The 70,848-nt window shown below is 45.9% G+C and overlaps 3 protein-coding genes across 5 annotated transcripts; 2 read left to right on the top strand and 1 right to left on the bottom strand.

Moving 5' to 3' along the window:
* Positions 1-25,688: 25,688 nt before the first annotated feature.
* LOC127206800 (igE-binding protein-like) lies at positions 25,689-26,753 on the top strand (the record flags this gene model as incomplete). Its single annotated transcript, XM_051166081.1, has 1 exon — positions 25,689-26,753. A coding segment is annotated over one exon (1,065 nt), but the record flags the coding sequence as incomplete, so codon positions are not given.
* A 5,041-nt stretch (positions 26,754-31,794) lies between these two features.
* Ndufaf6 (NADH:ubiquinone oxidoreductase complex assembly factor 6) lies at positions 31,795-53,084 on the top strand. Of its 2 annotated transcripts, none has more exons than XM_051160166.1 (9): positions 31,795-32,018; positions 34,819-34,918; positions 35,947-36,069; positions 39,519-39,575; positions 43,133-43,235; positions 44,301-44,434; positions 46,254-46,355; positions 48,900-48,956; positions 52,895-53,084. In XM_051160166.1, exons 1-9 carry the CDS (start codon positions 31,822-31,824, stop codon positions 53,021-53,023), a joined length of 1,002 nt encoding a protein of 333 aa, XP_051016123.1. In that variant the 5' UTR covers positions 31,795-31,821; the 3' UTR covers positions 53,024-53,084. The 2 variants fall into 2 exon arrangements, with proteins under 2 accessions (XP_051016123.1, XP_051016132.1); XM_051160175.1 differs by having other exon boundaries at positions 31,880-32,018; positions 34,819-34,922; positions 52,895-53,081.
* Positions 53,085-54,506: 1,422 nt separating this feature from the next.
* LOC127201518 (dnaJ homolog subfamily C member 9-like) lies at positions 54,507-56,198 on the bottom strand. Of its 2 annotated transcripts, none has more exons than XM_051160143.1 (2): positions 55,497-56,198; positions 54,507-55,157 (listed from the first exon to the last, which is right to left on the bottom strand). In XM_051160143.1, exon 1 carries the CDS (start codon positions 56,157-56,159, stop codon positions 55,758-55,760), a length of 402 nt encoding a protein of 133 aa, XP_051016100.1. In that variant the 5' UTR covers positions 56,160-56,198; the 3' UTR covers positions 54,507-55,157; positions 55,497-55,757. The 2 variants fall into 2 exon arrangements, with proteins under 2 accessions (XP_051016100.1, XP_051016109.1); XM_051160152.1 differs by lacking the exon at positions 54,507-55,157 and adding an exon at positions 55,243-55,391.
* Between the last annotated feature and the right edge of the window lie 14,650 nt (positions 56,199-70,848).

Genomic DNA, 70,848 nt, shown 5'->3' with positions numbered 1-70,848 from the left:
GAACTGGAACTGAGACAATGATCAGGCGGGAGTAGTGGCGCACGCCTTTAATCCCAGCACTTTGGGAGGCAGAGACAGGCGGGTCTTTGTGAGTTCAAGGACAGCCTGGTCTACAAAGCAAGACCAGGACAGTCAAGGCTACACAGAGAAACCCTGTCTTGAAAAACCAAAAAAAGAAAGAAAGAAAGAAAAAGAAAAACCAAACAAACAAATAAAGAGGGAATAATCAAGGAGCCCACACTTGAGTCAGGATTGCTTAATGATGCACACCCCTTGCCCCTCCCAGTTCTTCCTATTTAAGCTTTTGTTTGTTTGTTTGACTTTGAACTCCTGGCTCCAGCGTGCTGCAGGTGTGCACCACCACAGCAGGCTCTCAATTTCTTTTATTAAAGTCCCTAGCTATATGGTGTTTGTTTGCTTGCTTCTTTGGTGGTAAAAGTATCCATCATAAAATGTATGAACTTTGTCTTGAGCTCACTGGCATCTTGTTTGGTTTTTCTTGGTGACTTCTTTCAAACTGTCAGCTCTTTCAAACTGTCAACTGCTAGACAACGTATTCCCCACACATTTGTGATTTAAATGAATAGGCTAAGAGCAGCTGACAGTTTTCCTGCCCACTCCCCGTTTCCCTGCACAGGGAGCCTGGCCGCTGTAAGACATGGCCTCTTGGCTGCCTGGCTTCTGGTTAAGCTCCAGCAGAGGGAGGTGCCAGCAAATCAGGAGACAGGAAGTGTATCTCCTAGTCAACTCCTCTGAGACTGTGGTCATTGCAGCCCGCTAGCTATGCGTTCCCAGGAGACTTCCATCCTAGACATAGTTGTGGCATCCAACTGTTGCAAGTTTCTGAGTCTTTCAACATTACTCTTCAAAATTATTTGTTGTTAAGTTGGAAGTGATGGCTCAAACCTTTAATCCCAGCCCTTGGAAAATAGAGGCAGGCAGATCTCTGTGAGCCCAAGGCTAGCCCGGTCTGCATACTGAGTTCTAAGACTATATTCTTAGATCCTGTATTTGACAAACCTATTATTTGTTGGGTTTTTCTTCTTTTTTCTTTTTCTTTTTTTCTTTTCTTTCTTTCTTTCTTCTTCTTCTTTTTTTTTTTTTTAGATAGTCTATAGCCCAGGATGGCCTAGAATACTTATATAGCCCAAGCTGGCCTCAAACATGGCAATCCTTGTGCCTCAGTTTCCCTGGTACCTGATTAAAGGCCCAAGCCAGCATATCCTGATCTTCTGTTGAAGTACATCTCCTGTCAACAGGAACAAACCATTAGTTATCTGTGTCTGTCACACATGGTCACTGATAATACCACAGAGTTTTAGAAAGTCTTCCTGGGAAGAAGGCTCAGTGGGTAAGAGCACTTGCTATGCAAGCAAGAGGACCTGAGTTCAGATCCTCAGCACCCATGTAAGAAGCCAGATATAATCACATGCACCCCAAGTGTATAACCATATGTACCCCAGTGACACATGCACCCCAGGCACTGGAAAAGAGAGGGCAGACCAGAAGATGACTGTGGCTTGCTTACTGCGAACCTAGGCAAAGGAAAGGCAAGCTTAATGAGAAAGCTCATCTCAAGGGAACAAGGCAGAGAGCAATAAAGGTAGCCGACATCTGACCTCCTCCGCTGCCCACTGTGTATATGCCACTGCAGTTCCCAACAACAACCAAAGAAAACCTCAGGTCCGTCCTGTTGACTCAGCAGGTCAGAACACTTGCCATCAAAACCTGATGAGCTAGCTGGGCATGGTGGCACACACCTTTAATCCCAGCACTTGGGAGGTAGAGGCAGGTGGATCTCTGAGTTCGATGCCAGCCTGGTCTAAAAAGTGAGTCTAGGACAGCCAAGGCTACACAGAGAAACCCCATCTCGAAAAAAACAAAACAAAACAAAACTGATGATCTAAGTCCTGTTTTCAGACTCCACATGGAGAAAGGCTATACCAAATCCCATAATTGTTCCCTGAGTGCCACATGTGAGTCATGACATGTGTGCCTGCATGCTCAGCAAATAAATAAACAAATATTAAAAAGAGGAGGAGGAAGAAGAAAAAAACCTCTGCACTACTGAAGACAGGGCTGGTGCTAGAAGCCTACCTTGTTTTCCTGCATAGCCCAATTCCATGAGGCCATTAGGACTACATTAGCTCTGGGGTTGGGGAGTAGCTCAGACCCAAGCCTTCTTTGGTGTTCTTCTTTGGTGTCTGTGTTACCCTCTGTGGTGGTTTGATGAACATGATCCCCATAGGCCCCTAGGGAGTGTCACTATTAGGAAGTGTGGCCTTGTTGATGGAAGTGTGTCCCTGGAGGTGGGCTTTGAGGTTTCAGAAGCTCAGGGTCACTCTCTCTCCCTGCTGCCTAAGGATCTGGCTGCTACTTTTCCATGGCCAGGTCTGCTTGCATGCTTGCCACCATGATGGTGATGGAGGACTAAATCTCTGAACTGTAGGCCAGCCCCAATTAAATGCTTGTCTTTATAAGAGTTGCCTTGGTCCCTGTAGGGGGTGTGGGGGGTGGTGGTGAATGGGATGGACCATGCCCATGATGACCCCAGCCTGGTGCCATAGTGCACAGCTGGGCATAACACTCCTGATACAGCCCCAGACACTCAGAGACGCTGGGCGCCACTAACAGGAGCAAGTAAGTGGCAGAGAAATGGAAGAGAAACAGGGGATGTGGGCACAGAGAAGAGAGACAGCACTGGAGACTCAAAGGTAGTGAGGAAAAGCCTGATCTGAGTAGCCGCTGATGCCACCCGAGATCATGGCAGGGTGGCCTGTGCTGCCTCTGGGGACCATGTCTGGGTCTGTGGCCCTGCAGCAGCAGGAGACTGTTACCACCAAAGGCCAGGCAGAGATCCCTGGCTAGGCTGCTACCTTGGCACATTTTGATATCTGAGGGCTGTGCAGAACAGGCCCCACTCTTCACCTTGGCATCCTGGGAGAGCTGGCCCTGGGAGCGTGAGAGCAAGAGAGCTGACCCTGTCCTAACCAGCTGCAGTACTCTGGAGAGTGCCCCATTGTGGGAGTTGCAGGTGAGCCAACCCAAGGGTATGAGCATGAAAGAGTTAGCCCTGCCACTGTCTCTCCTTGCAGTGGCATGTATGAGGGAGAGATATCCTTCTCTGGCCTCCCCACCCCACCCTGCCCCTTACCTCTCATCACCTGCAGCAGATGGGAGACCCAGCTCTGGAGTCATGAAAGCAGGAGAGCTGGTCTCCCTCCTCACCAACTGCAGGGCCCTGCACCTCAAGTGGGCAGCACAGTAAAGCTGACCCTGACAGCAGGGGGTGGGGGGGGAGGGACATGAGTTAGTCACCTTGAGGGTATGAGCATGGAAGAGCTGGCCCTACCTCTAGTCTACTGTGGGGTGACATTGGTGAGAGAGAGGTCCCCTCCCCTCCCTTTTGCCCTCACTACCTGCTGCAGCACTTGGGAGCAGCAGGCCCTGCACCTCACCTGGGCAGCACAGTAGGGCTGACTCTGACCGCAAGGGTGAGCTGGCCCCACAACTTGTCTGCAGTGCAGTGTGGCAGTGTGGGAAAGGGATACCCGCTCCCACCCCCACCCAGCCACCTATGACAGGCATGAGAGGTGGCCCTGTCCCTCACCAGCTGCAACACATGGTAGAGCAGAACCTGATTGCAGGAGGGGGCAGGGCTTGCCGGTGAGCTGGTGGGCTGACCCAAGATCTAGGGCTTTGAATTGGCCCACCACATCAAGGAACTGCTGGAATGCATGAAAGGGCCTGTCCTACAGATCCAAAGCTGCAAGATCTCCATGACACCAAGCAAAAACAGGCTGAGAGGAGTCCCAGTGAGGTCCCAGTATTGATAGAATAGCAGAAGCCAGAGGCCTACCAGATCAGTGAGTCATTGAAGGGAACATCTGCAAGCAAAGAAGTGTGGACAAAAGGGTAGAATATGGAATACAATGTAACTCACTAAAGCCTCGGTTGACTGTTCACAGCAGGAAAAGCCTTCCGAGCCAGACGCCCACTGTTTACTTTGCATACTTTGTAAACTTTGTATACTTTGCATACTTTGTAAACTTTGTATACTTTGCAGGAAAGTGTCCCAGCCCCTCCTTGCTGAGGAGCTCTGCAGCCAGGCAGGGATGCTTCAAATGTTTGCCTCTTGGCTCCCTTCCATCTTTCCCTGGGTACCCACTCTTTCGCCCTTCAGTTCCCCTAGGTGCCAACCCTTGTGTTCCCTAAAAGGGGATCTTCAGGCTATGCTGCTGTCCTCTCCACACGTCTTAGTACTGTATCTCCACAGCCCTGGCACCTGAGATCACACACCTAGAGAAACTGAAAGGCTGAGGCCTCAGTTACCTCAGCTGCTGACTGGGAACTCCCGGAGGGCCGCATGTTTAACTGGAACTAGTCTGTGAGGTCCAGCACCATCTTTGTTACAATAATGTATCAACTAGCCAATCCTCCCGGGCTGACACTGCCAGCCAGGGACCGGAACTAGAAATCTGACTCCTTAGTACAGTTCATAGTTTAGTTAAGGAAAGTTATTTCGTTTAGAGTTCCAAGTCTGTGTAAACCGCTTAGGGCATGAGTTAATAGGCCCTTCCCCCACACCACTCTAACTGGCAAATTGGCAATTCCAGCCTCTAATGGTCACAGTGCCCATCTCCAGCCCCTCAGATTTATGCTAATTTTAGGTGAAAGGGCTGAACAGAAACCCACCAATCACTAAGCTCCCTCCAAGCTCAGGACTTGAAATCCCACCAATCCTCACTCTAGAAATCTCTGCCCTAGAAAGTTCCTCCCCGTAAACAATCCTATATAAAGGCTGTGTTTGCTCAGTTCTCTGCAGTCTTCACCTGGTAGCAGAAGCAGCCATTCCTGGATTCGTCCTTCCAATAAATCTCTCTTAAGAGGTTTGCTGCCTGGTGTGCCTCATCAGAAGAAACCAAGAAGCCCAGAAGAGAAGAAGCAAAGAAGAAGCTGGACTTAGGGTCCTCAGCCCATCAGAGCTTGGTGAAACCTTTCCCTGGAAGCTGCATCTGTTATAATATATAAATGTGCCATGCAACAGATCTGGTATGAAAGGAGATTTATTGTGGGAAAGGGAGAAGGGGGAGAGGGGGAAGGGGAGGGTCCCGAAGGGGAGGGTCCCCATAACAGACAGGCAATGGGAGAAAAACTGAGAGTGTAGGAGAGCAAAAGAGGAGGAGTAAGAGGGAGAAAAGGTTGGTGGGTTCTTTTTATCCAGCACACAGTGCACCTGGTGGTGGCAGATGATGACCTCAGCAATTGCTAGGCAACCTAGAAGCAGGCTAGTGGTTCTGCCTCCCCAGGAGCTACAATGGCTCTGCTCAGAAGGTCTATTCTCAGAGCTGTGTGGTTCCTGAGCTCTTGTGTCTCAGGATACCCTTTCCTTGAGATGCTGCCCCACCTCAGAGCTGGGGTACCTTCCCAGGTCTTGGAGTTGTGAGTCTCCTGGATACTTTCCTGCCCTAGCAGGAAAGCCCCCAGTTTCCTCAACAGGATTTTTGTCTTTGCTGGAGGAGGTTTTGCAAGGGTGGAGGATGGGTATGAGGGGAGGGGGTGATGAGTGGGATTGGGGTGCATGATGTGAAAATTACAAAGAACCAATAAAACCGGGTGTGGCAGTGCACGCCTTTAATCCCAGTACTTGGTAGGCAGAGGCAGGCAGATCGCTGTGAGTTTGAGGCCAGCCTGGTCTACAAAATCAGTCCAGGACAGCCAAGGCTACACAGAGAAGCCCTGTCTAAAAAAAATAAAAAATAAAATAAAAAAATCCAAAACAAAAAAAGAAAGAACCAATAAAAGTTAAAAAAAAAAAAAGTTGTCACGGTCATGGTGTTTCTTTACAGTAATAAAAACCCTAAGACACCACTTTCTTGAGGAGTTGAGATCGGGTCTCAGTCTATAGCCCAGGCTGGTCTTGAGATTTTGCCCTGTTCATCTTGTCTTACCCTCTTAAGTTCTGGGATTACAGGTTACATTATTGTTAGTATTGTTATTATTTTGGCAGGAGGGTGAGTTTGAGAAGGATTTATTTTCTCATGTTCTGGCTGGCCTGGAACTTAAAACAGTTGTCTTGCCCTGGCATCCAGAGTGCTGAGACTACAAGTGTGAGCCAGCAAACTTGGCTTCCCTTTTCTTTTTGTTTGTTTGTTTTTGTTTTTCAAGACAGGGTTTCTCCGTGTAGCCTTGGCTGTCCTGGACTCACTTTGTAAACCAGGCTGGCCTCGTACTCACAGAGATCTGTGCGCTTCTGCCTCCCAAATGCTGGGATTAACTAGGTTCTTACTATGGTCAGAGAAACAATTTAGAGGCCACAAAGTAAGGGGTTGGGAAGACATTTTACTGCTGGGTAAAGGTCACTTTCAAAGGCTGAGTGAGGAGAGGGGGGGGGAGAGAGAACATGCAGTTACTTGGCCTGGGACTTTTGAGTCTTCGAGGCACTGGAACCAAAATTATTCAAGAGCTAAATGGAGAAAAGATGGGGACTCCACAAGTACTTGGAGATCAGCCTCCAGAAGGTTTGCTCTGAGCCCTGGCCTTCCATGGGTTCTCGAGTGTCATGGCAACACAGTGATGGTGCAGGCTGTTTTCAGGGCTAATCATGGAGATGCTGTAATAATGAAGCAGAAGAGAATTGGTACCATCCTGTTCACTTTGTGAGGCTTTGGCATGATCTTATTTGAGGCATTACATGACTGCCTGCTGTTGGGGTGTGCCATCCTCTACCTACCTTTATCCTCACACCCAAACTGTCCTACCCCAATATGGCTACACTAACATTGGCATGGTTTTATTTGTGGATGTAGAACTATGTGAAATCTGTGCTTGTAAATCCAAACACTACCAGTTAGCCAGTGCATAACGCATGCACACACGCACACATCAGAAACCACAATTCACTCAAATGCTTGCCTTTGGGTTGTGTTTTGTTTTGTTTTGCTTTTGGTTTGGTTTTTCGAGACAGGGTTTCTCTGTGTAGCCTTGGCTGTCCTGGACTCACTTTGTAGACCAGGCTGTCCTTGAATTTACAGTGATCCGCCTACCTCTGCCTCCCTCAGTGCTGGGATTATAGGCATGTGCCACCACGCCCAGCTTGCCTTTGGTTTGGACCTGTGTTCTCCCCCATTTAGTGGCACAGAAGGGGTCCTCACGCACTGTACATAATTTGTAGTTGAAACCAACCTTTTGTATAGGTAATTTGCTTGTTCTGGTTTGTGCCACTGTTAAAACCAGATAAGGTTGAACTTAGGTCACGAGCCAACTTATCCTAAGAGCTCATGGGTCATTGGGTCACAGGAGAGAAGGAGGATGGTGTTGCAGGGGTCCCCAAAATAGCAACAGAAAGAGCTGGGGGTCAGCCTTAGAGACAAGAAACCTCTCCATAACCTCACCTGCCCTTGCCAGTGGACACAGAAAGTGGGCTAATGAAGGTTAAGTGTAGGAGCCAAGGAAGATGTAATTTCAGCAGAGATCACAAACGAGGACAGAGCAGTAGTTAGATAATAAAGGAAATTGACAAACGCAGGCCCCTAGGAGATGCATAGAACAGGCTAGGGTGTGGCTCATTGATTGAAGCCCTGAACTCAGTCTTGTTACCCCTCCACCAAAAAGGGGTTCTTTGTGGTGAGTTTCTTTGTCTTTTTTTTTTATGGGGAATGAAAAGGTGCTGGAAACTGAGTCCAGGGGTTCATGCATGCTAAAGTACACTTCTTTTTTTTTTTTTTTTTTTTAATGGTTTTTAGAGATGGGATTTCTCTGTGTAGCCTTGGCTGTTCTGGACTTGCTTTGTAGACCAGGCTGGCCTCGAACTCACAACGATCCACCTGCCTCTGCCTCCCGAGTGCTGGGAGTGGGCCACCATGCCTGACCAAGAATTTCTTTTCTTTTCTTTTCTTTTTTTTTTTTTTTTAAGAATTTATTTTCTTGAGACACAATTTCATGTAGCCCAAGGCTGTCTTTGGTCTTGCTTTGTAGCCTGGGCTCCTGATCATCCTGTCTTCACCACTCAAGTGCTGGGAATAGGACACATCTAGATCTCTGTACAGGCCTTCTTTTTGTTTGTTTGAGCAAGGGTTCACTGTAGCCTGGATAGGCCTGAACCTCACTTTGTAGCCCAGGCTGTTCTGAACTCACAGTAATCCTTCTGCCTCAGCCTCTCATGTACTGATACAATGTGTACTTAAAAACCACTTTTGGTAAAAACAAAAAAACAAAAAAACAAAAAAACAAAAAACAAACCATTCACTCCTCATTCAGACCCACAATGCCACTGAAAGCCTGCTGGCCTGCTGTCTCTGCCTTTGTTTTGTGCAGGGTTTTTTTTTTGTTGTTGTTGTTGTTGTTGTTGTTGTTCTTTTGGCTGGAAACATAGAGGTAAATTGTTTCCCCTAATCTTTCTTCTAGTCCTTCTAGATTCCCAGAACTACAGAACTTTCCAAGACAGACCAGCTCAGGGTAATTATCTCGGTGGGGGCCACACCCTGGACTAGGAGTTGTGATCTCTGGAGAACCACCTTATGCCCTTAGGCAATAAAGATGCCTTAACAGCTCTCCCAGGACTGGAGCTGGCACAGCAATGGGTTGGGCCATACCTTAGGCTGGACTGCTTAATTATGCACACCCCTAAGCCTTGTCCATTTCAACCTTATAGCTTTTTAATCAGTACTTGAAGTCAGACTTAGGATCTCTTTTTCTCTTTCCGTTATGGCCATAGTGACTGAGTTTCCTCTCTGCTTTTCACCCAGACATGGCTTTTTAATTGAAATATTGGGGCTATTCCAAGCCTAGCTTTTTAGAGCTACAGAACCCTGGTTTTAAACCCAACAACTCTGGTTACCTTGGAATCAGAGGTATGAGCCAACCGGCTGCACTGAACTTTCACTTTCTAAACTTAACCCATGGAATTCAAGTTTTGTGTGGGTCTGAGGCTGGTTTAGAGGCAAGCAGCATTGATTGCAGCTCTGGACTCTTTGTTACTGGTCTCTTTGTTTTTGTCTGTCTCTCCCCTGCCTTTCTCTCTCTCTCTCTCTCTCTGGTTTCCTGGGACAGTATCTTATAATGTCACCCACTCTGGCCTGAATCTAAAAGCATCCTCCTGCCTCAGCCTCTAAGTGTTGTTATATATACCACCATGCCAAGTCTTTATTTTGTTTGAAACAGGGTTTGCTGTGCAGACCCCACGGGACTGGATCTTAGGATTCTGTACCTTGTACCTGTCTTCATTTAATATTCATGACCTAATAACATTTTTTAGGTTTTTTTGTTTTGTTTTGGTTTTCGAGACATGGTTTCTCCATGGATCTTTGGCTGTCCTGGACTCCCTTTGTTGATCAGTCTGGCCTTGAACTCACAGCAATCCACCTGCCTCTGTCTCCTTCCCGAGTGCTGGGATTAAAGGCGTGAACCATCATGCCAGGTTTTTTTTTTTTTTTTTTTAAGTTCTATTTATTTTGTCCTTATAGGTGTTTTGCCTGCATGTATGACTGTGCAATGCTTGTTGAAGCCAGAAGAACACACCAGGTCACTAGAGCTAGAGTTACAAATGGGTGTTAGCTGCCACATGGGTGCTGGAAACCAAACCTGGGTCCTTTGCAAGGGCAACAAATACTTTTAACTGCTGAGCCCTCTCTCCATCCTCCATAGCCTTACATTTTAAAGCAGAACGTTAGCAAATCAGGCTCTTCCGCGCTGCCACTTAGATAGGCAGTAAATGTTGAAAAAATCCATGCATTCATTTACTCATTTTTATGGTGCTGGGAATCAGAGTCAGGACCTTGAGTGTGCTAGGTAAATGCTGTGCCATTTAACTACACCCCTGAGGCAGGAGGCAGGGTCAGACTTGCTACTGTGAGTCATACGAAGGTTAATTCCAGGATCCAGCAACCGCAAACACTGCCCCTTAGAACTGCCCTTGATTATTCCTTGGATTTTGCAATCTGTCTCCAACAAACAGAAAAAATAATCTGACCACAGTTGAGAAATAGAACCAATGGAAGATTCCCCTGGAAACACATATGCAGTCTGGGTAAGAGGATTAAGGACCCTGGGGAGGTAGCCGACCCCTTGAAGACTGATGGAGTGCATCTCAACAGAGGACCATGGGGTAGTGCACATAAGTATAACATCATATAAGCTAAAGATGACAGTCATATACACCTGACAAGAAGGGTCCATCCCTTCAGGAAACCTCTAGTTTCTCTTTTGTTGTTAAATCCCTTTGGACAAGATGGTGGTTGGGCCATGAGCTTGCTTGAGCCCACTCTGGAGTGCACCTTTTTGTGTGTTTAGTTGCAATAACTAGTTGTGTCTTCCTCAACTCTTTCTTTGTTTTTTGTTTCGTTTTGTTTTCTCAAGACAGGGTTTCTCCATGTAGCCTTGGTTGCCCTGGACTCACTTTGTAGACCAGGCTGGCCTTGAACTCACAGTGATTTGACTGCATCAACTCTTTCTTTGTGACACACAAACCTGATGTTGGCATTGTCAAAGACAACTTATAGGCATCTGGTGACACTTCTAGGTCCTGTGATGTTTAACTAATAATCAATTCTGTAGATAGCAGGAAATTATAAAGTCAAACTTTTTCTTTTTCAAGACAGAGTTTCTCTGTGTAGCCCTGGCTGTCCTGGACTCTCTTTGTAGTCTAGGCTGCCCTCAAACTCACAGAGATCCCCTGCTTCTGCCTCCCAAGTGCTGGGTTTAAATGTGTGCACCACCACACCCAGACCGAACATATTTTTACAAAGCACACTGTTTAGCCAAGCCTGGTGGCACACGCCTTTAATCCCAGCACTCAGGGAGGCAGAGGCAGGGGATCTCGTGAGTTAGAGGCAAGCCTGTTTTACAGAGTGAGTCTAGAACATCCAGGGCTACACAGAGAAACCCTGTCTCAAAAAGCAAAACAAAACAAAAAAGCGGGCTGGAGAGATGGCTTAAAGGTTAAGAGCACTGATTGCTCTCCCAGAGGTCCTGAGTTCAATTCCCAGCAATCACATGGTAGCTCCCAACCATCTATAATGAGATCTGGTGCCCTCTTCTGGAGTACAGACCTACATGCAGGCAGAACACTGTATACATAATAAGTAAATAAATCTTTAAAAACAAAACAAAAAACAGTAACAACAACAGAAAAGCAGTTAAATGTGTTTGCTGGTCTTTCAGAGGTCATGAGTTCAGTTCCCTAAACCTATGTTGGGTAGCTCATAACTGCCTGTAACTCCAGTCTACCCACCAGATCCAGCTCTATTTTGCCATTCATGGGTTCTCACACACATATGACATTCACACACACACACACACACTCTTAATCTTCTAGGCCAGGCGTGGTAGTGCTCACCTTTAATCCCAGCACTCGGGAGACAGAGGCAGGTGGATCTCTGTGAGTTCAAGGCCAGCCTGGTCTACAAAGCAAGTCCAGGATAGTCAAGGCTACACAGAGAAACCCTGTTTCGAAAACCAAAAAGAAAAAAAACAAAACAAAACAAAAAGTAAGAAAAAGTGACAAATCAGAGGAGATTTGACAGAATAGGAGAAGTGGGGGAGGGGGAAGAAGGGGAAGTTCCTTAAGCAACAGTACAGAGGGGAGAGGAGGCAGTTTTACCAGACAGTAGTAGACAGGTTGCAGAGAGAGAGAACTCAGGTGAAGACCAAAGGAGCCAGAGAAGGAGCCAAAAGATTAGCGCAGATTGCTGGAGTTAGTTTGAGGCCAAGCAGAGCAATTCCAGGCCCGGGAAACAAACAAAACAAGCATTGAATAAGTCAGCTGGGAGAGGAGTTTGAGTCAGAACGGCTGAGTTGAACCTGCCGGCCCAGAACTCAGGGTGGGGTTAGTCAGCAGTAAGTCTCAGAGGCTGAAAACATTCTAGGCCTAGGTTAGAACGGAGGCTAGAAGCTGCCAGCACTAGGCCTAGGTTAGCAGGAGGAGGCAATAAACCTCAAGACGACAATTACTTCAGAAGAATAAAAGTTCCGTTTACACAAAGTATCTTTTTTTTTATTTGCATTTTTTTCTCTGATGTGTCAACAAACCAACAAACAAAAAATGATGACAAGTGTGAGCCACAGTGCCTCAACTGCAGTGAACCTTAAACTCCAAATATCCACACAAAATATTTAGAGAAGCCTTTTTGTGTTTTGTTTTGTTTTTCCGTATTTTTATATTAGTGTGTGTGTTTCTCTTTTCGTCCTGGCTGTCCTGGACTTACTCTGTTGACAAGGCTAGCCTTGGACTCACATAGCTCCACCTGCTTGGCCTCTGTTTCCTGAGCCTCGGGATTAAAAGTGCGTACCACCACTGTCTGGCTAGAATCAAATTTTAAGTAATGATACAACACAAACACACACACACATAGGGCTGGAGAGATGGCTTAGAGGTGAAGAGCACCAGCTATTCTTTATTCTTTCAAAGGACCAAGGTTCAATTCCCAGCCCCTACATGGCAGTTCACAACTGTATGTAACTCCTGTTCCAGAGGATCTGACACCCTCACACAGACATATTGGCAGCCAAACACCAATGCATATGAAATAATAAATTAAAAATATATACATATACACTATATATATGTGTGTGTGTGTATACATACATATATGGTGCACACACATGTGCCACCACACTTGACAGGATCTAACACTTTTAATATATACATTTATTATATGTTATATATTTATTATATATGTAATACATTATTGGGTGTGGTGGCACGTGCCTTTAATCCCAGCACTCAGAGAGGTAGAGGCAGGTGGATCGCTGTGAGTTCAAGGCCAGCCTGGTCTACAAAGCAGAGTCCAGGACAGCCAAAGCTACACAGAGAAACCCTCTATATATTGAAAAAAGAAGTGTTACATCCTCAGTTCTGATTAGAAAAAAAATTAATGCGGAAACAATCTACCATAACCATATGACAAAATCTTCTTTCTTCACATGCACAAATTTCATGTAGGAAGTCCATGAAACATTTAGTGAGCACCTCTCCAGGCTGGCTAAGGGACCCACGCAGACCAACGAACACAGCGGTCAAAGGATAAAGCTACAACTGCAGTTTCTCTTAGAGTAGCATGGTGGGCATGCTCTAGAAAATACGAGAAACCTGGCTGGCAAGGCGGCTCAGTGGATGAAGGGCCGCCTCTAGGCCTGTGGCTTTAGGTTTGACCTCACATGGGAGACAGAGAGAAATAACCTCTGCAAGTTGTCTTCTGACTTCTGCAGTATGGATTTGTGTGTGTGTGTGTGTGTGCGCGCGCACACACACACACACACACACACAAAGTAATTACAAAACCAAAGCAAAAGGCTGGGCATGGTGGTGCACGCCTGTAATCCCAGCACTCAGGGAGGCAGAGGCAGGTGGATCACTGTGAGTTCGAGGCCAGCCTGGTCTACAAAGTGAGTCCAGGACAGCCAGGGCTACACAGAGAAACCCTGTCTCAAACAAACAACACAAAGCAAAATGAAGAACCTATAATCAGGTATGTGGTGCACGCTAAAATCCCAATACTTGGGATGTAGAGGAAGGAGGAACAGAAATTTAAGGCCCACCCTCTGCTATATGGTAAGTAATGCCAATCTGAGCTACATATCACTCTGTCTGAAAAAAAGAAGGAAAAAATGCAAAAGCCTTCCACTATACAAGTATTAAATATCAGGAGATCTCACTACAGTTTGCAGGCACCTGGTCCTCAGTAAGTATGTAACCAGTGTTAAATGCTCAGAAATGTTTGTTGGATCATTAGATGACTAACTCTTGGGTATAAGTGAATAAATAATTCTACACTTTAAAAAAGCAGTAATTATGGGTAAGTATGATTAAAAATTCCATGCACTCAAGATTCTCTCACTCAGCCAGGCATGGTGGCACACGCCTTAAATCCCAGGAGGCAGGTGAATCGCTGGGAGTTCGAGGCCAGCCTGGTCTACAAAGCGAGTCCAGGATAGCCAGGGCTACACAGAGAGACCTTGTCTAAAAAAAAAAAAAAAAAAAAAATTCACTATTGAGTAATGGAAACTGCTTTTTTGAGACATGGTCTCATGTAGCACAGGTTGTCCTCAAACTTGCTGTGTAGCTGAGGAAAACTTTAAACTCCAGCTCCTCCTTCCCCTGCCTCCCAGGTGCTGGGATTATACGTGTGCGCTGCTGGGCCCAACTAGTAGTGGACACATTTCACAAGAAGTAATGGTGTCAATATTTTCTCCATATTCTACTATTCTTGAAGTCTCTAGGTCTGATTTCTCAGCCAGTTGTGGGATTGTAAGGCTGGTTGGTGTCATAGGATATACTGAGCAAACCTCCTTCCTCCAGGAAAGGTGTAGTAATGCAAGCAGATGCCAGGTGATGGGAAAGGCTCTGCCCCCTTCCTCTGGGCGGGGACAACCCATACGGATCTAGCAGCTCAGTTGGCCCCACCAGCCAGGCGTAGCTGCAAAGTGCATAAATGTACAAGCAGGTGTCTTGTTTCCAGTGCCAGAAAGACTTGTCTTTCTCAGCGACACAATGCTGGGCATTTGGCCTTGCATTGGCAGTAAAAGGAAGAGCGAGATGGTGTGCCTTTGGCAGTTGAAGAAGAAGGCCATGTAAACAGGTCACAGTAAAAACAGGCAAGGTGACCAAAAATATACTCAGTGTTTATGATCACAAATTCAGGGATGACTCGTTTTTCTAGGTCCTGCTATGGCCCACAAAAATTCAGAAAGGACGAGGCATCTGAATAGGGTAAAAGGATGAATAAAACTCCATGAAGTGACAAAGAAGGGCAAGGCGACCTGGACAAACTCAAGGCTCTCTTCCTGTACCCACAAACCTCAGCAAGGCAGACTTAACATCTAGGTCTTGGGTCACACCATCTCTCTTGGGATTGTCCTGCTTTGATTTTATTCGTTTCTCCCTTCCTTCCCTTTCCTGTGACACAATTCAGACAAGTGCTCCATCAAGGCTTATAATCAACAGGGTAATGAATAGTATTTATTTGCCAGGACTGTCCCCTATGGGGCAGCTCCTTTGGGATTCATAGTGCCCTGAAGTGGTTGGTCGAAGGCTGGGGATTTTGATCATTGCTAAAGGGTTTTCTGGAAGACACAACACGCAGGATGTTCCAGGAAAAGGGAACAACAAAATGCCACAATATTTTGTGGGCCAGATGCAAGATCCTTGGTGATAAACAGGTGTGACCTCTGGTTATAAAACAACATTGAAAATCAACTAAAGTAGAATTTTGAAACTCCCAGACTACTTATTGCCCAAGAAATATCACTTGTTTTGCCCCAATAGCCGTTCCAAGAGCACAGATGACCTGTCTAATTCCAGTGATTCCCTTCCCAGTGCTTGGTGCAGTTGCCACTGCTTGCCAGAAAAATCCAGAGGGCGCTTGTGTGCACAATAGTCAGACACAAGCCACCCCAACTCTCAGAAAAACCACTCAGTGAGTGTTCTTTGGCAGGAAGTTGGAGGTATTTCTGAGTCATTAAGAGAGTATAGCTTTATATACAGGCATCAATCAGACTGATCGTATTGGAGCAGAGGGGGCAGGAAGGAAAAACGATGACTTTTTTTTTTTTAAGGTTTTTCAAGACAGGGTTTCTCTGTGTAGCCTTGGCTGTCCTGGACTAACTTTGTAGACCAGGCTGGGCCTCGAACTCACAGCGATCCACCTACCTCTGCCTCCCAAGTGCTGGGATTAAAGGCGTGTGCCACCACCGCCCAGCACGATGACCTTTTTGTTTGTTTTGTTTGAGTCAGGGTTTCTCTGTGTAGCCTTGGCTGTCCTGAACTCACTTTGTAGACCAGGTTAGCCTCAAACTCACAGACATCCACCTGCCTCCCCAGTGTTGGGATTAAAGGCGTGTGCCACCAGGCCTGGCTTGAGACAATGATCTTTAAAACATTTTATTGCCTTCATTTATTTGCATGTACATGTGTGTGCACGCATGCCACAGTGCCCATGTGGAGGTGAGAGGGCAGCTGTGGGAAGTGCTCCTCTCCATTCTGGTGCCAGGGAGAGAACTCAGGTGGGCAGTCTTGGCAGCAAGCACCATTCATCTGCTGGCTGTAGTGGGTGTACTGAGTCTAAAAAGGGTTGCTTCTCTTCCCATTAACCTCTTTTCTCTCTTCTCTAGGGTAGGAAGAAAGGTATAAGCTTTAAAGAACCCCAAATAAAGTAGGCTTGAAAAAGTCCAAAGTCTACAGCTGGCCCATCTCATTGGCCTAAGGTAGTAATCTTCACTTCCTCTTTAGTAGGCATTCTGATAATTGCTTTGCTGCTCGACATGCCTGTAGCCTCTGAGCCTGTTCGTGGAGTTAAAGGCAGACTAGAAGCGTTAATGGGCACCATGCTGGCAAGTCACCACACCAGCAAGCAGCAGAAACCTCACTGGTTGCTTCTTTTCCCCCTAATTAGTTGGTGGTTGCAGGCATCACGCTCCAAAGCCAGGTTCTCCTTTGCTGACTCCTTGAATAAAAGGGGATGTGTGTCTGTAGCCGTCAACCTCAGGGACAGCCTGTGGGTCCCCATTTATCAGAGTGCAGTGACCCAATGAAGCAGATAGCAGTGAGCTCCCTGCTGTGCTTATGATCCTCCAGTGCCACAAATGTCACTGAGGCACCACACGGACAGGGACATTCGTACCCAGGAAGCAACCACTGAAGAACAAGAGGTGAAGTCAGGAACGCCATGTAAACACTGAAGGGAACATTCCTACAAAGTAGGAAGGCATGTTAGAACAGGGCAGATTGAGGAAGAAAATCCAGGGCAGTGGCAGAGAAGCCGGGGATGTGTCCAGCTGTATTTCATGGCCCTGCTATGGGCGACCACAGATCACATGCCAGTGACTATTGTCCAGAAAGTGTGTGCCAAAGCATCCTCAAGCATCCCTTAAGGCTTCACACTCCACAGCTCAAGAAAATATACCTCACCCCCCAGTTCCGTATAATAAAAACAACAACAATACCTAGGAACAAGGTTGGGTGTGGTGGCACATGTCTGCAGTTCTAGGACCCAGGAAGCAGAGGGCTCATAGTTTGGGCCATGCAGTGAGACCCTGTCTCAAAAATACAACAATAGAAAACCTAGAAAGCATGCCGGGAGGCAGAGGCAGGAGGATCCCTGTGAGTTTGAAGCCAGCCTGGTCTGCAAAGCAAGTTCAGGACAGCCAAGGCTACACAGAGAGACCCTGTCTTGGAAAACAAAAACAAAAACAAAAAACCCACAAACAGATCTAGGAAGAGGCCATGCATGCCTATAATCCCAGAACTCAGGAGTCAGAGACAGATGGATCTCTGTGAGTTCTAGGACAGCCAGGGATATTACCCTGTCTCAGAAAAATAAACCCGGGACTGGATAGATGGCTCAGAGGTTAAGAGCACTGTCTGTTCCTGCAAAGGTTCTTAGTTCAATTCCTAGCAACCACATGGTGGCTCACAACCATCTATAATGGGATCTGGTGCTTTCTGGCATGCAGGCAAAACTGTATATATAATAAATAAATAAAATCTTAGAAAACAACACAAAACAAGCAAACCCTTCAAAGCTATCCTTTCCCTTTTTTTCTACTATTGTCAACTAATTAAGCAATCAAATCAATCAATGTGGGTTTTTGGTTTTGTTTGTTTGTTTTGTTTTTTTGAGACAGGGTTTCTCTGTGTAGCCTTGGCTATCCTGAACTCACTTTGTAGACCAGGCTGGCCTCAAACTCACAGCGATCCACCTGCCTCTGCCTCTTGAGTGCTGGGATTAAAGGACAAATCAATCAATGTTAACCTCCAGATTAAAAACACACACACACACACACACACACACACACACACACACACACACACTTCAAAAGTTCTCTTCTTCTACATCTACTATGTGGATGATCCTGGAGATTAAACTTAGGTTCTTAGGGGCAGATGTCTCTACCCATTGCACCATCTCACGAGTCCCTCACTTCTTTTTAAAATCTTCATTGCTGACATCTAGGTCCAGGCCACAGTGATCTCTTACTTGGACAGCCTTATTCCAGCCACTGGCTTGTTCATATGGGGAAGGAATGCCCTCCGCTTCTGGTTTCTTCCTTAGAGGATTTCTTTCTTTCTTTTCATTGTTGTTGCTGGTTTTTGAGACAGGGTTTCTCTGTGTAGCCCTGGCTGTCCTAGACTTGCTTTGGAGACCAGGCTGGCCTGGAACTCACATCGATCCATCTACCTCTGCCTCCCCAGTGCTGGGATTAAAGGCATGCGCCACCACAGCCCCAATCCTGGTTAGTAAGCATATTAAGGAGATGGGAGAAGAGTGTGCCTAAAGCTTGCATGGAAGTCCATGCCCTCCCCACAAATCTCACCTAGTGTAATTCTTCATCTGGACATTCATCTATGTCCTTTACTATATTCTTTATGATAAAGCAATAAATATGTTCATTTCTCAGTTTTATTTTCGTTTTTTGTGTTTTTGGTTTGTTTTGGGGTTTTTTTGTTTTTTGTTTGTTTTTCAAGACAGGGTTTCTCTGTGTAGCCTTGGCTGTCCTAGACTCACTTTGTAGACCAGGCTAGCCTTGAACTCACAGTGATCTACCTGCCTCTGCCTCCCCTGAGCAGTGTGTCACCACCAGGCTTTGTTTTGGTTTTGGTTTTTTGAGACAGAGTGTTTCTCTGTGTAGCCTAGAAGAACAGGCTGGCCTGGAACTCACAGAGATCTGCCTGCCTCTGCCTCCTGAGTGCTGGGATTAAAAATGGCACCGCCACCACCTGGCCCATTTCTCGGAGTTGTGTGAGCTGTTACATCAAACTACTCTACCTGAGGAAGAAAGTCAGGAAATTGTTGATTTATAGGCAACTTAAACAAAAGCATAGGTAGCCTGCGGACACACTTCTTGGTACTCGTGTTTGAAATGGAGTCAGTCTTGAGAGACTAAACCCTTTTAATCTGTGGAATCTGTACCAACTCTCAGCATTTTGTGTTATAATAATTTCACATGAAACACTCACAATCTGGTGTTACATGTATTATGTGAATATAGAAAATATAATTCTTTCCCTTTTTAATAATATGAAGATTAGTCAGGCATGGTGATACACGCCTTTAATCCCAGCACTCTGGGAAGCAGAGGCAGGTAGATTGCTATGAGTTCAAGGCCAGTCTGGTCTACAAAATGAATCCAGGACAGCCAAGGCTACACAGAAAAACCCTGTCTCGAAAAACAAACCCAATGCCCCCAAAAACTATATATATATATATATATATATATATATATATATATATATATATATATATATATATATATATATATCAATCACACGCACACTCACACACTCACACACACGCACACACGCACACACACACACACACAGGTTGGAGCAATGGCTCAGTGGTTATGAGCACTGGCCACTCTTTCAGAGGACTTAGGTCGAATTCTGAGCACCCACACTGTTCTTATAAAGAAAGAAAATTCCAAAGCATTCGATTTTACCAATGAAGACTCAGGAGCCAGATGCTGGGGTGAAAACCTGCTAGCTCAGAGAGGCAGAGAAAGCAGCCAGCTGCCCTTCCTCCTCAGCTCATGTGCCAGAGGAAAAGGCCCAAAAGGCTCACTAGCTCAGCTGGTAGGCCAAGAGGAGAAAGCCAAAAGCTAAGGAGCTCCTTTCTCTGCATGCTGCCTTAAATACCCTTTTCTTAAAGTCTCTTGCATCCTACTTAATCCCTGTCCCCTGGTTTCTTTCTCTGCCTCTTGACCTAAGGCTAACTTTATTAAATCCTGTGTACAGAAGGCTCTTGGATTAAAGATGTATGCTAGGGCTAGCTGAACGCACCAAACAAGAAACAAGTTTTTATGGTTCACAACCTCAGGGTTCACAATGGGATCAAATATCCTGCACCTGGAAGCTTACAATTGTCTGTAATTCCAGTTCCAGGGGATCCAGCACCCTCACACAGACATACATACAGATATACATAAAATAAGTAAATAAATAAATAAATCTTTAAAAAATAATATGAAGATTGAATTAGAATATAATTAAAGCATTACATATACCAATGAAATTAACTATGACGTTACTAAATGTTTCTGAAGTAAAATCTTTAATTTATTTTGAGACAGGGTCTCACTGTATAGCTCTGGCTAGGCTGGAGCTCACTATGTAGACCATTACTGGCCTTGAACTCATAGAGATTCACCTGCCTCTGCATCTCAATACTAGGGCTGTGTGCATGGCCATGGCAGCCTAAGTCTCAATATTTTAAAAAGTTATATCAGTACCTTTAAGAATGAATCAAAAACTGACCCTAAAATCAGATAGGGACGTTCTTAGAGGGGAGCTCTTGCCTAGCGTGTGAGCAACTCGGGTTCAAGAGCTGGCCCTGCCACATGCAAAATAAAACAAGGCCAATAAAGAAAAATGGTGGTGCCACGCCTTTAATCCCATCAGTCGGGAGGCAGAGGCAGGAGGATCACTGTGAGTTCGAGGCCAGGCTGGTCTACAAAATGAGTCCAGGACAGCCAAGGCTACACAGAGAAACCTTGTCTCAAAAAACAAAACAAAACAAAACAAAAAAGCCAAAACCAACCAACCAAGCAAACAAACAAAAACAAAAAATAAATAAAATAAAGAAAAATGGGACAGGAAAACCACAGGACAAGAAGAGAACAGCGAGGGAGGACCCTGCCTGCCGCCTCCACACGAGGGAGTATGACTGACGAGCTCTCCTCCGCAGCCCACTGGATGGGAACTGTTTTTGGCAGTGGTCACTCAAAACATATTTTCTGTGTTCCCAAAATTGCCATTTACAGCATTCTAGTTACACTGCTTACTTGGCTGTTCTGCAACAGTTCAAAGCTTAGAAACCACGTCTAATAACCAGTGGCCACTGACAGTGTGGCGGGGACATTGCAACAAAAAGTACTTTGCTGTACTCGCCAGAGGGTTCTGTTTGTACAGGAGGGGTCTTGAGTAGCGCTCAACAAGCTTGTCAACAAAAAGAACGTGGGAGAAGAGAGCATGAGCAGACGGATGCAATAGTGCGGACACAAAGGGCACACGTGAGCCTATCCTGGGAGGAAGGAAGCATCTCAGATCAAAGGAGGAGGAAACAGGCTACCTACTACCACAGCTGCAGACACAAGGGAAAATGAGGCTTTCCACACTGCGTGACATTTACCCATCCAAAAAGAACTGTTAAAGTACCGGCTCATATACACCCACATATATGCATGCAACAACGATTAAGAAAAAGGCCACCCATGAGTTTGAAGGAGAGCAAGAAGAAGGGGGTCCATGGGAGAGTTTGGAGGCAGAAAAGGGAAGGGGGGGGGTAACAATACAATCTCAAAAAATATTTTTAAAAAAGAACCCAAGCCGGGAGTGGTGGCACATGCCTTTAATCCTAGCACTCGGGAGGCAGAGGCAGGTGGATCTCTGTGATTTCGAGGCCAGCCTGGTCTACAAAAACAGTCCAGGACAGCCAAGGCTGCACAGAGAAATCCTGTCTTGAAAAACGAAACCGAACCAAAAAATAGAAATAAGAAAAGAACGCAGCCCCGCATGGTGGCCCTCATCTGTAATCCCAGCCCCTGCCATGAGTTCGAGGCCAGCCTGAGCTACATCATCAGTTTCAGGTTAGCTTTAATTACAGAATTGATCCTTGACTCGAAAGAACAACAAAAACAAACAAACCTCAAAACGAAAACAGGACTGAGTACCTTTCTAAAGATAACACAAATCACAAACTCTAGAGGGTATAAAGTAAACATAGGGGCGGGGGCGTAGTGGTGCTCACCTTTAATCCCAGCACATAGATCTCAGCAGGAGGTGGATTGCTGTGAGTTCCAGGCCAGCCAAAGCTACATAGTGAGAGTTTGACTCAGGAAAAATAAATAAATATATGTACATTTGAGTATATAAATGTGTATAACAAACTCCTCTGGGGACACTCCCCATAAACAAAGACAAAAACAAGACCAAGGAAAAAAGATTCGTGTCCTAGACAAGAACAGTAGCCCCTCCCTGTCAGGGCATCTGATTGCCACAGATTACACAGACTAGATTCTGGGGTCCTGGAGGCTCAAGAGTCTTTATAACCTAACCTCAGGAGTACTGTAGTGGGCTTTTTGGGTGGTGGTGGTGGTGGTGGTGGTGGTGGCGGATTTTCAATTTTTTTTTTCCGGAGACAGGGTCTCTCTGTGTAGCTTTGGCTGTTCTAGACTTGCTTTGTAGACCAGGCTGGCCTCGAACTCACATCGATCCGCCTGCCTCTGCCTCCCCGAGAGCTGGGATTAAAGACGTGTGCCACCACGCCCGGTGCAATTTTGTTTTTTCTTGTTGTTTGTTCTTGTCTTTTTCTTGTCAAATTTGAAATTAGTTTTAGGACTCAGGCCTGGTGGTCAACACCCATAATCCCAGCACTCAGGAGGTAAAAGGGTCTCAAATTTAAGGTCAACCTGAGCTACAGAGTAAGAGCTATTTTAAGAAACCAAAGGCAGCCGGGCGTGGTGGCACAGGCCTTTAATCCCAGCACTCGGGCGGCAGAGGCCGGCTGATTTTTGTGAGTTCCAGGCCAGCCTGGTCTACAAAGAGAGTCCAGGACAGCTGGGGCTGTTACACAGGGTAAACTCTGTCTCGGGGACAGGAAGGGGAGCCCAAGACCAGGCTACAAAATCCCTCCAATCCCAGGCCATCTTGGAAAGCACACCCTACCCCCAAGAAAGGCTATATAAAGCTGTCCTCTGTTCAGTTTGCTGCTTCTGTATCGAGCAGTGGCAGCCATCCTTTTGTGTCTCTTTTGTCTCTAAACCTCTCGTGTGGGGTTTGTTGTGAGGTGTGATTCTGTGGTGTGAGTTTCTTTGTTCCAGACTGCCAGGGCACCTTTCCCCTCAGAGCTGTAACACTTATACTGGTCAAATATTGAGGTATGCCCTTAGCTCTTTAATTAGCTTAAACAAAACCGTACATTAATTTATTTATCCTATGTGGGGGAGCCTTGCCTCTCCTTTACCATGTAGTTTTATTTAATTGATTAATTAATTAATTAATTTTTGGTTTTTCAAGACAGGGTTTCTCTGTGTAGCCTTGGCTGGCCTTGAACTCACAGTGATCTGCCTGCCTCTGCCTCCTGAGTGCTGGGATTAAAGGTGTGCACCACCACCACCCGGCTACCATGTGGTTTTAGACACTGAACATAGGCCTCTGGCTTCTGAGACCATCTCCTCAGCTCCCTTTTTAGTTTTATGTTGAGCATTTTGGAGGGAGTAGTTCCTGTGTGCTGTCTGATGTTTGTGCTTCCTTTAATTAGTGGAGTAACTGCCTCAGGAGTCCCAGAATGGGCTCTTCTCACTGTAGTCGACATGCACTCCACCGCAGCAGGCCTGCTTTGATTCTTTAATCACACAAAGTCCTGGGTTGACCATGGACTGTCTGGAAGAAGAACACGGCTACCTGAGCATCAGTGAGTGCTGGATGCCACCTTTTCATGACAGGAGTCACCTGTGCCTCTAGTTTGATTCTTCGCCAACAAGCTCCCAGCTGGTCTCTCGGCTTCTAAGAGAATCCTCCAACAAAAATCAGAGTTGTCTTTTTCAAATCTAAGATAAAGCCTATCGGGCACCTGTTCTGAATTCACTAGTAGTTGCCTAACACATTTCATACTAAGGCCCCCAAATCTCAGCTTTCCCTAGAAAGCCACCAACACTTGACCCCTGGTGACCTCTGCGCACCCTCCCTTGCTGATCACATGGCTCCTACTCTGTCCTTAACAGGAACTGACTCCTGTTCTAAAGTCCTTTGCACCTGCGGCTCCCTCTGGTGGTACAGTCGCTCTACTCAGTCTTTGCCTGGCAGTAAACTATAAAAATGAAGGAGATGGGGGGGGGGGGGGGAGGAGAGATGGTGGAGACATTGTACAAGGCACAAGTTTATTTCCATCAGCTATTGCCAGACGTATAGTGCTGAGTAAATTACTTAACCTTTCTCCACCTTGTTTGCTTCTTTGATAGACTGTAGGTGAGATGGGTCTGGGAGGCTGAGGCAGAAGAATCCAAGTGTGAGGCCTGTCTGGGGTCCAAGGCCAGCCTGCACAACTTAGTGACACTTGTCTCAAAGTAAAAATAAACAAGTAAGCCAATGCAGATGGCATTAGTGGTTATTCCCATGTCTAACTGAAAGCCTTGGCTTCAACGTCCAGTATCGCAGTAACTTAAAACAATCTAAAAGCCAGACTTCGTGGTGCATGCTTATCGCTGTAGTGCTTGAGGGTTGCCTAGGCTATGCAGGCAGTGCCAGACCGAAAGGGGCCATGTAGCAAGACCGAGCCTTAAGAAACAAAAATAAGTAGAATTTTAAAAGGAGATGACAGTAGTGCCAGCGCGGTGCTAGCCGTAGTGTCTGTGCTGGGGACGCACCAGTCACTCTTCTCATTGCTGTGGTGAAATATCCACCATGCACCCCTAAAGGAGGGGAGGGTTATTCTGGTTCACGATCTCCCTCATCGTGGGAACACTTGCTCACTGTTAGTATTAGTCTTGGTTTTAATGGATGACAAGAGTTCTCAGTGGCTGAGCACAGCAACAGCTGGGAGGCAGAGGCACCTCACACATATCTGCGCGTTTGATATCTGGTCTACATAGTGAGCTCCATGGCTACATGGTAAGACTCTGTCTCAGTGGACTAGGCAGAGAAGGACACAGAGCATTTGTTAATCCTGGCCTCCTACTGTGAGAGGCCGCACTCACATTCGCCATTACAAGATGGCGCTGACATCCTGTGTCCCAAACTGGTAAACAAGTAATCTGCGCATGTGCGAAGGAACTTTCCACTTGTTGTGCTCTGCCTCTCCCGTGGCGTCATATCGCCTGATGAGTAACAGCCAATCAGGGACTGACACATCCTAAGCGGAGAACAGTTTCCTATATAAGGGATGGGTTTCTGCTGTTTGGGGTCTCCATTTTACTTGTCGTAAGCTTATGCTCTCCCTCTTAAGACGCACTAAAGCTTTACTGCAGAAGGATCCTGTGTGTGCAGCGTCGTTCTTGATGGCGAGACGGTAACGCGAGTCACATCTGGTGCCGAAACCCGGAAAATTGACCACACCATCGTCAGCACCTTCGGAGACCCCTTGACTTCAAGGAGGATTCAGAACTGCAGGGATAGGTAAGTTCGGAGAGGTATGCATATTTCTGAATTTCTTGGGCCGATTCTAGGAGTGATATTTTTTATTTTTTTACTTGTAAAAAATTGCCTAGAGGATGACAATTGCAAGAGGGCAGTAGAGGAAGGACAGGTCGCCCTAGAGGAAGTTCAGGATAGCATGTCAGAAACCGAACGTAGTGAGAGGTTGGGTGCGTGCAAGAAAAGGGATACCCGTAAAAGGAAAGAAGCTAAGAACCCTCCTGTAAAAGGAGTGCAGTCCCCTGATTCCCCAGAAGGGACATCACAAGGACTTTACCCATTAAGGGAACTTGAGGCATTAAATATTGATAGCTCTGCAAGCTCTAGCCCCAATGCCTCTGACAATGAGGCTCTTGATTCAGAGGAAGAAGCAGAGTTAGAGGAGGAGGCAGCCAAATATGAGGAGGAGAGATACTACCCAGACGAACAAGGAAATAATAAAAAACCCTCCCATAACTCCTCTCGTAGGGTAACACCCACCGCTCCTCCACCCTACGAACTGCGGTCTGGATTTTCCTTTTGGCCGGAAAAGATTCGTAAAAAATTACACAATTTTCTTCCTGTTTTTGAAACAGAGAATGGGGGACGAGTACATGCCCCCGTCGAATATAACCTAATTAAAGAATTGGCTGAGTCTGTCCGCAAATACGGGGTTAATGCAAATTTTACCCTGGTAATGTTGGATAGAATTGGCACTGGCACCTTAACTCCTTCTGATTGGCAGATGGTAGCAAAAGCCGCACTTCCAGACATGGGTCAATACATGGAATGGAGGGCTCTCTGGTATGAGGCCGCTCAAACACAAGCCCAGGCCAATGCTCTTGCCCTTACTCCTGAACAGAGAAACTGGACCTTTGACTTGTTGACAGGTCAAGGTCAATTTACTGTGAATCAGACAAATTACCATTGGGGAGCCTATGCTCAAATTTCACAGACAGCTATTAAAGCCTGGAAAGAGCTTTCTAAAAAAGGGGAGGCTAATAGGCGCCTTACAAAAATTATTCAGGGCCCTGAGGAATCGTTTTCCGATTTTGTGGCCAGAATGACAGAAGCAGCAGGACGTATCTTTGGAGATGTTGAGCAGGTGGAACCTTTTATTGAACAGTTGATATTTGAACAAGCCACTCAAGAGTGCAGAGCCGCCATAGCCCCTAGAAAAAAAAAGGGCTTACAAGATTGGCTCAGAGTGTGTAGAGACCTCGGAGGACCGCTTACTAATGCGGGCCTAGCAGCTGCTATCCTCCAGTCTCAAAAACGCCCTGCTGGTAAAACCAACCAGAGGACTTGCTATAACTGTGGCAAGCCTGGGCATTTTAAAAAGGACTGCAAAAACTCAAACAGAAGGGGAGAAACACCGACTCTCTGCAACCGTTGTGGCAAAGGATATCATAAGACTAGCCAATGCCGCTCGGTGAGAGATGTGCAGGGGAGACTCCTCCCACCTATTAACAATCAAACCGTCGATAATAGCCAGGCTACCGACGCGCCAAAAAACGGGCCGTTGGGCCCTCGGTCCCAGGGCCCTCAAAGATATGGGAACCGGTTTGTCAAAGCCCAGGAGGACAACAGAGACACAGCTCAGGACACTCTACAAGAGTGGACCTGCGTGCCGCCTCCGACTTCTTACTAATGCCACAAATGAATATCCAACCAGTTCCTACAGAGACCATTACACCTTTGCCTCAAGGAACTGTCGGCCTCATACTGGGTCGAGGCATACTTACCTTACAAGGCTTAATAGTGTATCCTGGAATCGTAGATAATCAACACTCTACAGAGATTCAAATTTTATGTTCTAGTCCAAAAGGAGTTTTCTCAATTTCAAAAGGGGACAGGAGCTTAGACTTCTGATTGTACCATACACTGCTGCACAGGTTCAAACCCTGTCGGCTACTTCCAATGATTGGGCTGTTTTGATTACCTCCTTTTCAGGACGAATTGACAATCATTACCCAAAACATCCTATCTTACAATTTGCATTAAATCAAGCTGTGGTGTTTCCACAAATGACCGTTAAGTCCCCACTTAAAGATGGAATAATAGTATATACAGATGGTTCAAAAACTGGAATTGGTGCCTATGTGGTTAATGATAAGATAATGACTAAAGATTACCAAGAAACCTCACCTCAAATAGTAGAATGTTTGGTAGTTTTAGAGGTTTTAAGGATCTTTCCCGAGCCTTTAAATATTGTATCAGATTCCTATTATGTGGTTAATGCTGTTAATTTATTGGAGGCCGCGGGAATCATTAAGTCCTCTAGTAAAGTCGCCTCTATTTTTCAGCAAATACAATTGGCCTTACAAAATAGAAAAACACCCATATATATTACCCATGTCAGGGCACATTCGGGCCTACCAGGTCCAATGTCCCGGGGCAATGACTTGGCTGATAAGGCCACTCGGCTTATAGCCACTGCACTGTCCTCCCAGGCAGATGCAGCAAAAAATTTTCATCAGCACTTTCATGTGATGGCTGAAACTCTCCACCGCCGCTTTGCTATAACTAGAAAAGAAGCTAGAGACATTGTGACTCAATGTAAAAATTGTTGTGAATTTTTGCCTACACCCCATGTAGAGATAAACCCACGGGGCGTAAGACCTTTACAAATCTGGCAAATGGATGTCACGCATGTCTCTTCCTTTGGTAAACTTCAGTATCTACATGTTTCCATTGATACATGCTCAAGCATTATATTTGCCACACCACTTACGGGTGAAAAGGCCTCACATGTGATACAGCATTGCCTTGAAGCATGGAGTGCTTGGGGAATGCCTAAAATTCTCAAAACTGATAATGGACCTGCATACACCTCACAAAAATTTCAACAGTTCTGTCATCAGATGAATGTGACTCATCTGACTGGCCTTCCCTACAACCCTCAAGGACAAGGGATTGTAGAACGTGCACACCGCACACTCAAATCTTATTTAATAAAGCAAAAAAGGGGAATAGAGAGCGTTCTTCCCTCAGTACCAAGAGTGGCCATTTCCATGGCACTCTTTACCCTAAATTTTTAAAATCTAGATGATAAAGGCCATACTGCGGCAGAAAGACACTATTTAGAGCCCAGCAGGCCAAAAGAAATGGTCAAATGGAAGGATGTTCTGAGTAACAAATGGAAAGGACCGGATCCTATTCTTATAAGATCCAGGGGAGCTGTGTGCGTTTTTCCACAGGATGAAGACAATCCGTTTTGGGTACCAGAAAGACTTACCAGAAAAATCCAGACGGTTCCAGAAGATGCTGATACTCAGCCTGGTGATGACCCAAGTGATAATAACAAAGGGGGAACAACGCTGGGGGATCACGTCAACATTCCCACTCCCGATGCCGAATTGGACAACAGAATTCGAGCAAACATTAAGAGAATTAAGAACTGCCATCATTCAAGTTAATTCCACATGCCTGGATCTGTCGCTTACAGAGGGACTTTCGTCATGGATATCTTCGGCTTTCTCCTTCTTTAAGGAATGGGTTGGGGTTGGATTATTTGGAGCTGCGATCTGCTGTGGGTTAGTGTTGACCCTATGGTTGGTCTGTAAACTCAGGGCTCAAACAAAAAGAGACAAGGTGGTTATTGCCCAAGCACTTGCAGCAGTAGAAAGTGGGACCTCCCCTGATATATGGCTATCCATGCTTAAGCAATAAGTCGCTGGCTGCTCAGCTCCTGCACCCTCAGAGTCTCAGCTCATTGCACGAGGTGGAGTGAGTAAGTTTCAGCAGCCCTGGAGAGTTGCATAGTGAGGCATTGCAGTAAAATGGCTCTGCGGCAATATGAGCTATTTACCTCTGTCTCCACTCTCTTTAATGGGTGTCTTATTGCTTCCTAAATAAAGGAATAGGGGGAGACGGCGGCTTGGCGGGCAGCCTTTAAGTCCTAAATAAGGGCAATGAGTTTTCTCTCTCTCTTTCTTCTCTCTGCGTGGCCTTTGCACTCGACTGGGCCTAGTTGCCATTGCACGCCGAAAGGCACTCTATATCTACGTGCACCCAGTGGCCGTTGCACCCCGCGGGGAAAATTGCCCATTGCACGCGGGACGGCACTGAGTGGTACCTCTAAAATGGTCCTCGATCGGTTGGTCCAGAGTCATGCTCCAGCCTTGATTGGACCATTTCCTTTTCCTAAGCTCATTGCTCATACAACAAACTGTAGCGAGCTGCGAACCCGATGTGGCGCCAGTTTTCACCTATTCTTTTAGTTAGGCCTTTAATTAAAAGAGAAGGGGGAGATGTGAGAGGCCGCACTCACATTTGCCATTACAAGATGGCGCTGACATCCTGTGTCCCAAACTGGTAAAACAAGTAATCTGCGCATGTGCGAAGGAACTTTCCACTTGTTGTGCTCTGCTTCTCCCATGGCGTCATATCGCCTGATGAGTAACAGCCAATCAGGGACTGACACATCCTAAGCGGAGAACAGTTTCCTATATAAGGGATGGGTTTCTGCTGTTTGGGGTCTCCATTTTACTTGTTGTAAGCTTATGCTCTCCCTCTTAAGACGCATTAAAGCTTTACTGCAGAAGGATCCTGTGTATGCAGCGTCGTTCTTGCTGGCGAGACGGTAACGCGAGTCACATCCTACCTGCTAAGCCAGCGTGCCCAGGACAGTAGATGCTTAATAAAGATCTTGAAATGAACAAAATAACAGTGTAAAAATGTGCATGATGGCGGGGTGGTGGTGGCGCACCCCTATAATCTCAGCACTCTGAATGCTGAGGTAGGCAGAGAGCTCTGAGTTTGAGGCTAGCCTGGTCTACAAAAGTTAGTCTAGGACAGCTAAGGCTACACAGAGAAACCCTGCCTCAAAAAACCAAAAAACAAAACAAAAGGTATATGATGACATTAAACTAATGAAGTAACATTGGACAGACAATATAAAAAACCAAACAAGTCTATGCCTAAAAAAGGAAAATATCTGTTGGGCGTGGTGGTGCTACCTATAAACTTGAACTCCTTATTTGCCTACTTCTACACAAGTGGTGCGATTAGAAATGAAAGCCACCACAGCTTCCTTAGTGAGGAAATCCATTTTCCTGGGCTTTATATATGAATAATAATAAAAAACCACGTAAGACAAGATGGAACTGGAGAGATGGCTCAATGGTTGAGAGCACTTCCTGCCTCCTATAGGATGCTCTGTTTGCTACAGCACCTTGGGTGGCTGGCTGCCTGCACCACCTGCACCAGGGGACTTGATGCTCTCTGCTGGCCACCGTGGGAAGCCCTCCACACACATGACATATAATCATATAATCATCCAAAAAGTAAAAGAAATCTTTAAAGGGGGTCGGTATTGTCAAGATGGCTCAGTGTGTAAAGGCCCTGGTTACCAAGCCTAAAAATCAGAGTTCTATTCATGTTATCCACGTGGTGGAAGTGTAAGGACCAAACAAACACCATTTTGAAAAGGAAATTCCATTTTGTGTTAAACCTGGCCAAGAGCTGAAACCCAGATTCCAGAAAAACCACAAACTAGTCTAAACAGAAAAATATTCCTGGGGCTAGAGAGATGGCTCAGGGGTTAAGAGCACTGGCTGCTCTTCCACAGGACCTAGGTTCAATTCCCAGCATCCAGATGGTAGCTCACAACTGTCTGTAAGATCTGACACCATCACACAGACAGAAATACCCGCAGGCAAAACACCAATGCACATTAAATACAAACAAATACGTTCTTTTTTTTTTTTTTTTTTTTGGTTTTTCGAGACAGGGTTTCTCTGTGTACCCTTGGCCATCCTGGACTCGCTTTGTAGACCAGGCTGGCCTCGAACTCACAGCGATCCGCCTGCCTCTTCGTCCCGAGTGCTGGGATTAAAGGCGTGCGCCACCACGCCCGGCCTTTTTTTTTTTAAAGAAAAACATTCCCTAGCAACACAATTAGCTCACCTTGGGAAAGTCCAAATACACTCTCTCCTGACCAGCAGATGGTCTGGCACAGAGCAGCAACCAATAAGGAGAAGCCAGGTGAAAGTTCCTAATGCCCCCATAACTGCTTCAACCAATCTTTCTATAGGCCAATTTGCCCCTACACCTATTACCCAACCACTAAACACCAAGGCTTATAACTTCCTGCTTGCAGCGTTTCTGCCCAATGTTATCCAATTATATACTGTAAAACCCATTTCTTTGTCTAAAACCTATTAAAAACCCGTCTCAATTGAGACTCAGGGCTGCTTCCTGGCATCTGCTGTGTCAGTGCATAGGAGAGGTGTCCCCGGTTCGAACCTGCAATAAAGACTTCCTTGCCATTGCATTTGGACTCAGCTCTTGGGTGGTCTGTTCCGGGAGTCTCTCAAAATTTGGGCATAACAGAAGGGTACACACACACACACACACAATTTTTTTCCCTAGAAAGAGGGTCCTCTGATGATCCCAACATCAAAACCCCTCAAAATGCTAGTGTACTGATCTCAGTATTGAGAAAATAAATTTCTGTTGACATTAAGGAAAACAGACAAATGAGGACTGGAGCTCTTGTGGCAAGATAACTTGACTCTTGGCATGAGGAATGACAAACTCATTTTTTGTTTTGTTTTGGTTTTCGGGTTTCTCTGTGTAGCCTTGCCTTGTAGGTCCGAGGGTGGACGCAGAAGAGGACAGTCAATCAACCACAAGCGGGACCACAGCGACACCTGGCTCCGGTCTGAATGGCGGGGGCGTGGCCTCGGGATCGAAGGGCGCGCGGAGCGGGTGTCATGGCGACCTCCATGCTGGCTTCCGTCCCCAGCCCAAGGCCGTTCGGCTTGGCCGGCCTGCTCCGTCGCCGGCCGCCTCGGGATGAGTGGGAACGTGTGCGGCGGCTCCCGGGGCCCTCGGCAGTGCGGCGCAGCGTGGCGGCGGCCAGCGGGCAGGGCGTCCCGGGTTCCGATCACTACTGCCTGGAGCTGCTAAGGTCAGCCGCAGCCGCCCCCGGGGACGTCCCCGCGAGCCCCGAACCTGGGGGGCGGGAGGTGGTGCGGAGCCCCGAGCCTGGGGGACGGGGATGCTGAGCCCTGAGACTGGGAGATCGAGCATGCTGATCCTCGAGCCTGGGGGACGCGGGTGCTGAGCCCTGAGACAGGGAGATCGGGCATGCTGAGCCCCGAGCCTGGGGGACGCGGGTGCTGAGCCCTGAGACAGGGGGTCGGGGTGCTGAGCCCCGAGAGTAGGGGTTTTGCTGGGTTCCGTGCTAGTACTTGGAGAGGCGGGCAGCAGGCCTGTCCCCGTAGCCACGACATCCTGGCAGGATTTCTTCCTCTGCTCAACACGTCACCCTGCCTGAACCCTAATTTTATGGGACCCTGCAACCTTTGCACGCATAACAGTTTTTGGTTTGGTTTCGAGACAGGCTTTTTCTGTGTAGCCTTGGCTGTCCGGGATTCGATTTGTAGACCAGGCTGGCCTCCAACTCACAGCGATCCTCCTGCCTCTCTCTCTGAGTGGTGAGATTACAAGCGTGGGCTTGTGTAGCACATTTTATCCATATACAGCTAGTGACTTTTAACACCTGTTTAGTGACTTTGGGTTCTGTGTGCTCTGTCTGCACTATCAAAAGTAGTTCACGGAGCCTTTGGATTTAGCTCCGTTGGTAGAGTGTTTGCCTAGAGTGCTCTAGCGTTAGGTCAACAGCATCTCACACCCCTGACTCTTCTTCTTGGGGGGGGGGGCGGGGGAGAGTGGCGCGGGGCAGGGAGGGGGGCGCCTGCTCAAGGTTTGGCTATAAACCAGCCTTACGAAACTACTTAATCATTGTGTACGAAAATAAATTCCAAAGCAACTTATTTAATGCTCCTTACAAGTTGCGACTCCCGTCAAGGGTTGTGAGAATTAGAGCATTTAGGAGCTGGAGAGATGGGTTAGCAGCTAAGAGCACAGACTGATCTGGAGGATCCAGGTTCGAGTCCCAGCACCCACATGAGAGCCAATCCTCTCTTCTGGCCTTCTTGGGCACTAGGTAGGCACGTGGTGCATAGACATATGTGTAGGCCAAGTAGTCATGCACATAAAAATAAATGCACTTAAAAAAATAAGGTTTAATAATTAGAGCATTTATATCAATGCCTGGCACATAGTTAGGTTATTGTCGTATTTAATAGACGGTCACACTCCGTGTCATATAAAGGGAACAAGGGATTTGCCTGAGATTTCTAGACCAGTCTCCTGACTTGTGTTTTGTCCATCTGGTAACAGGCAAGAGTTCTGGGAGTTCCTCCACAGACATAGGTGGAGGGGAGGGGGTGGGGGGCCTGCCTTGGAATTGAGCCCTGTGAACATCTGTGGATTAATAACATCCACCCTGTACACCCCTGCATTTTGCCCTGCAGTGCCAACGGTAGTACCTGGTATGGTGGTTTTGTTTTGTTTTTTGGTTGTTTTGACAGAGGGTTTTTATGTACCCGTGGTTGGGTGTGTAAACCAGGCTGGCCTGGAACTCAGATCTTCTGGCCTCTGCTTCCCAAGTACCAAGATTAAAGAAAGGTCTGTGTTACCAGCTTTTGTTTTGTTTTGTTTTTTATTTTTGTTTGGTTTGGTTTTTTGGAACAGGGTTTCTCTGTTTAGCCTTGGCCATCCTGGACTTGCTTTTGTTGACCAGGCTGGTCTTGAACTTGTATTTTTTATTTTTAAAGATATGTTTGTTTTTGTTTTATGTGTATGAGTGTTTTGCCTGTATGTATGTATGTACACTGTGTGCATGCTTGGTACCACAGATAAGCCCCCTGGAACAGCTGTGAGCCAGTGTGATGTTGGGAATCAAACCAGGGCCCTTTGGAAGAGCAGTTAGTGCTCTTAACTGCTGAGGCATTTCCAGCCCCACTATCTGGTTTTTAAATGCCTGCTTTCAAAGGCTTCTAAGAATTACTAAAATAACTAAATTACCTTAGATTTGACTAAGGAAGTAAATCCAGAAAATGCATTTGCTTCCCAGTTTGGCAGGTGCTGGGGTTCTCCCCCCATCAAGGCTGAGTTTACAGTTTGGCCTGTGCCCTGCCCTGTGTGGTTGCCATGCTTGCTCTATGGTGCTGGAGACTGAACTCAGGACCTGGTGGTGCTGGGCAAGCTCTGAGCCTGCACTGAGCTACACAGTAGCCATTATGTTTCTTGTTTTCTTTTGTTTAATTTTTTTTTCTTCTTGAGACAGGGTTTCTCTGTGTAGCCCTGGCTGTCCTGGACTCGCTTTGTAAACCAGGCTGGCCTCGAACTCATAAAGATCCACCTGCGTCTGCCTCCCTGAGTGCTGGGATTAAAAACATACATTACCATGTGTGGCTTGCTTTCTTCTTTTGTTGCTCATAATTGTATTTGTTTATTTATTTATTTGGTTTCTGGAGACAGGGTTTCCCTGTGTAGCCTTGGCTATCCTGGACTCACTTTGTAGACCAGGCTGGCCTCGAACTCATAGCAATCCACCTGCTTCTGTCTCCGGAATGCTTGTTGTTCATTTTAACGCTTATAAAAGCAAAATATACTGAAGCAATTACAAGTGCTTTGTAAATAAAAATAAAATAATAAAGATTTTCCTTTTAACATGTTTGGGATGAGAAGCAGATTTTTTTTTTTTTTTTTTTTTTTTTTGAGAAACATTTATATAACTTAAGAACTGAGAACTACTGTGATCCAAAGCTTCATCAGTTGCAGTTGACTCTTATCCGTAATGTGTGCAGCTTGGAGACAGAAGACTGACTACCTTTTTCTTTTGTTTCTGTTTGTTGTAGGAGGCGGGATTATGAGAGTTACCTGTGTTCCCTGCTGTTCCCTGCAGACTGTCGGAGCTCTGCATCTGCACTGAGGGCCTTCAATGTGGAGCTGGCTCAGGCTGGTATTAAAATGACCTAAAATGCTGTGTCAGGATGACTGTAGGATGTGCTTAATACTGAACAGAACGGAGTAGCCAGGTGTGATGGCGCACTCCTGTGATCCCAGCACTCGGGAGGCAGAGGCAGGTGGATCCATGTGAGTTCGAGGCCAGCCTGGTCTACAGACAAAGTCCAAGACAGCCAAGGCCACATAGAGAAACCTGTCTTGAAAAAAAACCAAAACAAAACAAAAAAAAGAAACAGTTCTTCATGTTAGATGTTCTTAAAGTTGTTGCTAGTGGTTTCTTTCCCCTGCTAACTACTTAGGCGTGAGCCACCGCACCTGGCTCATAAAATAATTTATGTATTTTCATGCTAATAAAAGATATTAAGGAGTAGCATCAAGGGGACAGTGCTTGCAGTCAGTTTTATACTTTGTGTTGGCTCTGAAAAAAATATAGTCATGTATTGGTCACCATAAGAATGGTATAGAGAAGCCGGGCGTGGTGGCGCACGCCTTTAATCCCAGCACTCGGGAGGCAGAGGCAGGCGGATCGCTGTGAGTTCGAGGCCAGCCTGGTCTACAAAGCGAGTCCAGGACAGCCAAGGCTACACAGAGAAACCCTGTCTCGAAAACTAAAAAAAAAAAAAAAAAAAAAAAAAAAAAAGAATGGTATAGAGGAGGCTGGAGAGATGGCTCAGCGGTTAGGAGCACTGTCTGCTCTTCCAGAGGTCCTGAGTTCAATTCCCAGCAACCACATAGTGGCTCACAACCATCTTTAATGAGATCTGGTGCCTTCTTCTGGTGTGCAGGTGTACACGCAGATAGAACTCTGTATACATAATAATTAATAAGTAAATAAGTCTTTAAAAAAAGAATGGTACAGAACAGTTTGATTAGTTCAGAGGTCTCCTCATAATACTTGGCTTTCAGGCAGTATGTTGTCTTTATTTGTTTGTTTCTATTTTGAGGTTCCTAATCAGACAGACAAGCACTGCACCATGGAGCTATGTCTCCAGCCTAGAGGCTTTAAACTCTGTTTACAGGTTAAGGACTCTGTGTCTGAGAAAACCATAGGACTGATGCGGATGCAGTTCTGGAGAAAAGCCGTGGAAGATATGTACCGCGACAACCCACCACACCAGCCTGTGGCCACTGAGCTCTGGAAGGTAAAAAAATTATATATACACATAAACACATACATACATGTATGTATGTATACTAACTGGTTTGTTTTTGGTTTTGATTTTTGGTTTTGTTTGGTTTTTTTTTTTGAGACAGGGTTTCTCTGTGTAGCCTTGGCTATCCTGGACTTGCTTTGTAGACCAGGCTGGCCTTGAACTCACAGCGATCCACTTGCCTCTGCCTCCCGAGTGCTGGGGTTACAGGCGTGTGCTCTGAGCCCCGCTGCGTGTGCTACTTTTAATATACAGGAATTCATTTGAGCCTGCTCTCTGGTGGATGTAGTTCCTGTTTGGTGATGGTACCGTGGGCTCCGCCCTGAGCTTTCTTGAGCTCCTTTAGTGGTCTGAGCTGTCTTGTCAGCTGTGTTAGTTACTTGCCCTGCTGGAGCAAAAGGAAGGAGGGGATATTGAACTCAGGTGGACAAGCTTGCTTAGCACGACCTTTTACCTTGCTGATAAAAAGCATCTTGCTGGCCTGTTTTTTTGTTTGTCTCTTTCTTTCTCTTTTATTTTTTTAAGTGGAAAAAGGAATTTTGCCTGTGTATTACAAACTGTTTATGCATTTTCTCCACATCTGTTTGCAGAATAGAAATTGCCAGTTTGATACAATGGTAGGAACGTGCCCATTCTGTCTGCCCAGCATCTCTTTTTGCCACTGCTGATCCAGCCTGAGAGGAGGAAAGCATTAATCTTTTGTGTGAGGAGATTTTTCTATCACTATATCTAGAGAATGTGTGTCACTGCTCTTTATAAGAGCAGCAGGGAAAGCCAGGCGGTGGTCATGCACGCCTTTCATCTCAGCACACGGAGGCAGAGGCAGGATTTCCAAGTTCGAGGCCAGCCTGGTCTACAGAGCAAGAGCAAGTGCTAGGACAGCCAAGGCTGCACAGAGAGACCCTGTCTCAGGACAAAAGGGGGAAAAGGCAGCAGGTAAGGGCCTCCCAACCAAGCCTCGCAACCTGAGTTTAATCCGCGAAAGCTCAGTTGAGTTTCCTTCTTCAGTCTGGGTTGTGGGTGTTTCTGTGGGGCAGTTTCCTGATTGCTAATGATTTTAGAGGGCCAGCCCACTGTGGGCAGCACCATCCCTAGGCAGGCGGTCCTGGGCTGTACTAAGAAAGCCAGCTGAAAGCTGGGCATGGTGGGGCACATCTTTAATCCCAGCACTCAAGAGGCAGAGGCAGGAGGATTTCTTTGAGTTCAAGGCCAGCTTGGTCTACAAAGAGAGTCCAGGACAGCCCGAAATAGAGGAACTGTGTCTAGAAGGGGGGGAAAAAAAGCCAGATAACAGAAGCCAGTGAACACGCTGAGAGCATTATATCTCTGTGGTTTCTGCTTCAACTTCCTGCCTTGCCTTGGTGATGGACTGCGATCTGGAAGTGTGAGCCACTAAACCTTTTTTCTGCCCCAACTTTCTTTTGGTCAGAGTATTTTATTGTCACCACAACAGAAAGCAAACCAGAACCCTTGAACTGTATCCCCAGTCCTGATTAAACACTTACAAGTGTTGGCCGGCGCTCGGGAGGCAGAGGCAGGCGTATGGATGTGAGCTCAAGACCAGCCTGGTCTACAAAGTGAGTCCAGGACAGCCGAGGCTACACAGAGAAACCCTATTTTGAAAAACCCAAAACACAAAAGCAAAAATTTACAAGTGTCTTTCTTCTCTTGCATTCTCCACCTTTATTCTTCCTGTTGTGTCTCCTTTTCCCTCCTTTTTAATATGTTCACATACAGACACATGTGTGGTTTGTATGTCTGTATATACATTCACACAAATACTTTTCTCTAGCTCATGTGTTGTCTTACCTCATTTCCATAATCTAAGTATTTTGGGACTTCCAAGAATGGAATCTTTTTTTAGCTGAGCATAGCAGTACTTACTCTAATCCCAGCGCTTAGGAGGCAGGAGGAATTGAAGTTCCAGCCTCGGCTGTGTGACAAGACTCCATCTCAAAAGAAAATGCGCACCAGGCGCGGTGTGCACACCTGTAATCCCAGCACTCGGGAGGCAGAGGCAGGCGGATCTCTGAGTTGGAGGCCAGCCTGGTCTACAAAGTGAGTCCAGGACAGCCAAGGCTACACAGAGAAACCCTGTCTAAAGGAAACAACAACAACAAAAAAGAAAACATGCACTCTCCCCCCAAAACTAGAGACAAATCTCTCATATAGTTAGAACAGCTTGTAAATTCAGTAAATTTACTTGCACACCCCACCCCATGTCTAACTATAGCCAGGATGGCTTGGAATTCACCATGTATCACCAGGCTGGCCTAAAACTTGTAACAATCCTCCTGCCTCAGTATCTCACATGCTGCAGTTACAGATGTGCCTCATCATACCCCCAAGTGACATGGACTTCTTTTTGGGTTTTTTGGGACTGAGGATGAAAGCTAGGACTTCGCACACACTTGGCAAGTACTCTACCAATGGGCTTACAGCCCAGCCCACTGTCGACATTTTCTTAACAAGTATAGTGGGTCCTAACTTGTTTTTTCCTCTCTGGACATTCGTTTTTGGGTTTGCCTAATATTTTCTTATTACATATAGGTTATGAATTATTGGCTAGAGTACTTAATAGGAAATATATCATCCTCAAGGTGTCACTTCTGGAGGGGACACTTGTCCGCCCCGCCTTCATTGGCACTGCAGTCAGTCAGTCTGTCTGTCTATCAGTCAATCAGTCATCTACCTACTACCTACCCAGGCTCTTACTCTATAGCTCAGAGTTGAACTTACGATGATTCTTCTTCTTCGGATTCCGGAGTGCTGGGGTGAGTGTGTGGGACCATGCCCTGCAGTTCTCGGGTTCTAGGCACCCTTCATTTTTTGGGAAGTGGTTGTTTTTGCTAGTGAGACTCCGTGTGCTGTGAGAGAAAGATTCAAAATAGTATCTGAGCACCAGAGTCAGGTGCGGCCGCCAGCAGCCCACGGCTGCTTTCATTTAAACGTGGCACCTGGATATGGAAGGTTTAGAGGGAGGAAAGGAGAGAAAACCTTTTTTTTTTCTGTCCTAGAACTTCGTAGCCCATGCTGGCCTCGAATTCAGAAATATGCCTGCCTCTGCCTCCCAAGTACTGGGATTAAAGGTGTGCGCCACCACCACCCAACTGTAATTATATTTTAATATCAAAAACAAAGAACCTAGTATTCAAAAAAAAAAAAAAGAAAGAAAGAAAAAGAAAGTAGACTCACTAGATGTGCAGCAGTACAGCAGGAAGGAAGGTGTGGGAAGCCTTACAGAGTCGCTTTACTTGGAAAGGCCTGACGTGTGTTCTGGGACAACTGCTTCTCTCCTAATGTCTTTTTGGCACAGCTGCCTCTCTAGTGAGTTGCAGCAAGTGCGCCTTACCCATCTTTGCATTGCTTAGTGTGTTTTGTTCTGTCTAGAGAAATCATTTCTAGTACCTTCTCAAATGTACAACACTCTTGTTTTTTAGGCTGTCAAGAGACATAACCTAACTAAAAGGTGGCTTATGAGAATCATTGATGAAAGGGTAAGTTGGAATTATCCGAGTCTTAAATTCTTTTCCCTTTTTAATCTCTAGGTTAATTATTCATGGAGGAAAAGTTTTGTATGCTTATTAATCTTTTGGAGGAAGGAAACTTAGAGAACAAAGGTATTTTATCCATAATTATCTCTCTGTGCTATACTTGTCACCCTCACTCCCCACCTTGAGTCAGAAACCAGCACCTAGACAGAAGGCCAGCACCTATGAAGAGTGTGTGAGTGTGTGTGTGTGTGTGTGTGTGTGTGTGTGTGTGTGTGTGTGTGTGTGTGATTACAGACATAGGCTACTGTGTCCAGATATGCAATAATATTTCATGTATATTCTAACTCTCTTCATTAACTTCAGTAGCTTTTTAAAAAGGTAAACCCTAGGGCTGGAGAGATGGCTCAGCAGGTAAGAGCACCTGCTGCTCATCCAGATAAACCTGGGTTCAATTCCCAGCACCCACACGGCAGCTGACAGCTGTCTGTAACTTCTGTTCCAGGGGATCCAACACCCTCGTACAGATACATGTACAGTCAAAACACCAATGTACACCCTGCTTATGTGATCTGACGAGTACATGCATATGTATCTTTTCTTTTTTTTTTTTTTTTTTTTCCAAGAGAGGGTTTCTCTGTGTAGCCATTCATGTCCTGGACTCGATTTTTAGACCAGGCGGGCCTCGAACTCACAGTGATTGCCTGCCTCTGCCTCCAGGGTGCTGGGGTTAAAGGCGTGCGCCACTGTGCCCAGCTGCCCTAATATATTTTGACACAGGATCTCACTGTATCCTCTCACCGGCCAGAACCTCACTAGCAGTCTAGTTACCCCTGAACTTGCAGCGGTCTCCTGCGTGCTGGGTTACAGGGGTGTGCCTTTGTGCTCAGCCCAAACATTTAGGATCTGGAGGGAGGCTAATTAAAGGACTTAAGTTATTCTTTTTTTTTTTTTTTGGAGACCAGGACTCATGTAGCCAGCTTGTTCTGGAACTGAGGGTGATCTTGAACAGCAAATCATCCTGTTTTACCTCTGGAGTGCAGGTCACAGGTGGTCCAGCACGCCCAGCTTGCTCAAACAGTGTACAGGTTTGCAGCAGCCCGTATCTAAGTTTCACCTCCTTTGTCATTGTTTCCTCCCCCTCCTCCAATCAGTAAGTTGTTTATACAAAAATATAGCCGTAAGCCTGGCGTGATGACGCCTTTAATCACAGCACTCAGGAGGCAGAGGCAGGTGGATCACTGTGATTTCGAGGCCAGCCTGGTCTACAAAGTGAGTCCAGGACAGCCAAGGATACACAGAGAAACCCTGCCTTGAACCCCCTCCCCCAAATATATATATAGTATATGAATATGTATATGTGTGTGTGTGTGTGTGTGTGTGTGTGTGTGTGTACATCTGTAGTAATCAAACCATGGTATTGGTATAGGATGGTCATGCAGATCAGTGGTACAGAAATAGAGTCCAGGCAGGCAAGCTGGCTCAGCAAGTACTTGCTGCAGAAGCCTCGTAACCTGAATTTGACCCCTTGAACCCACAAGGTGGCAAGAGAGAACTGACTTCCCAGAGTTGTCCTCTGACCTCTACATGTCCACATGAAACAGCTACACCTGCCCTCATATATGTAGACATCAATTAACTAATTACAAAAAATTAAAAGCAAGCCAGGTGCTAGTGGTACACGCCTTTAATTCCAGCAGGCAGAGGCAGACCGATCTCTGAGTTGAGGCCAGCCTCGTCTACAGAGTGATTCCAGGACAGCCAGGGCTACATAGTAAGACCCTGTCTTGAAAAACCAAAAAAATAAGAGTAAAAAGCAGATACAAATCATACATTTATAGTCGGCTGAGTGATAAGAGTATCTGGACGATTCAGTGGGAAAGGTTTTTAACAGGTGGTGCTGGGACCACAGGGCACACATCTACAAAGAAGGAATCTAGTTAGGTGTTGTGGTGCAGGTCCCTAACTCCAGCACTTGGCATGTAAGGGCAAGAGTTCAAGGCCATGCTTAGGCACATTCATAGTTAGAAGGCAGTTTGGGTTCCTGAGACCTTGTCTCAGAAATAGAAGTAAGTAAATACACAGACTGAGTCAGGACGCTGGCCGACACTGACTTATGAAAGTCAACAGCGTAGTTTGATGGCCCATGGAGACCCAAGAAACAAACATTGTTTGGAGGAAACACTGATGTAGACTGTAAATCTTTGTGATTTTAAGTTTGGTGATGGCTTCTTAAATATGGTATCAAAGACACATAATAAAAAAGAGATAAGTTAAAATTCATTACAGCTAAAAGCTGCAAAAGTTGAAAACCTAGAAGAACGGGAAATGCGCTGTCGGTTACTTACCTAGTAAATACCTAATATCTAAAGTATATCAGGGACTCAACGGTAAAACACCTTCCTACACATTTCTGTAGAGAAGATGCACACATGACCAATAACAACCCGGGAAAGTGAAGCACCCGTGCCCGAGGGGTTTCTGCATTCACACTGTTCCTGAGCCTTATTTTATGAGGTGATTTGTCAGCATACATATAAAACTTTGATGGGGGAACTATTCTTGTTTTTTTGAGACATGTTCTCATGTAGCCCTGGCTGGCCTGGCATTTATATAGAATTTTTAAAAAATTATGTTGAATGAAAAATATATGTAAAATATTTTGCTTTATATGTATGAACATTTTGTACAGCAGTGCCTGAGGAGGTCAGAGGGCACTGGATCCCCTGACATGCTAAGAACAGAACCTGGGGTCTCTGCAAGAACAGCAAGTAATCTTAACCACTGTCCCATGTCTAGCTATATATACATATATTTCTTAAATTTTAAAAAATTTATTTTTAGGGCTGGGCATGGTGGCGCACACCTTTAATCCCAGCACTTCGGAGGCAGAGGCAGGTGGATCGCTGTGAGTTTGAGGCCACCCTGGTCTATAAAGCGAGACCAGGACAGCCAAGACAAACACAGAGAGACCCTGTCTCAAAAAAAACCAAAAAACAAAACAAAACAAAAAACAAAAAAAAATTTTTTTTTAATTTAGGGGTGTGTGTGTGTGTGTATGCCACATGTATAGAGGTGTTTCTTGGAAGCCAGAAGAGGGTGACAGATCCCCTGGAGCTAGAGTTACAGGCGTTTATGAAATACCTGATGTGGGTGCTGGGAATTGAACTCAAGTCCTGTGAAAGAGCGATAAGTGCTGTTGCCCACTGAGCCGTCTCTCCAGCCTGCCTAGCTATATTTTAATCTTTATTATTCACTAGACAAATCTGTTGAGTAATATTCTTATTTATTTTGGGAGGAAAAAGCACTTTTGGGGCTGGAGAGATGGCTCAGTGGGTAAGAGCACTGGCTGCTCTTCTAGAGGACCAGGGCTCAATTCCCAGCACCCACGCGGCAATCACAGCTGTCTGTAACTCCAGCTCCAGGGCTTCTGACACCCTCACACAGACAGACGTGCAGGCAAAACACCAATGCACATAAAATAAAATGTAAAATGTAAAAAGTAGCACTTTTATTATAAAAAATAATTCAGTTCATTTCATTCGCGTTTTCTTTGACTTCAGGAAAAAAATCTGGATGACAAAGCGTATCGCAGCATCCAGGAACTTGAAAATTATGCCGAGAACACGCAGAGTTCTCTTCTTTACCTGACACTGGAGGTGCTGGGTGAGTTGCTCTTCTACTTTCCACCTCAGATTGCACGTTGAATTTTTCTTTGTGTTGTCCATACAGTAACAAATTCCTCCCATTTGAGACAAGGGTTCACTGTGTGGCCTAGGCTGGTCTTGAGCTAGAGGCAAGTCTTCTGCCTCAGCCTCCCCAAACGTGTTGATTACAAGCATGCACTATGGTGCCTTGCTGCAACTTTTGTGTATTTATTCTTCAGACTGGCTCTCGTGCTATAACCCTGGCTGGCCTGGAACTCAGTATGTAGACCAAGCTGTTCTTGAACTTGCTGAAATCTGCCTGCTGAGGCCATCAGCCAACTTTTGTTTTTAATAGGAAGAAAAGCGAATGTCTCTATTACTTGTGCATTTATATTTCTTCCAGAATGCAGACTCATCCAACTGCTCAGACTCTCAGAGAGGCAGTAGGTGCTCATGGGAGTGCTGTGGGTGATACTGGTGCTGCCCACGGCTTCGCCTGTTTCCCCAGCACCTCCTTTAATTCTCTCCCATGGTGGTGGTGGGGGTGGGGGTGGGGAAGTAGAATAAAAATACATTTAAAATTTTTATGAGATTTTTCTTTCTCCTCTTCTTTAAAAGCATGGGAAGGGTGCTTTCTTGTGGCCTTTTTCTAAGCTGGTGTCACCTTACTGTAAGGAGGAGATTGTTGGGGGTGAGGACAACAGTCCCTCATTTAAAGAGGGTGGTCTGACTTGATGTCACCCCCCAGAATTCAGCCCCTGTTGCATGCTCCAGGCCTGCACGGCTGCATCTTAAAAGTAAGGTTGTATGAAATTGCTTAGAGGGAAGAAATGAGAAACACTTGTAGCATTTCCTGATTAAATTCTCAGTGTGTTCTCGGTGTGCTAAAGCTGGAATTAGCAAGCAGAGTTTTCAAGCAGGAAGACCCCTGGCACCCAGTTTCCCTCATAAATCCTATTTTCTAGCTGTCAAGCAGGATGAATACCTTTCCTGGGTTCAGATGATGTCACGTGCTGTTTCTCTTGGTTTGTTTTGCTTCAAGGACAATGGAGCATAACACCCTGTTTGGTGTCTGTAATTCTAGGCGTGAAGGATCTTCATGCAGATCATGCTGCAAGCCACATTGGGAAGGCACAAGGCATTGTCACGTGCTTGAGAGCAACGCCCTATCACAGTAGCAGGAGAAAAGTGTTCCTGCCCATGGATGTCTGTGTGCAGGTGAGGCTGTAACCTGCCAACGCTCGCCCCCCTGGGGACACCAGGAGGGTGGCTGCTCTTTGTTTTGTTTAGTTTGTTCATGGCTGTCTGAAGATGAGACACATCGCTTCTTGCCTTTGCCCTGATTAGAGATAGACCCTTACATGTCAGGCACTTAGGTGTCTGGAGGGGCTGCAGTAAGAGGGCCTGGTACCCTGCAGGTCCATGCCGATGACGCCTGTCGGTGGTTGTAGTGACATCACCTGCCCATTTGTTATTTTATATTATTGGTAGGAATTTTTTTTGTCGATTTTGTTTTGGGGAGGACAAGGTCTCTGACTGAACTCTTGACTCTTTATATAGCTTAGGGTGACCTTGAACTTCTGATCTTCCTGTCTCCACAAACGCTGGCGCTACAGGCATTGGCACCTCACCCAGCTGGAATATGTCTTGTAAAAATGTTTATCTGAAGCTGGGTGAGGTGGCGCATGCCTTTGATCCCAGCACTAGGGAGGCAGAGGCAGGAGGATCACCGTGAGTTCCAGGCCAGCTAGTCTACAAAGTGAGTCCAGAACAGCCAAGGCTACACAGAGAAACCCTGTCTTGAAAAACAAAAACAAAATGTTAATCAGAGCCAGGGAGTGGCTTTAATTCCAGGATCTTTGGCTTTGAGGCCAGCCTGGTCTACAGAGCAAATTCCAGGGCAGCCAGGGCTACACAGAGAAAACCTGTCTTTAAAAAACACAGAAAAAAAAAAAAAGTTTATCAGAAATAGATTCTTTATTCTCTGCCCTTTTAAATACCGCCCCCCCCCCAAACAGGGTTTCTCTGTGTAGCCCTGGCTGTCTTGGATTTGGCTTTGTAGACCAGGCTGGCCTCGAACTCACATAGATACTCCTGCCTCTGCCTCCCAAGTGCTGGGATTAAAGGCGTGCGCCACCATGCCTGGCAAACATTTTAAAAATATTTATATTTATTGATGTGTATGTATGTATGTATAAATATGTACATGCACATGGATGCTTGTGAAGGCCAGAAGAGAGCCTAGCGTCCTCTGAAGCAAGAGTTTCTGAGACCCCAGATGTGGGTGATAAGAATAGACCCTGGGTCCTCTGCAAAAGCAGCAAGTGCTCTTAAGTATTGAGCCATCTCTCCAGCCCTCCTTTTACTCTTTTTGTATTTTGTTATGTTTTTTTCTCTCTGCGTACATCACACACACTGAATTAGTTGGGTTTTTTCTAGAGAAACAGACCTAGTAGAATGCATATATATCCTAGAGGGGGCTTATGACATTGGTTTGCATCAAGGACACTTGAGTAGTCCAACAATGGCTGCCTACACACTGGAGAAGCTGAGGATTTGGTCAGTCCCCCATGGCTGGATGCTTCAGCAGTCACAGCCTGGCACTGAAGGCCTGGAGAGCTGCAGGTCTTTAGTGCACATCTCAAGTCCAGAGACACTGGCCTCCAGTGTCAGTGAGGCATGGCAGCAGCGTGGCAGAACTCAGGAGCAGCAGCAGTGGTAGATGCACTCACCAGCAAGGAGCAAAGGTGGCAGGCAAAAACAGAAACTACTTTTCATTCAACCACCCATCTGCAAGACCATCTTCCCCGCCTTAGTTAATCCTTCAGGGCAACACCCTCAGAGGCCAAGCTACAGGCATGTCTTAGTTGGTTATATAGTCAATCAAGTTGACAAGCAAGATTGAGCCTCACACACTCCCACCCATACAATTTTTTAAAAGGCCTTTATCCTATATATGCTGTCGGTCTGCTGTTCACTTAAACAATATTGATTTTAAATGTGCATATATATTCCTCACATTATGTCTTCCTCACAGCATGGTGTTTCACAAGAGGACTTCCTTCGGAGGAACCAAGATAAAAACATGAGAGATGTGGTTTATGACATTGCCAGCCAGGCACACTTGCACCTAAAGCATGTGAGTAGCCTCTTCCCAGTCGCTTAGGCGGTTATCACTGCTAGATAGGGCTGCCTCCATGGCAACTATGGATTAACATGTATGACAGCATTTCTATAGTTTACTATGGCTTCTTACTTTGGCAGTTTTTGTTCCATTGTTCTTTGGATTCCAGGGTTTACCTCAGGGACTATTGAAAACTTTTCTACTCTAGAAAAATCCCATCCCATGCTCAGCTGAAGGACAGACACACACATCTGTGAGTGAAGCGCCTCAGCTTTCTCACATGGGCTCCTCTGCTCATCCACAGACTGTGCCTGCCTTCCACACCTGCCCCTGTCTCTCCTCCCCTTTTAGACCCCATCCACAGCTGATGTTCTCAGTTGTTCCGTTATGCTCTGGCTTGTTGCTGCTGCCAGCTGAATTTACAGCTGGGTTCACAGCTGGACTTACAGCTGGCTTACAGCTGGGCTTACAGCTGAATTTACAGCTGGGCTCACAGCTGAATTTACAGCTGGGCTTACAGCTGAATTTACAGCTGGGCTTACAGCTGAATTTACAGCTGGGCTTACAGCTGGGCTTACATCTGGGCTTACAGCTGAATTTACAGCTGGGCTCACAGCTGTGTTCACAGCTGGGCTTACATCTGGGCTTACAGCTGAATTTACAGCTGGGCTCACAGGCCCAGATTTCCTGGTTCCTATCCTGTGGGTGCGCACATCACCCGGACTTGTTTCTCCTGTTTAATTGTGTCCTAGACACTACACTGGGATGATCCCTGGGAAGGAATTGCCACCTTTCCATATTTCACAGTCATTTTACTCTTGCTCTTATTCCTTTTTGATATTTTTTTTCACCTTGAAATTTACTTTATTTTCATTTAACTCTGTGACAGCTGGCTCCATTTTAGTGCTCTAAGCATTTGTTCCTGAGAAGGGGTTTGGAACTCACTGTAATGACCAAGCTAGCTTCAAATCACAAAGATCTGTCTACCTCCCCAAGTTTTAGGCCTCTCTCCTTGGAGATTCGTAGAGTAACCTAAACTGAGAAGTATAATTTCCAAAGTGTTTTACTGATGTATTTGTTGTGGCTGGGCATAGTGGCCTACACCTTTGATCCTAGAGGGAGGTGGGTCTCTGAGTTTGAAGCCAGCCTGGTCTACAGAGGGAGTTCCAGGATGGTAAGGGCTACGCAGAGAAACCCTGTCTCAAAAATATAAAAAAAAAAAAAAAAAAAAGAAAAAAAAGAAAAAGAAAAAGAAAAAAGCTGAAGAAAAATTCAATGAAAATGAGAATAAAATTAAAATATGTATCAGTTGTGGAATACTGAGAGTAAACCTCAAGGTCTTCAACATGCTAGGAAAGCTGCTACTGAGCTAGCATCCTTGGCCTCCGAGTGATTTTAAATAGTCAGGATTGAAAGCTGCTGGCTTATTGATTGTATGAAGTCCAATCCTAGAAAATAGGTTTGGAGCAGTGGCTTGAAGAACCACCGTGGTTCTAGGTCTGCTGGCATATGCCTCGAATCTCCACACCCAGGAGGCAGAGGCAGGCAGATTTCTGTGTTCAAGGCCAGCCTGGTCTACAAAGCAAGTCGGAGACAGCCAAAGCTATACAGATAAATCCTTCTCGGAAACAAACAACTCTACCATGCCTCAGTTTCCACATAGGTAGGAGAATTGTATTGCCTCCTAGCTCAAAGAGTTAGATAAATGAGGTAACATACAAAGCTGCCATCTAGTAAGTGCAATATAAGTTAGTTTTTATCAGCACCAAGTAAAGCACACAGTGAACACTGAGTTTCCTGGTGAGCAGTAGTTGTCCTCCATCAGAGTGAGCACAGACCATCTGATTCTAGTTTTTTTCTTTTTTGTTTTAAATATTTTATTTAATTTTAATTTATGTGCATTGGCATAAGGGTATTAGATCTTGGAGTTACAGACAGTTGTGAGCTGCCATGTGCCATGTGTGACCTAGGAGCAATCTGAGTGTGCTGCTGGGTGTAAAACTGTGGTGTGCAGTCAGGAAGTGGGTGCAGGATGTGCCCTCCTAATCTAAGAGACAATGTAGAACCTCTGTTACAGACTAAGACCTGGAAAGGTAAGTGGTTCATAGCCCGGAAGAGCCGGGAGTCAGGCTGAATTGAGCTGAGGGCTCAAATACAAAGGCATTTGTGTTCCAGGAAGAAGAGCTGGTGCCTGATCACTAGGGACTTAATCCAGGGGAAAGAGAAATAGTGATGTAAAGACATAAATCATCCGTGTTGAGTGAATCAGAGGCAGGAATGCACCTGGAGGGTCATCTGTGCACCTGAACAGGAGACTGAGTTAGGAAGTGTTGGGATTGTTACCACAGTCAGGGAGTAGGGAAATGCCACAGCTAAGCCAAACCGAGGGCTTTACTATGACAGAGTTGTTTGCTTGGTCCCTGAGGCTTTGAAGCTAGCCTTGGGCAGCCGGAGGTGAGCTGTTCTCTGGCTTCTGTGAGCTGCCCTTGTCGTGTCTCATCCTCAGCGTGAGGCTGTTTCCGAAGCACTCCAACCGGTTTCTTTCCTTCTCCCTTTAAGGCGAGGTCCTTCCACGGAAGCATTCCCTCAGAAGCGTTTCCTGCTTTTCTTCAGACGGTGAGTGCTTCAGCAGAGAAGGCGGGGTGACTAGTGAGTGAGGAGGCCCATTTCTTGTTTCTTTTTTCCTTTTTTTTTTTTTTTTTTTTTTTCCTTTGGGTTTTTCGAGACAGGGTTTCTCTGTGTAGCCTTCACTGTCCTGGACTCACTTTGTAGACCAGGCTGGCCTCGAACTCACGGTGACATGTCTGCCTCTGCCTCCCAAGAGCTGGGATTAAAGGTGTGCACCACCATGCCTGGCCATTTCTGGTTTCTTATGAGAAGTCCCCAGTGCGCATCTCTTGATTCTGTTTCCCTACCACATGGTAGCTTGATGATTAGTCTGTGGTGGTGACACCTGTATTTCTATGCTGTCGTTAGCACAGGCTCTGCGGCCAGGCTACATCGTGTTTACTCTACTCTGTCGCTTTCTAGCCATGGGGCCTTAATATCTATAACCCTCATATTCCTCAGTTATACTCAGTGAAATGGGAATTATAGAAGAAAGCCCCTTGTGGGAGTGTCTCCATGGTAACCTGACCATGGAGTCGCACCGGCTCACAGGTCATTGCTGAGCTGGCTACATTGGAATAACCTGGAAACCTTGTGTATTAAGAGGTAGCTTCCTGGGCTTGGATTCCCCGCTGCAGGCCTGTGAGATGGCTCAGCAGGTAAAGGTGCTTCTTGTCTAAGCCTATTGATCTGAGCTCGACCCCTAGAAGGCACGCAGAGGTACGAGAGACCAACTCACAAAGTTCTCAGCAGAAGGGGCAGGGTGGTGGCCAGGGAGTAGAGGTGCTTGTGGTGCCGGCTTGATCTGGACCATGGTGTAGTAATAGAACTGACTCCGCTGACCTGTACACACACCATGGCACGCCTGTGCACTCTCGGGATCACACACGTCATAACGGAGTGAAATAAAGCTGGAGGCCTAACTAATTCCTGTTTGACCCCTGCCCAGTCCTGTGCCGCAGAACTCCAGCGGGCACTGTGGAGGTTGTCTGAGAAGGGCTTGCAGCCTCTCAGAATCATGGAGAGCGAAATGAAGTGATTTCTGGTGTTTCACAGAGTGGTGGCTGCTAAGGGCGGGCATGTAGCTCAGTTGGCAGAGTGCCTGACTAGCTAAGCCAGCCTTCACGAACTGGGTCATGAACGTCATGAGTTATGGTCCTGCACACCTGTGAGGAATGGCACTGCTTGGGCAGCAGAAGTAGGAGGATTGGGAGTTCAAGGCCATCCTTGGCTACTAAGTTCAAGGCCTGCCTGCGATTCATGGGACTGTTTAAAAAAATAAAAAAGCCAGGTGGTGGTGGCACACACATTTAATCCTAGCATCTGGGAGACATAAGTAGACGGATCGCTGTGAGTTTGAGGCCAGCTTGGTCTACAAAGTGAGTCCAGGACAGTCAAGGTTACACAGAGAAACCCTTTCTTGAAAAACCAAACCAAACCAAACCAAACCAAAAACCAAAAAAAAAAACCAACAACAACAACAAAACAAACAAACAAAAACAAAAAACTAGTGAAATTTTACAAACTAGCCAAAACAACAGACAACCAAATATTAAGGTATATTATGTATTTCCCATCTTGCCTTCATCCTTACGTGATAGGTGATGGGTATGGTGACTTTTTTAGGAACCCATGATTATTCTTTTTGTCCAAAAATCTTGTTTCCTACCAAGAACAAAGAGATCGACTAAACTTCAAAAAAATTTTTGTAAAGGTAAGCCTGAGGGACTGTAGCAATGCACAGTGGTTAAGAGCACCTGCTGCTCTTGCAGAGGACCTGAGTTTAATTTCCAGCACCTGTGTCAGGCAGCCCACAACCAGCCATAAATGCAGCTTCAGGGGATGTGACGCCCTTTGTGCCACTGCAGCTGCTGTGTGGGTCCCCATAAATAAATAAGCAAATCTTTACAAATGTTCGGTCAGCTCATAATAGCCAGAACCTGGAAACAGCCTAAGTGTCCCTCAGTAGAAGAATGGATAAAGAAACTGTGGTACATATACACTATGGAATACTACTCAGCTATTAAAAACAAGGAATTCCAGAAATTTGTGGACAAATGGATTGAGCTAGAAATGATCATAATGAGTGAGTTAACCCAGAAGCAGAAAGACTCACATGGTATATACTCACTTATAACTAGACACCAGCCCAAGGGGCATGTCCCGTGAAAGTCTTCACTTACCAGGAAATTGGGACAGAGGGGAGGACATCCTATTGGGACTCTAGGTGAGAGAAGTAGGGAGAATGGGGAAAGAGAAGGATCCAGAGGGTCCTAGAAATGGTCAGATTTGGGCCCAGGGGTTCTGCTCAAACTATGGCACCAACCAAGGACAATACATGAAGTAAACATCGAACCCCTACCCAGATCTAGCCAATGGACAGGACATTCTCCACAGTTGAGCGGAGAGCGGTAACTGACTTTCACACGAACTCTGGTGCCCCATATTTGACCATGTCCCCTTGATGGCGAGGCCCGGTGGCACTCAGAGGAAGGATAGCAGACTAACCAAGAAGAGACTTGATCATATAGAGGCGGAGGAGGTCCCTCTCAGTCACAGACATAGGGGAAGGGAATAGGGTGAAAGCGGGAGGGAGAGATGGGAGGATAGAAGGGATGGGATAACAATTTAGATGTAATCTGAATAAATTAATAAAAAATTTCAATACAAAGAAAAAATAAAAATGAACAGTCAGCTTCATGACACACGGCATTTGGAGATGTTTCGTTTTCCTTGGTTGTTTTTCTGTTTGTGGTGGTGTGCACTGTAATCCCACTACTCCTGAGGGTAAAAGAAGATGACTGTGCGCTTGGGGCTAGCCTGGGATACCTGGTGATAATTAATAATTGACTATTACAAAGAAGAAAAAAATTACTTAATTTTTGGTCTTTGGTTTCAAACTCAGGCTCTCACACATGTTGGTCATTCTGCCTCCGACATACCCCCTAGCTGGGCATCTCTTTTTCTAATTCCTCAGAAGCTAGTAATAAGGTCAGGTGAACAGTTTCTCCAATGCTTAGGCCTTAAGCAAAACATTATGTATATGTCATATATATAATAATATATACACATACATATATGTATACATATATGCACACACACACACACACACACACACACACACACACACACACATAGTCAAAAGAGGTCATTCATAGTACTGGCTTTACTGTGCTATTCCTTCTTCCTAGTTATACCTTTACTGTTGTAGATGCTTCTGGGAAGTGTCTTTATTTTCTCTGGAACTCTCTGGGAATTCTCGTTTTGGAGCACCGCCGATGACTCCAGTGACTCAAGCTCCAATCTTTAAGACATTTTCAAGATTTATTTATTTATTATTATGTATACAGTGTTCTGCCTGCATATACACCTGTAGGCCAGAAGGCGGTATCAGATCACATTACAGATGGTCGTGAACCGCCGTGTGGTTGCTGGGACTTGAACTCAGGACCTTTGGAAGAACAGGCAGCACTCTTAACCACTGAGCCATCTCTCCAGCCCCTTTAAGACATTTTCAACTTGCCCAGATATGGGTGCACAGCTTCAGTCCCAGCACTCAGGGGCCAGAGATGGGAGGATCTCTGTGAATTCAAGGCCAGCCTGGTCTACATAATGAGTTATAGGCCAGCTGGGGCTACATAAAGAGACTCTGGAGAAAAATTGTTTTCTCATATAGTATCACCTCAAGAAACCAAAGTAGCTTTAATACTTACACTCTTTCTTTGGAACAAGGTCTTACTGTGTAGCCCAGACTGGCCTTGATTCCATCCTCCTGCCCCAGTCTCCTCAGCACCCAGATCACAGGCCTGAGCTGTCACGTCTACCTTTTCCATTGTTTTATTGAGGCAGGTTCTCACTCTATGGCCCAAGTTGACCTATTTCTTCTTTAGGTTGTCTAGGAAATTTGGTCATTTTAAGATCTAGTGACCACTGTTTTCTTTTCCCAGGTTTCTCTAGAGGACTATTTAAAGAAAATCCAGCGAGTGGATTTTGATATATTCCATCCGTCTTTACAGCAGAAGAATACATTACTTCCATTAGCTTTGTATATCCAATCATGGAGAAAAAGATACTAAAATGGTTTTGTGTTACTGATCCTGGCTTTTAGTTTATTGCTTTAAAAAATGTGTTTGGGTTCCTTAGAAGTAATAAGAGCTAACGTGAGCGTGCGTGCGTGCGTGCGTGTGTGTGTGTGTGTGTGTGTGTGTGTGTACATACACCTGGAGCTGACAGATTCTGCTAGAATGGCTGGCCAGACAATTTCTTGTGATCCTCTAGTTTCTGGCCCCCAAGTCCTGGGGTTAGGGGCTCTTATCTGCCCCCCAGCTTTTTATGTGGTCCTGGAACGTGAAATCAGGCTTCCTACTTTATTCACTAAGTTGCCTTCCAAACACCAGTGTGTGTGTGTGTGTGTGTGTGTGTGCGCGCGTGCGCGCACGCGCGCACACCTTTGTCAGTTTATTTGCAAGTGCCCACAAAGGCCAGATGGCGTCAGGTCCCCTGGAACTGGAGTCACAGGTGGGTGTGACCCACCTAATGTTGACACAGGAACCTCTATAAGAACTCAGCCTCTGAGCCAGCATCCCAGTTCTGAGAGGTAACTTTGCAGTGGGACCGGATGCTGGAAGCTTGCTGAGATCCATCCTATTATCCTACCCTCCCCAGACGTGGCTGCTGAGCTAGGTAGGAGAGAGAGTCAGTCACCTCCATGTCTTACTCCAGGGGATCCAATGGGGAAAAGACTTAGTAACATGAGGGCAGCCGAGGCTCAGATGCTCCGTGTAGCTGCAGTATGGATTTTTAGGGCATGAAAAAATGAACTCAAATCTAAGTGGTTATTGAGAGCTATATAGTCCTAACTCTAGTCTTTCTTATATTCTTTGGTTTTGAGCCTAGCCTTTAACAGCTGAGCCATCTCTCCAGCCTTAATGCTAGTGTTTCTAACCAAAAGTTTATCCATAGTGATGAAAAACCTGAGACTCAGCTTAAGCATCTGTTCCCCGCAGGTGAGGCCATGTTTCTCTTCATTTCGGGTGGTCTGGAAGCTTTTACTTTCTTCTTAATGCCAGCTAACAGAAGCTGAGGCTTGAGTCATTCAGCATTACCATGGTCATGTATAAAACTGTGTTGGCAAACTCTGTATTAGTTATAATTATACTAACAGTGTTGTATTGTATTGTTTGGTGTTTGCTTTTTTGAGTCAAGGTCTTACTTTGTAGCCTTGGCTGCCCTGGAACATGCTAGGCTGGCCTTGAACTTGTAGAACCTCTGCCTTCTGAGTACAGGGATTAAAGATGTGTACTACTACACCCAGAATGAAATGTGCATTTTTGTTTGGTTTTTTTGTTTTGTTTTTTTCAAGATAGGGTTTCTCTGTGTTAGCGTTGCCTACCCTGGTCTTGCTTTATAGACCGGACTGGCCTCAAACTCAAAGAGGTCCACCTGCCTCTGCTCCCAAGTGCTGGGATTAAAGGCATGTGCCACCACGCCCAGCACAAACACTTGAACACTTTCTAAGACACATTTTCTTTCTTTCTTTCTTTCTTTTTTCTTTTTCCTTTATTTATTTATTTAGCCACAATCTTACAACAATCTGCAGTAACATGAACACCCACATCTCCTACTAAGGGACAGAAGATGAAACCTAACAGCAGAACAAGAAAAGAGGATTTGCGTAGGATTATTAAGACCAAAGCACACTAGCGTTTATTTAGAAGACAGCTGTTCAGTAGGTGTTCTGAGGGTGTTCCCCAGGGGTACAGCATCTCTTTAGTGCATGCACACCAGCGAAAGCAGTCCAGAGACTGTGTTATAGAGAGCTCCCTGGGCAGAAGGCCCACGGAAGCAGATGTCAAATCCACCCTCCCAACCACCACCACACACATCTTCACACGAAACCCTCACACAATGTCAGGTGAGTTTAAGAAATGCTACAGATCAGGCTGATGACTCCTGCTTGGCTTACTTAGGTGATCGGTGTGTTTTAGACAGGACACACAGCTTCTCTCACGGTCAGGTTAATGGCTGCCTTCACTTTGTCTACCACAGCACCACTGACACAGAAGGACCCAACGAGAGAAAAACTCTATTACATTATTTCTTTTCCTTTTTGAGAGCCGTTCTTTTCCCTCCTTTGGAAGGCTTGCAGTATTATGCTTCCATCTGAGCCAGAAAATTGTCCATTTCCTTTTGCCGATCTTTTTGTCTGCTCTGTTTGAGAAGTTAAAACACAGCTTTCGAAATGCAACAACTGTCCACTGAGACAAAGCATTTCACAGCTGGGAGGGGGTGAGTAAGGAAGGGACACCAGTGACTACCAATGGGCCTGGGCAGCCTCTGCAGTGGAACGTTATCCCAGAATCACTGGTGACAGCTGTACAACTTGGAGGGGTGAAATTACTGAAGTGTACATTCTCAAAAACCAAAAAGATGTGTAATTGTACCCTAAAAGAAAGAAACAACACCGGAATACATTCCTCACAGCATCCAGGACGGGCCTGTGGGAGGAGCCTGTGGGAGGAGCCTGTGGGAGGAGCCTGCCGTGTTTACCTGGATGAGTGCTTTCAGACTATCCACTCCTTCCTCCAGCCCCAGCTCTTTTCTGCTCCGCTCTGCTTCTTTAGCCTCTTCCTGAGCCCTGCTTTTCCTTGCATTCATCTTTTGCTTAGACTCTTTGACGAAGGCATTGTAGGACAGAACCTCTTTGGCATCGATAGCTTGTTGGATAATGTTTCTTATCCTGGGTTCGTCTGTGTATTGCACACAAAGCACAGACTCCATGATCTGATCCATGTCACCCTTGAAGTCCAGTTAGGCCTGTTTAATATCATTTTGCTCTTCTTCCGAGCCTATGTATGTCTTTTCAAAAGCTTGAATGTCCTCTAGCGATATCTTTTTAAAGAGTAACCTCCAATACGCATCCCAGTCCCGGTCTTGGTAGAGGCTAGAAGAGTCCTCGTCCACCGTCCCCTGTTCATCATACACTGTTCTCTGCTCCTTGTCACTCAGCACCGCATAGACTCTTCCCAAGATCTGGAAGCGGCGGGTGGCATCCTCTTTCTGGTTCTCATCTACACGGTCGGGGTGCACTTGCAGGGACACCTTGCGGTAGCCACGTCGTACCTCGCCATCGGAAGCCTCGCGCCGCACACCCAGCACCCGGTAGAGGTCGGTGGTACCGAACACCTGCTCGCACAGCTCCAGCAGCCCCATACCGGGGACAAGGTTGCTCGGCAAACGCCGGGAACCTGTGCCCACTCTTTCTTTCTTTCTTTCTTTCTTTCTTTCTTTCTTTCTTTCTTTCTTTCTTTCTTTCTCTCTCTCTCTCTCTCTCTCTCTCTCTCTCTCTCTCTCTCTCTCTCTCTCTCTCTTTCTTTCTTTCTAACCAGGGTTTCTCTGTGTTACAGCCCCCGGCTGTCCCAGAACTCACTTTGTAGACCAGGTTGGCCTCGAACTCACAGAGACCCACCTGCCTCTGTTTCCCAACTACTGGCATTAAAGGTGTGCACCACCATGCCCGGCCAGTACTGATCAGGCTTGGCCATGCTTAGCCTTCGAGATCACTTGAGATCTGTGCCTTCAGGGTGATAATGGCTGCAAACCCTAAGACACTCTTAAGTTGATGTTTACAGATTTGATGAACTGAAGTTACCTCAAGGCCAAAAAAGAAGGAAGTAAGAAAAAGGACATCCGTAAAACTGCTCTCGGGAGGTGGAGGCAGGAGGACCAGAGTCATCCTCTAGTGAGGCCAACTGGCCTTGATGAGACCTTGTCTCAAAAATCTAAAGATATAACTAAGTAAAGATGGGCCAACTTTTAAAGGAAAGTTTATGAATAAAATTGTCCATATCCTATGGCTTAGTGAAACATTTTGAATTAAGTTCAGAGAATTGTGGTTTGTTTTGCGCATTTCAGCAAATCTCCAGGTACCCCTGGATTTGTGCTGTTTCAGTTGGGATGAATGTAATTTATTTATTTATTTATTTATTTATTTATTTATTTTCCGAGACAGGGTCTCTTTCTGTGTTAGCCTTGGCCATTCCGGACTTGCTTTGTAGACCAGGCTGGCCTCAAACTCACAGTGATCCACCTGCTTCTGCCTCCCGAATGCTGGGATTAAAGGCGTGCGCCACCACGGCTGGCTCTAAATTTAATTTCTTTAAAGACAGTAGCCCAATTGATGACTTGACCAGGAGGATCCCTAGACTTGTGAACACTCTGCAGAGAGTTACTGAAAATAAAACAAAGCATTATCTAACAAGCCACACAGAAAGAACTGGAACTGGGGCCTGAAGTGAGTCAGAAGGAAGGCAGGCTGGCCACTGTACTTGCTTTTTCTTGTGAAAAATCACTTTGTTTTTGTTTTTGTTTTAAGATTTATTTATTTATTATACATACAGTACTATGCCTGCATGTATACCTACACTCCAGAAGAGGGCACCAGATCTCATTACATATGGTTATGAGTCACCATGTGGTTGCTGGGAATTGAACTCAGGACCTTCGGAAGAGCAACCAGTGCCCTTAACCTCTGAGCCGTCTCTCCAGCCCCAAAAAAATCACTTTGTAAAGAAAGCTGTTTCTTAAGAAATTAGGATCCAGGCTGGAGAGATGGCTCAGAGGTTAAGAGTACTGGCTGCTCTTCCAAAGGTCCTAAATTCAATCCCCAGCAACCACAAGGTGGTTCACAGCCATCTGTAACGTGATCTGATGCCCTCTTCTGGCCTACAGGTATACATGCAGGACAGAATACTATATACATAATAATGAATAAATATTAAAAAAAAAAAAAAGGCAAGTTCTTGATTAGTACCGTTACCAGCAGTCCTTAGCGTGCATTTCGTATGTGTACCCATGCGTGTTCTTATGGTGCCTGTGGTGTAGTGGAGCCTTTTGACTTGGAGCTAGAATCTCCTTGTTATTTGATGAGCCTGGGGACCAACTCTTCTCCTGCACAAACAGTTTTCCATTGAGTCACCTTTTTTGTTTAAACAGCCCTGCCTGGCTTCTCTGTGTTTTGTTTTATTTTTAATCCTGATCACTCTCCCGGCTGTTCAGTTATGTAACAATGCCCTGTGTGTTTCAGCACCGGCCAACATCAGGAATTTCTCAAGGACCAGAATTCAAGAGCTTTACAAGCCTTAAAGTCTGTTTTATGGGTAGGTTGGGATTCTTTAGGAACGCCACATTAACGATTCAAAAAGCTGTTTCAGGGTTAGGGTTACATGATGCTAATTTCCAATGCAGGGCATTCCCCTGACGTAGCAGGAGAATTCCACTGCTTAGAAATAGATCCATCAGAACTCTGCTTTCCTAGGATGCTCTGAAACACTGACTACACCTTCTTTTTGCATAGCTGACTTATGTGTGCTCACTGCAGAAATACTGGGGCCAAATAAACACAGAAGTAGAGGATAATTTGTTTGTTTTTGTTTCTCTGTGTAGCCTCGGCTGTCCTGGACTCACTTTGTAGACCAGGCTGGCCTCGAACTCACAGCAGCCCGCCTGCCTCTGCTCCCCAAGCGCTGGAATAAAAGGTGTGCGCCACCACGCCAGGCTGAGGATAGTTATTTTTAAGTCACACATTTCCCTAGGTAAGAGATAACCACCATTATATCCATTAAGTCCGTCCAATATTCCCCTTCATACACATAACATTTAAAAAATGGTACCCAGGGGGCTGGAGAGATGGCTCAGTGGTTAAGAGCACTGTCTGCTCTACCAGAGGTCCTGAGTTCAATTCCCAGCAACCACATGGTGCCTCACAACCATCTATAATGTGACCCAATGGCCTCTTATGTCATGCAGGTGTACATGCAGATAGTGTTCATATACATAAAAATAAATATTTTTTAAAAAATCGTACCCGGCTAGGCACTGCGCCACAGTCTATGATCCCAAAACTACCAAGGTAGAGGCAAGACATCCTGCCTCAAACCCAACTAACCAACAAACAACAGTGGATGAGGAGAGCCAGGTGTGGTGGGACACACCTCTATTCCCAGCACTCTGAAGGCAGAGGCTGGCTGATCTCTGTGAATTTGAAGCCAGCTTTGCCTACATAGTGAGTTCTAGGACAGCCAGAGCTACATAGTGAGAAAAAGCAAAGCAAACAAAAAAGAATGAGGGGAAAGGTGGAGAGATAGAAGGTCTAGAGGTTAAAGAGCAGGAACTGCTCTTGCAAAGGACTAGAGTTGGGTTCCCAGGACTATGTAGAGTAGCTTAAAACCAGCTGTAATTCCAGCTCCAGGGGCTCCAGCAGTCTTCAAGACACCTGTACTCATGTTCACAGATACACACATAATCAAAAATAAATATTAAGCCGGGTGTGGTGGCATATGCCATTAAGCCCAGCACTAGGGAGGCAGAGGCAGGCCGGATCTTTGTGAGTTTGAGGCCAGCCTGGTCTACAAAGCAAGTCCAGGATAGCCAAGATAACATAGAGAAACCCTGTCTTGAAAAACCAAAAAAGAAATAATAAAGCCGGGTGTGGTAGCGCACACCTTTAATCCCAGCACTGGGAGGCAGAGGCAGGCGGATCGCTGTGAGTTCTAGGCCAGCCTGATCTACAAAGTGAGTCCAGGATGGCCAAGGCTACACAGAGAAACCCTGTCTTGAAAAACCAAAAATAATAATAATAATAATAGTAATAGTAATAATAATAAAATATTTAAAAATGGTCAAAGGGGAATATACTAATACAGATGGACAAAGGGTTTGCGTTTTTCAATTGTATTTTTTGTTTGGTTGGTTTTGGTTTTTCTTTTTTTTTTTTTTCTTTTTTTTTTTTTTTTTTTTTTTTTTTTTAGACAGACTTTCTCTGTGTAACCTTGGCTGTCCTGGACTCACTTTGTAGATCAGGCTGGCCTTGAACTTACAGTAATTCGCCTGCCTCTACTCCTGAGTGCTGGACTAAAGGCATGTGCCACCATGCCCAGCTGGTTTTGTTTTTTCAAGTTAGGGTTTCTCTGTGTAGCCCTGGCTGTCCTGGACTCAATCTGTAGATCAGACTGGCCTCAAACTCAGAGATCTATGTGTCTGCCTCTGCCTCCTGAGTGCTGGGATTAAAGGCATGGCTTTCGATTGTATTTTAACATGGTTTAGTCAGCACTCTGGCCTAGTAATACCGTGTGGAAAAGATCATATGAGAAAATGCTCTCAGGTTGGTCAGATGCTTAGTGCTTGTAAAAGCACTTGCCATGCAAGTCTGAAGACCAGAGTTCAGTTCCCCAAACCCAAGGTAAAGAGGGAAAACTGACTGTCATCCTCTGACTTCCATATGTGTGCTTCATGGCCGGCCTCGAACTCACAGATCCGCGTGCCTCTGCCTCCCGAGTGCTGGGATTAAAGGTGTGCGACACCACCACCTGGCTGGACTGTGTTATCTCAACAATAGGCTAACTGAGATTATATACGTATAAAATGTTACTTACTTTATATTGTTGAAATGTCTTGTGTCCCAAGACTCTTTTATTATGGCTGCTAACTGTTTGGTCTCTGTGTCTTTCATGGGAACATTAATTAGCTCCATGACACTAGCCGCCTGGGTGATGTGTTCACTGCTAGAACAGGGCCTGGTCCCCAGCAAGTGAACAGTGGATAAGTAGGTGGGTGCATTTTCCTGCATAGACTGAGACTTAGGTAACAAGATGACAATAAGACCATGGACAACAGAGACTGTGGAGAAATACGGGATCATGAACAATTTGATCACATCAGAAGATAGAAAGCTAAACAAGGGAGTGGAGCATTCTGAAAGTCACGCACAGAGTGCTGTTGTAGGACATCCTGCAGAGAGTCCCAAAGTGATGAGGACCAGGAAGACCCATTGGTTCAGTTTGGGGGCTGAAGAGAAGGCAGGCACAGCAGAGAGTGGAGTGGCCTCCCATCCAGGCAGGAACAGCAGAGCCGCTGGGACAGTGAGGAGGTCTGCCAGGGACCAGGGCGGCTGTGTTGTTCATTCATTAGAAAAGTGTGAGTTGTCACTCATCCCTGTATCAAGAGGAGGACCCCTCTCATTCATTGTCTGTTCTGAGAACAAAGTCCCCAGTTTCATGAGTGACCCAGTGAGGCTTCCAGGAGCCTGGGCCGGACAATCACAACCAGTTCTGAAGCCCAGCTCTGCCCAGTACAAGAACTGACAAGAAAGAACCAACCCCTGGGAGTTAGGTGGCCTTTGGCTCCTACACCTGAGGCGAGACACACCTCACAGCAAAGAAATATAAAAAAGAAAAAAGAGTGGGGGAAAAAAAAAACCTTTCATAATATTAGCAAGTATTTATTGTGTTTAAATAATTTTCTCATAACTAATATGTTGTTTAAGTTAGGACTCAGAAATGTCCACGCATCATCACCTTAATGTCCTTTCCTCTCTTGGCAGTTTGACAGCTGGACATAATGATGTAGCTACACATATCACTGAAGGGTTCTGGAGACTTCTTCCTCCCTCCTCCTCGTCCTCCACCTCCTCCTCCATCTCCTCCTCCTCCCATCTCCTCCTCCACCTTCTCCTCCTCCCATCTCCTCCTCCACCTTCTCCTCCTCCCACCTCCTCCTCCATCTCCTCCTCCTCCCATCTCCTCCTCCACCTTCTCTTCCCTTCCTCCACCTCCTCCTTTCTTCTCCTCCAATTAAAGCCTCTTTCACCGCGGCCTGACTTTTCTCAGGTTTCCCCAGCCATTTCCCCTGGTAGTGGCTGCTGCTCTCATTTTCCTGGTCCTCAGTTTATTTACCTACTTCATCTTGCCCTCCCATTCAAACTCTGAACAATCTCTGCAAGAGAAAACTTTTCTTTGGTTTCCTCTTTTCCTTTTAAGCACTTTTTTGTTGTTGTTGTTTTTGTTTTTTGAGACAAGGTTTCTCTGTGTAGCCTTGGCTGTCCTGGAGGTTGCTTTGTAGACCAGGCTGGCCTAGAACTCTCAGTGATCCACCTGCTTCTGCCTCCCGAGTGCTGGGATTAAAGGCGTGTGCCACCCTGCCCAGTTTAAGCACTTTTAAAAAACGTTTAAAAATACTTCTCTTGGGGCTGGAGAGATGGCTCAGTGATTAAGAGCACCACTGCTTGCTCTTCCAAAGGTCCTGAGTTCAATTCCCAGCAACCACATGGTGGCTCATAACCATCTATAATGCAATCTGATGCCCTCTTCTGGCATGCAGGTATACATGCAGACAAAACACCATATACATAGTGATAAATAAATCTTAAAAAAAAAAAAAAGAGCTGAGCGTGGTGGCGCACGCCTTTAATCCCAGCACTCAGGAGGTAGAGGCAGGCAGATTGCTGTGAGTTCGAGGCCAGCCTGGTCTACAAAGCGAGTCCAGGACAGCCAAGGCTACACAGAGAAACCTTGTCTAAAAAAAAAAAAAAAAAAAAAACCAACAACAAACTTCTCTCCATTCTGTACCTCAATGAAAAGTGATCCAAATCCCCCTCCTTGTCCTATATTATATTTCATCTTTATTTTTTTAAAAAACGTTTTATTTAGTTTATGTGCATTGGTGTGAGGATGTCAGATCTTAGAGTTACAGACAGTTGTGAGCTGCCTGTGTGGGTGCTGGGAATTGAACCTGGGTCCTTTGGAAGAGCAGGCAGTGCTCTTAACCACTGAGCCATCTCTCCAGCCCTCCATATTTCATCTTTCTGTTCTCCAATCAGCTGCTAGCTTCCCCCCCCCCACGCCCCACCCCCCAGGAGACCTTCCCTCTACTCTCATTAACCTCAATGGTAGGTCTTCAGGGTCATTTCACAGCCCTGGTGTGAGGGTGGGGATGGAGTGTGTGTGGCTCACACAAAGACAACGAAAGCCAGCTGTCGACCCGGCGGCTCAAGAGCCTCCACCCTGCACCAGTCCAGCTGCATCCCAGGAGCAACCGAGAGAAGCCATCAGAACTCCCAAATAGTGACCTCGAGCCTGGGCTTGGCACACTCTCTGCTCCCAGTACCCTGGGTAGCCCCGCCTCCTGCGCAGGAACTGGGGCTGCCCCAGCTGAGCCCAGCATATCCTCCTGCCTCACAGACCATGGAGTTTGTATGGGGTCTCACAGTCCCGTGCTTGAATGACAGCTTGCTTCTCAGAGAAACTTGGTCTATTGGCTTTGTCCACTGTAGCTTTCTTCTGGAAACTAGAAAGATCAAACAAAGTTCACCTTTTCCCCTAAATTGCGCTAAAGTCGGCTACGTTTTCCACTACCGGGCTGGATGCTGCTCTGTTTCCCTAACTTCCCCTCTCTCTATCCGCAAATACCGCAAGGGGCGGTTTCCCCACATGCCCTTTCAAGGAGCCTCGTTCTCACCGGTCCCTCCTGATTCTTCTAGTGTCTCTCCTCTTTCTCCCCTTCTGAGCTCAAGACAAAGCTGGATAATGGGCCCATGCTTCCACTCAAGTGCTCTCTTCCCAGTGTCTACTGCCCTCCCTGCTCACCGGCTAATGCTATGAGGGCTGTCCTGCCATTCTCCAGACACCACCAGCTTAGTTTTCATCCAGAAACCTTTTCAGAAGGCCCTCTTAATCTCCTGCCACATGTCCCTTTCCCTTCCACATACTCGTGCAGATGGAAAACGGCTTGATTGTTTCTCTTTCTTGATGCCCTGCGGAAGGCCCAGCCTTGTCTATTCATCATGTTTGGGACCGCTAGCCTAACACGCACCTTAGCTGCACCTGCTAGACGTCTTTTGCCTCGTATTCATTTTCTTCTTCTCCTTTAGCGCTCAGTCCAGGTCCCAGCTCATATTGTCAGAATCACCCCTGTGTGTCTTCCTGTCTTCAGATGAAATCTCAAGTGCCCACCAACATGATATGACTCTATGTTCACTGCGTCCAAGTCAAACCCAGGGCTTTTCTGTGTAGCCCACGATGGCCTGGAACTCAAACAGCCTCAGGCTCCTGAGTTGGAGACTAGATACATCCATTACCACGCCTGGCATCTGGTCAGCATATTATATAAGAACTACCCAATGCCTCACACAGTCTCAAAGCCTGTGTGTGGGTGTCAAGGAAGACACGCATACTTATGGAGCTCAGAAGTTGATGCTGATGTCTTCCTTAGTTGCTTCTGGTATTATTTGGAGCCTGGGGCCCATTGACTTGGCTAGACTAGCTCACAGCAAGGCCCAGTAAACATCTTCTTGTGGGGGTGCTGGGGATCCAAACCTAGGTCCGCTTGCTTCACAGCAAGCGCTCTGCTGGCAGCTGTCTCCCAGCCCCCTCACTGAGCCTTTGAAAGTCCTTTGTGTAAAAGCAGCGGGTCTTCGCAGTCTTGTAAAGGGCCTCTTGACGCTTGTATACGTAATACTGTGGTTGCTAACCTGAGGTCAGGAGACACGCAAAAGCTGAGTTAGGTATTAGCAGATGCAGACCACATTAGAGATGGACCCGTCCCTCCTAAACAGCTGCTTGGAAAAACAAGGACCGAAACTTCAGGACTCAACTAGTCCATCAAAAGAATGGGCTCAAGGTTATATGACAGGGTCTGGGGGGAGGCACAATATTCTAAACTCCCTGGAAGGTCATTGATAGATAACTATCTAAACTCTGTAAGATTGCCATCTAACTGGAGGCTTTAGGACAAGGAACAAGGCCAAACTCTCTCTGCCCCCCCCCCATCTCTCCTCCTCCTCCTCTTCTTTTTTGACAAAGGGTCTAAAGTAGCCTAGGCTGCCCTCAGACCCACTATGTAGCCTGGGCTATCCTTGTACTCCCGATTCTCCTGCAACAACCTCCCAAGTGCTAGTGTTACAGGCATGCGTTATCATGTCTTCTTAACATATATTTAAAACAATTCAGATGTCTCCTGCTCGCCCTGATCGTTCATAACTGGGGGACCGATACCGAGAGCCCTGGGCATTGAGACAGTGAGCTGATGGCAATCAGGATGCAAGAAACGGGCATTGAGACAGTGAGCTGATGGCAATCAGGATGCAAGAAACGAAACTACATCCACTCTCTTCACCACTACGTCTTGCACCATCAAGACGGGGAGGGCATGGGAGGGAGAATGGAGAAGCTGGACCAACAGTCGGCTATTGTAGAAACCTTGGTGAGGCCGGACGTGATGACATAGCCCTGTAACACCTTGGCTGTCCTGCAACTAACTTTTTAGACCAGGCTGGCCTCGAACTCACAGCGATCCCGAGTGCTGAGATTTAAAGGCGTGCGCCACTACCACCCAGCTAGTAGGTATCCTTTTAAGAAGGCTCCTGAGACTGGACTCCACTGGAGCTCTTGGCATTTGTGGTTTCCTGACTCTGAAATATTACTGGGAAATTAGGCAGATATTTTGTCCCACGAAAAAGAATGCCTTAGAGATTAGTCCTGCCTGGGAAAGCCTGAGGAAGTAGAGAGTAGGCGTGTGATGAGAGAAACCTAAGGAAACTGGAATTTGAAGGGAAATGTTTAAAGTTAATTTTTTTGTCGTTGGTTTTTTGAGACAGGGTTTTTTTTGTATAGCCCTAGCTGTCCTGAACTCAGACCAAGCTGGCCTCTAACTCAAAGAGATCTGTCTGCTTCTGCCTCCTGAGTACTGGGATTAAAGATGTGGGCTACTGCTGCCTGGCTGAGGTTAATTTTTTATTTAAAAATGTCTATTGTTGCCGGGCGGTGGTGGCGCACGCCTTTAATCCCAGCACTTGGGAGGCAGAGGCAGGTAGATCACTGTGAGTTCAAGGCCAGCCTGGTCTACAAAGCAAGACCAGGACTGTCAAGGCTACACAGAGAAACCCTGTCTTGAAAAACAAAAACAAAAACAAAACAAAACAAAACAAAAATGTCTATTGTTAAACCAGAATTGCCTGTAACCCCAGCACTTGAAAGGCTGAGCTACTAGGACTGCCAGGAGCTCAGGGCTAGTTTGAGTTACACAATAAATTCAGTCTATTAAAAAAAAAAAAATCTATTGTAGAAAACTTGGTGAGCCGGACGTGATGACATAGGCCTGTAATCCCAGCACTCGCAAGCAAAGGCAGGTAGATCTCTGTGAGTTCAAAGTCAGCGTGGTGTACAGAGCAAGTTCCAGGACAACCAAAGCTGTTACACAGAAAAACCCTGTCACAGAAAAAAATAAAATAAAATAAGAAAGAAAGAAAAAGAAAACTGGGGGGAGGGAGGGCACAAAAATATTAACCCTGTATTCCCACTACCCTGGGAGACAGGCAGATCTTTGTGAGTTCGAGGCCAGCCTGGTATGCAAAGTGAATCCAGGACAGCCAAGGCTAACACAGAGAGATCTTGTCTCAAAAACCCAAACCAACCAACCAACCAACCAACCAACCAACCAACCAACCAAACAGAACTTCACTATGATGTGTGCCTGTGATCCCAGTACTCTGGAGGCAGAGGCAGGAGAACCAAGGGCTTGAAGCCAGTTTGTGCAACCCAAATTCTAGGCCAGCCTGAGCTACTAGTGAGACACTGGACTGATCTGTTTCCTGTTGGGGTATATTCTAGGCCACCATCAGTGACCATTAGTTCGCCTAGGCTTTTCAGTGGCTGGCAAAATGGTCACTGTCATCTCTGGTGGACTCCACAGTCCCTGTTTGCCCTGACCTCTATTGTCTAGCTCAGACTGCTAATAGTTCATATAAGGGGCTAATGATAGAATACCTAGTGCTTTATTGACATAACCCCTGCCCCACACCCAACACACACACACACACACACACACACACACACACACACACACACACACACACAGACACAGAGAGAGAGACAGAGACAGACAGACAGACAGACAGACAGACAAACAGCTATGTCCTGAAGGTTCTTCTCCCATCCCTCCATGCTTGCTACAGTCTCTGCCCTCAGGTGTCCTTACTCATGGTCCTTCTCCACGATCTCACGCTGAAGTGTGTCCTAGTGTAGGGCATCTGTAACTGCCTGTAAAATAATTAATCCTCCATTAAGAGAAGCAACCTGTGAGTGAGTTCTCTGGGGACCTTTCCATTGCCCCAGACCTCACAGGACGTCTGCAAAGAAGCCAAGGCCCTCTTGCCTGCCTGCGGGATGCAGATAACCATCCTCATTTTTTCAAGCACAAGGCTTCAGAGCGAAACAGGTCTGACCTGGCCATTGAAAACTGCTTTAACTGAAAGAGAGGTAAACTCTAAAGGCCCCAATCCAATCCACCTTCCAATCCTGTTAACTAACCAAGTCCTGTCTTTGTCCACTCGCTCTGCAAGGAATAAATGGGATTATCATATAATGACCCTGAAGTGGGGATGTCTGTAAGACTTGCGTTTCAAATTGATTTCCTCCTCAGGATGTGGTCTGCACGCAAATAAATAGATAAATAAATAAATAAATAAATAAATAAATAGGCAATAGCAAATAGAACGACAGAGCAAGTGATTAAGCTCAAAAGGACAGCTACACAATACAAACGTGAGCGTGGCATGTACAGCTAGATTGTTCTTTTCCTTCTTAAAAGGAGAAAAAAAATATTGGCAATGAAGGTGAAACAATCTGATTTGCAGAGATGTTTGGTCTAGAAGTTTTCCACTTTACATGGCCTGTGACTACATGGCTATCAGGCCATCAAACCTACCGCATTACAATTATGCTGGAACTAGAGCCAGCCAGCTGGGAATCAGACATCTTTAGGAACGAAATTAAGTCAGGGGGTGTTGGGAAATACTGGCTAAATGCCGCCGTTCCCAGCTTAGTTCATGCTCAGGAACTTTTCCATGAAAAGCTTCTGACTCAGAGCATCCGTTATGTCCATCAGCTAATGCATTGTTCCTGTCTCCCTGGTCACTTCCTGCTGGACTTCCACACACTGTATAAGTAGGTGTGACCGAGGCTTTATTTATTCCTGTAGCTGGACAAACCAAAGCTCAGCAGAATCAAGTTCTTTTTCTTTCTTCTCCCCTCCACCCTCTCCTTGCCTCAAGGTTACTTTCAAGCCAGGATTAGAATCAGCGTTGGCTGCCTCCCAGCTTTCTGTTCCACACTTTGGGTTAGGCCAGGTCTTAGGGCATTTCTCATTTGCTGACTTGTTTAAGCAAGGCAATTCTGAGCCAGGTAAATGTGCCTTAGTCAAATGAAAGCCGTGTCTAATATGCTTCTTTTCAGGATAATTTTATTTACGGTAATTGCTTCGCTGCTTTCCATGCAACACACTGTGTTCTCAATCGGGAAAAGAAGTCTACACTTAATCTTCAGTACCTCGTGATACTTGGTCCATGTTCTCTGCATCTAGCGACGTCTGGCAGTACCCAAAGCTCTGGAGCAGTTGGCTTAATGCACAACATTGTCTCTGTCTGCTTTTCTTTTAGCTGTGACTCACTAGAATCTTAGATTTTGGAGGGACTTTATGGGGTCAGCTAGTTGCAGTTCATACCCAGTGCAATAATCTCTTCCTCAGTATTCTGGGCAATGACTGTCACTCCTTGTTCTCAATATCTCTGTGACAAGGCACTCATAACTGAACAGGCAGGTAAATCCATTTTGATTTTTTTGTTTTGTTTTGTTTTCTGAGACAGGATTTCTCTGTGGGGTTTTTTTGTTTGTTTGTTTGTTTGTTTGTTTGTTAAATGAGCTCTCACTATGTAGCTCTGGCTGGTCTGAAACTTTCTGCATAGGCATGGCTGGCCTCGAACTCACAGTGATCCTTCTGCCTCTGCCTCACAAACGCTGGGATTAAAGGCGTGCAATTTTAATCCCATTTGAATGCTATATAGTTCTTCATGCTGCCATAGTGAGCTAAGATGTTTGTCTCTCAGTAACTTTTGTTCTTCTGGCCATAACATGTTGCCAGTGAGATTGAAGTCACATGATTTAATTAAATTAATTTTTTTATTTTGGTTTTTCGAGACAGGGATTCTCTGTGTAGCCTTGGCTGTCCTGGACTCACTCTGTAGACCAGGCTGGCCTAGAACTCATAGTGATCCACCTGCCTCTGCCTCCCTAATGCTGGGATTAAAAGCGTGCGCCACCATGCCTGGCTTTTCCTTCAAGTTTTTAATGAACTTACATTGCTTTTGTGTGAAGAAGGCAGGAGAGCTAATGACTGGTTCCGAAATAACGGTGTAAACAAGAGGAGGAGAAGGCACTGCTGCTGCCCGGGCACCGGTCACTCTTCTGTCAAATGTGTGGGCTGTAAGCGAATATGTGCAGAGTGGATTTTTATACATCCTGAACAATGCAGAAGTGTGAGGTGGGAGATGAAAAAGCTGGGAGGGAATGTTCATGTCAGTGAATATCAAATCACAGGGGAAAAAATGAAAACAAGCAGTCTGGGGCGGGAGGGATGGCTCAGCAGACACTGGCTACACTTGGTACTTGGTTCCCAGCACCCACATGGTGGCTCACAGTCATGAGTCACAGTTCTCCAGTTCCAGGGAAACATGATGATGACCTCTTCTGGCCTCTGAGACACATTGGCGCACACACATACATGTAGGCAAACACTCACATGCATAAAAATAAATAAGTATGGGGGAGAAGCAATTAGTACCATCTAGAAAATGACTGTGACCATTGTTTTCTCCTGAGAGCCACTCAAGGGGAGGGGGAGGGGAGGGGAGGGGGGGGGGGGGGGGGGGGGGGGGGGGGGGGAAAGGGAATGGGGTGGGGAAGGGGAAAGGTGGCAGATATTTTTCTGGATGCAAGACTTTTAAAATCTAATGATGTTGCTCGCTCCTACAGACTCATTTCCAGGCGGCTTCCTCCAACCCAGTCCTGTGGTCACTTATTATGTTAAACTTTCTTTTAAGCTTTGTTTCTCATTTTAGTTTCTTCCCTCATAGTGTTAAATCCTCTACTTTACCTTTAATAGCTCACTATGTACATAGTTTCTCTTCAGGTCTTCTCAGATATCAGGTGCTTTTTTTCCTGGTCCCCCCCCCCTTTTGTGTGTGTGTGTGGGGGGGGTGAGGTGGGATTAGGTAGGGTTTCTCTGTGTAGCCTTGGCTGTCCTGGAATTCACTATGTAGATCAGGCTGGCCTTGAACTCACAGAGATCCACCTGCCTCTGCCTCCCAAGTGCTGGGATTAAAGATGTGCACCAACATGCCTAGCCTCTGGATGCATTTTTTTATAAGACCAACTCTGCGGAGAAACATTGTTATAGTTGATTTGATGCAGTACAAATCTTAAAATCTCAGCAGGGCTTGGTGGTGCACACCTTTAGTCCCCAACACTCCAGAGGTAGAGGCAGACAGATCTCTGAGTTCCAGGCCAGCCTGCTCCTCAGGGCAAGTTCCAGGACAGCCAGAGCTAAGCAGAGTTGAAACTTTGTCTCAAAAAAATAAAGCAAACAAACAAGGGCTAGAGAAATGACTCAGCAGTTAAGAGCCACTGTCTAGTCTTTCAGAGGTCTTGAATTCACTTCCTGGCAACCACATGGTGGCTCACAACCATCTGTAATGTGATCTGATGCCCTCTTCTGGTCTGCAGGGGTACATGCAGATAGAGCATTGTATACATAGTAAGTAAATAAATCCTTTTTAAAAAGTTGCAACAAACAAACAAAAAGTAAAATTTTCCTTTTAGACAAAGAAATGATCTTTTATACATCTCCATTTGGGAAAGATAAAATTTCTCAAGACCTTGGCTCTTTGTGTAACTGCATAAACAGTGTTGACCCATTGTATTTTTCTTGTAGTGCTGGAGATTGAACCCAGGACTGTAGTGTGCTAGGCAAGTACCCTACTTAATACTGATATTCATGCTCCCCAATGTGGTCTTTTTATTTATCTTACAAAACATGCAAATTGCTTATTATGTTATTTCAGATACCCACAATTAATAAACTGAATGCACAAAATTATTAATCAAGAGATATGTACATATACAGTTTGCATTCTTGTTTATTTTATGAGATGGGGGTCTCACTGTATAGCACTAGCTGTCCTGGAGCTCCCTAAGTAGGACCAGGCTGGGCTTGAACTCATAATGACCTGTCAGCT

This window comes from Acomys russatus, chromosome 2 (assembly GCF_903995435.1).
Source record: "Acomys russatus chromosome 2, mAcoRus1.1, whole genome shotgun sequence".
Taxonomy (NCBI): Eukaryota; Metazoa; Chordata; class Mammalia; order Rodentia; family Muridae; genus Acomys; species Acomys russatus.
The sequence above is the reverse complement of the archived record's forward strand: the minus strand, read 5'-3'. Positions and strand labels throughout refer to the sequence as shown.

Bases quoted from the DNA above. Each gene is read 5' to 3' on its own strand.
- Ndufaf6 (XM_051160166.1), top strand. From the start codon at position 31,822: ATGGCGACCTCCATGCTGGCTTCCGTCCCCAGCCCAAGGCCGTTCGGC. The intron at 39,576-43,132 runs GTAAGTTGGAAT...CTTTGACTTCAG, and splicing joins TGAGAATCATTGATGAAAGG to GAAAAAAATCTGGATGACAA. The intron at 43,236-44,300 runs GTGAGTTGCTCT...CTGTAATTCTAG, and splicing joins CCTGACACTGGAGGTGCTGG to GCGTGAAGGATCTTCATGCA.
- LOC127201518 (XM_051160143.1), bottom strand. From the start codon at position 56,159: ATGGGGCTGCTGGAGCTGTGCGAGCAGGTGTTCGGTACCACCGACCTC.